Source organism: Beta vulgaris, chromosome 2 (genome assembly GCF_026745355.1).
Source record: "Beta vulgaris subsp. vulgaris cultivar EL10 chromosome 2, EL10.2, whole genome shotgun sequence".
Classification (NCBI taxonomy): domain Eukaryota; kingdom Viridiplantae; phylum Streptophyta; class Magnoliopsida; order Caryophyllales; family Amaranthaceae; genus Beta; species Beta vulgaris.
This window is the reverse complement of record NC_079203.1, coordinates 17433188-17505276: the sequence shown is the minus strand read 5'-3', so window position 1 is coordinate 17505276 and position 72089 is coordinate 17433188. Positions and strand designations below refer to the sequence as shown.

The window sequence follows — 72089 nt, the reverse complement described above, 5'->3', positions numbered from 1 at the left end:
GAATACCTCTTTCCCAGACATGATTAGTTTTGTAAGACTCTTGTGGGGTTCCCTAACAAGCCCTCAACTCTTCAACAAGAGGCACAATCTTTCGGTCTCCGAGTTGAAGACATGACGAGTTTCATCCCAAAATTGGGAAGCAGCATGCATCATGTCGTAACAAATAGAAAGTGAAAGCAAAGGCAAAAGAGCCTTAGTGAAGCGGGAAGAAGAATAACATTGTCTTGGTTTCTCTAAATTTTTGGTGACCCTCGAGAAGTATTTTTTTCTCAGGAATCCCCATTTCATTAGCTTCTTCATAGTTAAGAGTCGTTCTGTGAAAGAAGAAAATTAGAGAAAGATTGGAGTAGTGAAATGTTGCATTTGTAAAGGAAGAACCATGCCCCTTTTATAGATAGAAAAGATGATCATCCATGATTCATACCATGGATAATAAGTTTGAGCATTGTCCATCGGGTAATAAGGAGCATCCTTCACCATGGCTAATGACCAAGCATTTGTGGTATGACAAATTTTTCTGAAGCGAAATATAAAAGAAAACTATGTCAATGATGAATCAAGAACACTAGTACAACTCCTTTTCGTAATAATCATCCAAAATAACGACTTTGATCAATCTATTATATATTTGATCATCATTCTCCGAAAAAGCAAATAAGCATTATGCATAAAAAATTGTCTGGAAGATTGTCAAAAAAAAAAAAAAACAGATAAAATTTTGCCATATGATGGTTGGTCCACCATAGTACATCTATATGGTAATAACCTTTGGTCAATCCTTTTAGGTGCCATGATTTAACAACGCATCACTTAAAGGTGACATGACCTGACAATGTCATAATTTAAGGTTACATGATAACTCATGGAGTCGTAAAAAGTGAGTGACGGTGATTTGATAATTTGTTTGTCATCAAGGCCATGAAAAATTGTTAAACTGGATTTAACTTGTTAATGTTGGAGTTTCTCACATTAACAAAAGACAAATTCATACAATTGAAAAAAGACGACGATAAAGTCACATTTTCAAATATTTAGAAAATTAATTGGAATTTTCTATCTAAGACGACAATAAAGTCGCATTTTCAGTTCTAGAAAATTAATTGGGATTTTCTATCTAAGACGACGTTAAGGTCCCGTTTTCAATTTTGAAAAATTAATGGGCATTTTCTATTTAAGATGAAGATAAAGTCGCATTTTCAAATATTTAGAAAATTAATTGGGATTTTCTATCTAATACGACAAAAAAGTCGCATTTTTAGTTTTAGAAAAGTAATTAGGATTTTCTATCTAAGACGACGATAAAGGCTCATTTTTTAGGAAATTTTCTATCTAAGACGACGATAAAGTCGCATTTTCAGTTTTAGAAAATTAATTGGGATTTTCTACATAAAGCAGCGCACATTATAGCACTGATGATAAGTATCTCCTATGAAGAATATGTTATCTCAAAAGAAATTTCTGTCAAAATTTTGTGTCTTTTCAAACATTGGTCATCATTTCCTCCAAAATTTGACCAATGTGGGGGATTATGGGCATTATGTAGACACCAAATTGTGAACCCCTTTGTCGGATAAATAAAGATTTAGAAAAGAAATAAAAATAATGAAAACCATGATGCATCATGGAAGCGCTCCCCGTCAAATGCACATTACGTCTCGTAACACGAGTTTCAATCTGTCGTGTGCTTTTCCGTTTTTACGTCTTTGTCACACGATCTCGGTTTAGAAATATAATTTTTCGAAAATCGTAGTCAATGACTACCACCACCAATTTTAATAAAATAATTTATTGACGAATCATGTTCGTCTTTGATAATCTGGCGAATGTTTGTTAATTATTTCAAGTTAGTTTTTTTCGAAAATCTAAAAAAAGAGTCGCGGTTGGGCGTCGGATTTTAATCGTCTTTCCAAACTAACGGAAATAAGTTTTCTTGATGGTCAAGTCAATGTTCATTGGATAAAGAATAAGAATATATTCTTTATCCACTAATCACATCCTTTATCCATTAGTTAGAGAATAAGAATCGTGAAAATAAGTGAGAATAAGAATCAAATCCCATGTGTAAGAGGGGAGAATTCGGATTTTTTTTCCGAAAAATTCGAGTGTGCACCAGGCACACGATCATGCGCTAGACGCATGTTTGTGCCCTGCGCCAGACGCATAGCCTTGCGCCTAGTGCAAGCTCTTGCATTTGGCGCAACATTATGAACAATTTTATTTTACATGTTTTTCGATGTATTTTTTCGTATTAGGGTGCAAAGAATAAGAATATTTTCTAAAAATCTGATTTTGCCTTATTTATGGAAAATCCAAGAAGAATAAGAATATTTGTGTTTTCAAATATATGTGATGATGTCATTAGGGTGAGATCATTAGAGTGATGTTATTAGGGTGAGATCATTAGAGTGATGTCATTTGGGTGATTAAGGATGAGGAAAATCAGATTTTTTGGGTTAAAAATCTGATTTTCTATTTCTTTGAAACCCTAGTTCATCTCCCTCATTTCTATATAAAATACCTTCTCTTACTTCATTACCAAGTTGAGCTCAAATGAACTTAATTTCACAACTTCTTTTAATAATACTCTTATCTTTTCTACTCCCTTCCTCTAAGAACACATTCAAGAAAAGTTAGGAAATTCATTAGTAAGTAAAGAAGCTCATCAAAAGAAAAAAACACACAAAAAGAGTTCAAGTAAGTAATTAAGTAAACTTAGAAACTCACTTATAGAAATTAAGAAAATCACAAAAAAGGTAGAAAAATTTGCAAAAAAGGAAGTGCATCATTGAGCTAGCAAGGTAAAGTTGAAGGTTTTTTGTTATTTTTTTGGTTATTTACTCAATCATCTACTAATTTTCTCCTTGTTTCTTCTTACCATTTTTTAGTTTCTAGAGAGATTTGGATATGAGGAAGTTCTAATAGGTTCCCAACCTTAAATCACCCCACCTAGAATACTAAACTCTAATGGGGAGACTCTTAGGAAATAATGTGATTATTTTATTTTTCTTAATCAAGTTGTTGTTCAACATCAAAAAATAGTTTCATAAAAAATTCAAATAAAGTTGTGCATAAACATCTCCATAAAAAGAAAATGCGATATTTTAATTATAATCAGTTTTGATTCCGTGCTTTGTTTTAGTTTTAGTCTGTATCATATAGTATTTTTTGGCATGTAATATTTTTACTAATAAGAATTTCAAGATGTTTTAAGTAACTTTGATTTGGAATTTCTAAAAACAATTTTTGTACAAATAATTAAAAACCATACAATTTTGTTGAGTACAACTGAATGTGTCCAATACCACCTAAGCTTGTTCTATCAATAAAGTTCAAAATAAAAATCATTTACATAAAACTAAAAAAAATAAAGTTTAAAGAAAACAGAAGTGCTTTCTACAAATATAAAAATAATGTTCATATGAATTTTATAAAATTTGATATCATTTTTGCAAAAACGTTCAAGTAAATCCCTAAATTCCAGCATACTGATTTTATCTTCAGTTGAGAAAATAAATAAACTGTGGTCTTCAAATATCCAATTCATCCCGTCTTGTCTTTCAATGTGTCTAGTTCATACCAAAATGCACGTCAAAATAAGTTCAATAAGTTAGATTTCAAAGAATAAATTGAATAAAGGTATCGTTTTGACCAATTTTGGCATAAAATTCACTATAATGCGAGTTGTTACTAAATTTTTGTGAAATATTGACGCACCATAAAGAACTCACTGACATATCCATAGATATATAACATGCTTAATTTAACGCTTTGTACAGAAAGTTATGATTTTTTTAAATCAATACAAGAACAAAAGTGCAATCTAGAAATTAAAATGAAATAAAGTGATCAACTCAAGTTTTATAAAAGAAACTGTATTCTTTTCCCACAAAAATGTTAATTAAAAGTCATGAAATTTTAAGTTCCTCTTAAAATGACTCACTCTATCATGTAAATAAAAATCAATAAAAATTATCATAAAAAAACAATAAAAGGAACAAACTAAGTAGTGAACTAATGAGCTATTTAAGTGTATGGTGTTTAAGGTATCAATAAAAGGAACTGGGAGAATACGAAGTCAAGGAAGAAGTCAAGAGAGGATTTCAAAGGCTAAGTAAAGAAGTTTCTATGTTGATACTGGAGCAAGCATTGGATCAAGAAGAATAGAAGCTAGGCGTTTTATTTTCTAGTTCCAATGTAAAGGAACAAAGAAATAATGGTAAGGAACAGTGGCAGTCTATTTGAGAATGAGAGTTTGTTCCTTTGTAAGGAACAAACTAAGTGGCACTAAACGAATATGTTAAAGGAACTTAGTTAATAAAAGGAACTAGACTTAGGCGTGCAACATTATAACGGTTAAAAAGATATTTGAGTAAGTCATGCCTAAATTATAGGAAATTAGTTATATCTAATTTCAAATGATAAAATCAGTTTTAAAAAGAAATCTGTTTAAGAAAAAGATTTTATTTTTCGGAAAATTAAGAAAATAAATATCCGGTTGTTAGAAAGATTTTGTTTAAAAGATATTATTTTCTTAAAGATTAAAAATTCAGTTTTAAAGATAAAAAGAGTTTTTATAAAAACTGATTTTCGGATAAAGCTCAAGGAACTCCTATTACTTAGGAGTAATGGCTGAAAAATATCCACGTTCGTTATAGTTCATGGGATCATGGGACATGATGTGAAAACGTGTTCCTTAGGGGAAGGAACATCATGGGTTAATGGACTAAACATGTACTCTAGTTTTAATCCCACGTTCTTCATGATTAACACTATAAATATAGAAGTCTAGATAAGTTTCAAATTGTGTCTGACTAAGTAATTAAGTGAGTTTAACTAATTAAGTGTCAGTGCCTTCATTCTCTCATAATAGCCATTTGTTCTTTGCCTTCTTACTCTAATTCCACTAAGCTTATTTCGATCAATTGTATTTTGGTTTTTGGGGTAAGGGAACTTTGAGTGAAGTTCTGTAAAAGAGAGGCTTTGAGTGAAGCTTGTATGTGTGAGAAAACTTCGAGTGAAGTTGAGAGGAACTGCTGTTAAGGGAACAGTGGCTTAGGAACTTGAGTTAGGAACTCAAGGTGTGGCTCGAGTTAGAATTAGGTTGTAACAAAGTTGTTTGGCCTAATTAGTGAAAGTGTTGAGTTTAAAATCCCTAGTGGTCGAGGTTGTTTCTTCTTGTTGGGCCCAAGAAGTTTTTCCGCGTAAAAATCCCTTGTGTTCCTCTAGCTTGTTTATTCGTTTAAGTTTTAATTTCCGCAAAAAGTTACGTTTATTTTACACCTACAATTCACCCCCCCTCTTGTAGTGTTCCTAGGGAAATAACAATTGGTATCAGAGCTAGAACTCACGTAAGATAGGAAACCCAATTGAGAAAAAGATCCAAGGAACAATGAATACCACCGAGAAACTTGAAGAAGGTTATTCCACTCAAAGGCCTCCTATGTTCAATTGGAAGTACTACAACTATTGGAAGAACCGCATGGAGATATTCATCAAAGCTGAAAACTATCAGGTATGGAGAGTCATTGAAGTTGGTGATTTCGAAGTCACAACTACAAATGACAAAAATGAGGTAACTCTAAAACCCTTCTCTGATTATGACAAATCTGATTTTGAAAAAATGGAAGTAAATGCCATGGCTATTAAATTGTTGCATTGTGGACTTGGCCCCATGAGCATAATAGGATCATGGGATGCAAATCCGCAAAGCAAATATGGGATTTACTAGAAGTAACCCACGAAAGAACTAATGAAGTTAAAAGATCGAAAATTGATTTACTTATGAATCAATATGAACTGTTCTGCATGAAATCTAAGGAAAGCATTCGAGACATGTTTACTCGTTTTACTAACATTATTAATGAGTTGGCTTCTCTTGGAAAGTTTATTTCATCTGAGGAACAGGTTCGAAAGGTTATTAGGAGTCTTCCTAAGGACAGATGGATGGCTAAAGTCACTGCTCTTCAAGAAACAAAAGACTTCACTAAGTTCAACTTAGAACAGCTGGCAGGGTCACTTATGACTCATGAGCTTCACCTTGATACTGAATATGGTGAAAGCTCCAAATCAAAATCAATTGCTCTCAAAGCAGATGATGAAGCCCTCATGGTTCGAAAATTTCGAAAGATGTACAGGAACATGAAGAACGGAAACTTCAAAGGTAAAACTAAGAAATTTTCTAACAAAGCTGCTTGTCATAAATGTGGTAGTACAGATCACTTCATCATGGAATGTCCTCTTAGGGAAAATGAAAAAACTAAAGAAAGGAACAAGGAACGCTTTGCTGAAAGGAACAAAGAATCAAAAGCACCGCCTTTCTCTAAGGCAAATGTGCGCAAAGCTATGATAGCTGCTTGGGGAGATTCAGAGACGGAAGAAGAAGAGGAACAACTAACTGAAGAAACAGCAAACCTTTGCCTCATGGCAAACACTGACGAAAAAGAAGATGAAGAAAAGGTTGAGGTAAGTCAACATGGTCTTGAGTCAGACTTAGATGGTAAAACTAGGCCTGAAATATATGATCTTCTTTATGATGAAATTCTTGAATGTAGAGATGAAAGTGAAAAACGTAAACAAATGGAACAAGCATTAAACGTCTGCAAGGAACACATAGAATGGCTTAAGAAAATGAGAACAGATGTCGAAACAAGATTCTTTGACTTATTTGATAAAAACCTAAAAATCAAAGAATGTTATGAAAGTTTGAAAAATGAAAATTATCTAATTAATTTAGAGATTTCACACTTGAAGGAATTTGTCCCTGTTCTGAGTTCCTTTGATATAAGATCAACCCCTTTGAAAGGATATAGATCTGAGATTGAAAAAATGAATAAAGAGAAAATTATTTTAAAGGAACAGATCTGTAATCTTAAAAAGGAATTGGTTGTGGCAAGGAACAGAGGCAAAATCATGAATGTTCCTAAGTGGATTGAGAAACCACAGACCAAGAGGAAGGAAGGTCTTGGTTTTGAAAACTACAAGAAAAGGAACAAGACAAAGAAATATGTGGATCTACCTAGTGACAAATTTTGTATGTATTGTGGCAAGGTAGGTCATTACATAAATCAATGTCAATTAAAATCTAAAATGATTGGGAAAAACGTGACAATAAGTAAGAAAAAATGGGTTGTCAAAACAAATCCTAGTCAAGAACAGGAACCCACGAAAGATGGGGTTCCTACAACTAACACCTAGTTGATTTTTGCAGGTTGGAGTGGGGGGGAACAACACATGGTATCTCGATAGTGGTTGTTCCAAGCACATGACAGGAGACAAAACGAAGTTTCTCTCACTCACAACCTATGAAGGTGGAAGTGTAACATTTGGTGATAATAAGAAAGGTAACATAGTTGCTATGGGTAAGGTCGGTAAGTCACCATTACACTCCATTGAAAATGTATTTTTAGTTGAAGGTCTAAAACATAATCTATTAAGCATTTCTCAATTCTGTGACAAAGGAAATACTGTAAAATTTGATAAAGAAAAATGCTTGAAAAACTAAGAAGGTTATCTTGGAAGGAACAAGGAAAGGGAACACATACATTGTGGATCTAGACCTTGTTCCTCAAATCAATTTAACTTGTCTTTGTGTTATTGAAGATGATTTACTTCTCTGGCACAAGCGTCTAGGACATGCTAGCTTTTCATTACTTGAGAAACTTAGATCAAAAGATCTCGTTTTAGGATTACCATCCATAAAATTTCAAAATGATCAAGTTTGTGATGCATGTGCACGAGGTAAGCAAGTAAGATCCTCTTTCAAATCTAGAACAATTGTAAGTACCACTAAACCATTAGAATTAATTCATATGGACTTATGTGGACCCATGAGAATTCAAAGCAGAAGTGGAAAGAGGTATGTACTTGTAATTGTTGATGACTACTCTAGGTACACTTGAGTTATTTTTCTCACTAGTAAAGATGAAACTTATGATGAGTTCCTTGTCTTTGCTAAAAGAGTTCAAAACTTAAGTGGACATAAAATAATGCACATTAGATCAGATCATGGCAAGGAATTCGAAAATATATAAATTTGATGACTTAAGCAGAGATAATGGCCTAGATCATAATTTTTCTGCCCCTAGAACACCACAACAAAATGGTGTTGTAGAAAGGAAAAATAGAACTTTGGAGGAAATGTCTAGAACTATAATAAATCGTGCCATGATGAGACCTATCATTAATAAAACTCCTTATGAACTTTATTTTGGAAAGAAACCAAATATCACATATTTTAGAACATTTGGGTGCAAATGTTATGTGCATAATAATGGAAAAGATAATCTTGGAAAATTTGATGCAAGGAGTGATGAAGCAACATTTTTAGGATACTCTTTTAGTAAAGCTTATAGAGTATATAACAAAGAACTATGTGTGTTGAAGAAAGCATTCATGTAATCTTTGATGAATCTGACAAATATAATCCAAGCATACAGGTTGATGACTATGAGAAGGTTACAACCAAGTACAAGGAACGCAGATTCACAAGAGAAGAAGAAGTGAAAGAGGAAAGGAACGAGGAATTTGAAAATAATGACATCAATGATGTTCCTGTTCCTCAAGAGGAGAAGATGCTCCTGTTCCTCTAAATGAAGGAACTGAGTCCACGAGGCTAACAGAGGAAAACTAGAGCAGAGTTCCTCATCCACTCAAGGAACTCATGAGGAACAACATGTTCCTATAAGAGAGTTTCAACCAAAACCTTGGAGATTACAAAATCACATGTGGAACTCATAATCAGCGACATATCCAAAGGTACGCAAACTAGATCTCAGTTAAGGAACTTTTATGCTTCCTATCAATGATGGAACCAAAATCATGAAGAAGCCTTAACTGACTCTGATTGGATTACTGCAATGCAAGCTGAATTAAATGAGTTTAAAGAAACAAGGTATGGCATCTAGTTCCTCATCTAAACAACAAAAAGTAATTGGCTTAAAATGGGTGTTTAGAAACAAACTAGATGAATATGGAACCATTGTAAGAAACAAAGCTAGACTTGTAGTAAAAGGTTATAATCAACAAGAAGGAATTGATTATGAAGAAACCTTTGCTCCTGTAGCTAGATTAGAAGCCATTAGAATTTTAATTGCATTTGCTGCTTACATGGGATTTAAATTATATCAAATGGATGTTAAGTGTGCATTTTTAAATGGCTATCTAAACGAAGATGTATATGTTGAACAACCCCCTGGTTTGAAAATAATAATCTCCCAAATCATGTCTACAAGCTTGATAAAGCTCTTTATGGGTTAAAACAAGCACCTAGATCATGGTATGAGAGATTATCAAAGTTCCTTTTAGAAAACAATTTTAAAAGAGGAAAGGTTGATAAAACCTTGTTCCTAAAATCTAAAGGAACTGATATTTTGCTTGTTCAAATATATGTTGATGACATCATATTCGGAGCTACTAATGAAACATTGTGCAAAGAATTCTCAAGTCTCATGAGCAATGAATTTGAAATGAGTATGATGGGTGAGTTAAATTTCTTTCTTGGACTACAAATCAAACAAACTGAAAAAGGTATAATTGTTCACCAACAAAAATACATAAAGGAACTATTAAAGAAATATGGCCTCGAAAATTCAAAGATAAATCACACTCCTATGGGAACTTCAACTAGATTAGATGAAGACTCCATAGGAACAAGTGTTGATCAAACAAAATATGGAGGAATGATTGGTTCACTTTTGTATCTAACTGCTAGTCGTCCAGACATAGCTTTCAGTGTTGGTTTGTGTGCTAGATTTCAAGCAAATCCAAAGGAGTCTCACCTCACTGCTGTGAAGAGAATTCTTAGATATCTTAAAGGAACAGATGATCTTGGACTCTACTATCCAAGAAGTGATACATTCGAACTAAAAGGATATGCAGATGCAGATTATGCTGGAGATCTTGTTAATAGGAAAAGCACCTCAGGTATGGCACAATTCCTTGGTCATAGTTTAGTTTCTTGGAGTACCAAGAAACAAAACACAGTTGCTTTATCCACTGCTGAAGCAGAATATGTAGCAGCTGCTGCATGTTGCTCTCAAATGCTTTGGATAAAACAACAACTTAGTGACTATGGAATAAACTTTGAATGTGTTCCTATTTATTGTGACAATACAAGTGCTATAGTATATCTAAAGATCCAGTGCATCATTCTAGAGTAAAGCATATACATATAGACATCACTTTTTAAGAGAAAATGTTGAAAAAGGTTTGATTAAACTTGAGTTTTGTCAAACTGATTATCAGATTGCTGATATTCTAACTAAGCCTTTGCAAAGAGATAGATATGAAAAATTAAGGCTTGAGTTAGGGTTAATAAAAATTAAGTGATTGTTCCTATGTCATTCCCCCATGTTTGAATCAATTTGAGTGACTTTGTGTGCAAAAATAATTGTGTTTAATTGCCTAAGACCATTGCAAATTGGAATGTTGAAACATAAACATGAATTCAAAGAAATTAAACAACTCACAAATGTCACATAATACTCCCCTTACTGTTCCTAAGGTAAGAAACATGCATATATGAAGGACATTGATATGTAGCATTAGTTGTTCCTATAGCACAAGTTCCTTAGCATTTATTTTCTTTCAAAAATTAAAATTCATAAAAATCCGAAAAATCCGAAAAATCCCAAAAATAAGGGGAACCAGTTTAATTAAATCTTGGTTCTTATTAATTATCTTTTCGTTTTGTTTTCCTTTTTATTTTTATTTCTTTATTTCTTTCCCGCGTGTCATAATTACTATTACATGCAAAACTTCCTTCTTTAATTCATCCTAAGAAACCGTGTTCCTCTCAATCTCTTCATCTTCACCATACCGAAACCTCATCACACCCTTTGATACTCCATTAAAACCTCCAAACCTTCACAATCATGGCAAAAACTTCAAGAAACTCTCCTTTTCCACATCAAAAACAACCGACACTTCAAAAATGGAAATTTCTTCATCTCCAACAAAACCCTTGAAACCGACATAATTCAAGAAAACCCCATGAGGAACAGAATTAGAATCTCCTAGAAGGGATACGTAGAAAAATTGATTGGGGAAGACGATGAAGAAGAAACCCCGGAACAATCTCAGGGGGAAGAAGAAGAAATCACCTGTTCCTTCTAAAGGAACTGTTTCTTCGTCTTCCAAGAAAAGGGTCGAACGAAGTGAATCTAGGTATGTTTGGGTTTTTGCGTCGATTTAGAATGGGCTAATAAAATAGAATTTCTAGAATTAACCTCCATCCTAAAGGAACAAGGCATGGAATTCTTGTTTGAATTCGCCTTTAATAATGCTCTTGTTCCTCTAGCTATGGATGAGTTTGTGCAAATTTGTTAATACTAATGGAACTTGCACAACTGAGGTTAGAGGAAAGAAAATAAGGTTTAATCAAGCACACTTTAGCAAAGTATGGGAAGTTCCTTGCAAAGGAACTGATTTGTATTTAAACGGAAAGGAACTGTTTCCTTTCCGAATTTTCCTCAAGACAAAATCTTAGAATATTTTGGAGGAACAGCTGGCCAAAACAAACTTAACCATAACCTACTCTCTCCCTTCACAAAGTCTATTTAATTGTTTGGAGAGCACTCATTCCTCGAACTGAAAAGAGGAATGAAGTGGGTCTCTGGATATGTGTTACATGTTTTGCTTGGACCACCACATACAAATCAATTTCCCTTCCCTCTTCATTCAACATTAACATGTATTGAGAACAATTGTGTAATTGGTACGGTGCCTTGATAACTTCTTTACTTCATCATTTTGAAGTAAGACTTACGGGTTGGACCACAATAGGAGTCAAACAAGGGAACATCTTGAATGAGAAGACCCTAAATGGACTTGGCTTGTCTGTCCAAGAAGGTGTTCTCATTCAAGGAAGAATGGTCCAAGTTCCTCAGGAAAAAGAAAACTGCCAAACTGACTTAGAAGAAGATAATGAGTTATCTTGGATACCCTGTTCCTAACCGGAGGAACCGAAACCTAAGAGGCGCAAACACATTGCCATAAGCCTAAACCTCTGTTCCTCGAGAGTGGAAGAGCACTCGTAAAAATTGCTCAGTTCCTGTTCCTTCCAACGAGGACTCTCCATTAGTCCTTTCGGATAATGAGGAACAGGAACCCTCTCACTCTCAAGGAACCTACTCCACACATCTCCCAAACTCTCTGTTCCTTTCACAAAATACCCTCCATTTCACCTTCATCCTTCTCTGTTCCTTCCAGTTTTGAGCAGTTGAAGGATGAAATAAAAGGCCCAAATCCTTTTGCTTCCACCTCCACAACTCTTCCACCCACACCACCATTCCTTCCTCCCATTTATCACCCTTCACCTTCTGTTTCCATTCCGGAACAGATGCACTTCCACTCAACCCCTCAGTTCCTTCACAAATCCCCATCTGCCTCAGTTCCAAGGGTAAGGAACAGGAAACTCCGGATGATCTAACTGGGTTAATATGTTGCCTTCCTGAACATATGATAAAATTTACAATCATCTTCATTGGACTTTGGATGCCAAAACTGATACATGTAAGTCTTATGAAGACTTGAGTGATACGTGGTTGCGCAACAAAAGAAGATGATGGCCCTGCCTTGGAGGAGCTGAAGGAACAGGTTGGACTCATCAGGGGTGGTGATGAAAAATTGAGGATGTGGTTGAAGAAGAAGTTGTAGAGGAACACCATTCCCCTTCCCTTTCTTAGTTTTTTTTTGTTTTGTTGTTCCTGTTTCTTTCATCAAGGAAATCTTTCTTTTTCTTTTCTTTTTGTTTTGTTATGGAACAAGTGCTATATAATCAATGACTTTTGCTATATGTCTATGTTTCTAAATGTTTGCATAATTTCTTCCTTGGAATGGCTAGTATTATGTGATTGATGTTTGAGCAAGTTTACTCTTTGATTTTCTAACTTAACCACAATGGTGTTATATTGGTCTTAAGGTGTTAAATCAATTTATCAATACATGCAGAGTCTATTCTTTTTGAGGATGACAAAGGGGGAAAATGATTTAAGGAACAAACTGTACATAAACTTGAAAAAATGAAAATTGAAAAAATTAAAAATGGATAAGGTAAATGAAAAATCAAAAATAGGTTAAGGTAAATGAAAAATCAAAATTCAGTTACTCACATAATTGTGTTTTATTTTTCATTTTCTTCTTTATGTTTTTATATTATCATTCACTTATATTATTTGTTATTTTCCTTAGTTTGTACCTTTGTTGTCATCATCAAAAAGGGGGAAATTGTTGAACCCTAGTTTTGATAATGACAAAGAAACAAAGGAACAAACTAAGTAGTGAACTAATGAGTTATTTAAGTGTATGGTGTTTAAGGTATCAATCCAAGGAACTGGGAGAAATACGAAGTCAATAAGAAGTCAAGAGAGGATTTCAAAGGCTAAGTAAAGAAGTTTCTATGTTGATACTGAAGCAAGCATTGGATCAAGAAGAGTAGAAGCTAGGCGTTTTATTTTCTAGTTCCAATGTAAAGGAAAAAAGAAAAGAATGGTAAGGAACGTGGCAGTCTATTTGAGAATGAGAGTTTGTTCCTTTGTAAGGAACAAACTAAGTGGCACTAAGAATATGTTAAAGGAACTTAGTTAATAAAAGGAACTAGACTTAGGCGTGCACTTTAACGGTTAAAAAGATATTTGAGTAAGTCATGCCTAAATTATAGGAAATTAGTTATTCTAATTTCAAATGATAAAATCAGTTTTAAAAAGAAAATCTGTTTAAGAAAAAGATTTTATTTTTCAAATAAGAAAATAAATATCCGGTTGTTAGAAAGTTAAGTATATTTCTTAAAGATTAAAAATTCAGTTTTAAAGATAAAAGAAGTTTATAAAAACTGATTTTCGGATAAAGCTCAAGGAACTCCTATTACTTAGGAGTAATGGCTGAAATATCCACGTTCATTTATAGTTCATGGGATCATGGGACATGATGTGAAAACGTGTTCCTTAGGGGAAGGAACATCATGGGTTAATGGACTAAACATGTACTCTAATTTTAATCCCACGTTCTTCATGATTAACACTATAAATATAGAAGTCTAGATAAGTTCCAAATTGTGTCTGACTAAGTAATTAAGTGAGTTTAACTAATTAAGTGTCAGTGCCTTCATTCTCTCATAATAGCCATTTGTTCTTTGCCTTCTTACTCAAATCCACTAAGCTTATTTCGATCAATTGTATTTTGGTTTTTGGGGTAAGGGAACTTTGAGTGAAGTTCTGTAAGAGGAGGCTTTGAGTGAAGCTTGTATGTGTGAGAAAACTTCGAGTGAAGTTGAGAGGAACTGCTGTTAAGGGAACAGTGGCTCAGGAACTTGAGTTTAGGAACTCAAGGTGTGGCTCGAGTTAGAATTAGGTTGTAACAAGTTGTTTGGCCTAATTAGTGAAAGTGTTGAGTTTAAAATCCCTAGTGGTCGAGGTTGTTTCTTCTTGTTGGGCCCAAGAAGTTTTTCCTCGTAAAAATCCTTGTGTTCCTCTAGCTTGTTTATTCGTTTAAGTTTTAATTTCCGCAAAAAGTTACGTTTATTTCTACACCTACAATTCACCCCCCCCCTCTTGTAGTGTTCCTAGGGAAATAACAAAACTAATGCGGTCCAAAATCGAATAGGTATGGTAAGAATCTGATGAGGTTTTCAAGAATGACCACATCAGATTGTGTGTTTTTCGAAAAAAAAAAAAAAAGTTCGGCAGCTTTCGTTTACAGCAACGAAAACATGGGACCATAACGCCATTACAGCAACAAAAACATGGGGTAATTACAGCAACAAAAATCTAAAATAAAGTAAATGAAATTATACAAACGAAAAATAAGAAACTAATTAAATGAAATTAAATGAAACTTATGCAAACGAGTATAAGAAATGAAAAATGAGAATTAATTATAAGAAACCATCAATGATCCATCATCTTTCACTCATTCTGTTTTAGTTGCTGCTACTCTTATGTAATTGTTGCTCATGATTTTATCTCTCCTCTTACTCTATTGCTACACTCTGATTTCTTTCTCGTTCAAGAGTACCCAACCGTTGCTCTTTAGTGGTTTTTTGAGGAGAGAGGTATAAAAAGTAATAATATAATAATAGGAGAGAGAAAACTATGGGCTGAAATTTTAATGCCCGGCTCTTCCCCATGAGCCACAAGAGAAAGAGGAGAAAAGTGCATTTCTCTCACCTTTGAGCATTGCACGTGGAAAGTTAAGTAAAAATTTGCCAACAAAACCAAGCATCCAAGAGTCTTTATTTTATCAATCTACTGGTTGTGATTTGTGATAATTTTTTTTTTACCTTTACACACCTTTTAGCATTGTAACGTTAATATTGTAGCTTTATAATTATTATTTTATTAAAAAAAAACAACTATTTTTTTTCTTCTATAAATTAATAACCAATATTAATATACTTTCATACACTTCTTTTTCCATTCTTACTTCCATACTCTCCTTTTATTTTAATAATCTACTTGCTATTTGTTTCAAATACAATTATTTGATTTATAAAAAATATATCCGCTCTCCAAAGATAATATTATCTCATAACAAATGGATCCAAGAAGTGGAAGGAAATAAAACCCTCAAAATTCAAAAAGGCCACACAATGCCAAACTAATCCAAACTATTCTCAATTGGATCTCAATTTTGAAATGCAACCAACTCACAAAATTTTTCTGAGTATCAAAATTATGCCATGCATATCTTAGGTTCCCCTAATCAAAACAGCCAATCACATTATCCCTAACACAATTTAAATTTCTCAAATCCAAATTCATTCACCCAATTTCCTACAAATTCAACCGAGAAATTTTCATATTCTCAATCTAACTTAGTGATTCCTATGTCCCAACATTTTCAGTTGTCGGTAGGTGGAGAGCCAATTCCAGACTTCGATACTTCATTGCGATCTCGTGTTGCATCAGTAAAAGGTGATGATGATGATGAAGAAGACAAGATTGAGGACAATGATGGTGAAGATGGAGACACACAAGATGAAAAAATGTCTAGACAATTACGGTCGCACGCTGAAGAAGAAATCCTTGTAAAATCATGGCTGCAGGTGAGGTACGAACCAAAAGCAAAAAACGTTTTGGGGTAGAGTTACTGATACATTTGACCAAGTTAGACGCTATAGAAACAGATGTTGGGAAGAAAGAGTTCGGATTAGGGAGTCTGATTTATTAAATTAGGAGAGAGAAATGCCCTTATAAATCGTTGGAAGAGGATTAACGCCAGTGTTTTAAAGTTTGTTGGAGCATATGCTCATGTTGAGGCAAGGAGAACAAGCGATCAATATGATGATGATGTTATGAAGACTGAATTTGCCATATACAAGAGTGACTCAAAGAGACATGCAGAGTTTCAAGACAAGCATTGTTGGGAAATCATAAGGGGGGAAGACCAATGGAAGCCCATTGGGAGTACTGTCAAGAAAAGCAAGAAGAAGATGGCAACCCAAGAAAATATTTGGATGAAATTCGGAGAAACCATGTTTTGATTAAGGTGTAGTGTTGTTTTATTTTAACAGCTTCGATGTTTATCTATTTAATAATGTGTTTTGTCTTTGTTGCTCTTGTTTAATGCATTATTGATAAAATATCTATTTCTACAATGCCATAAGATTCAAGTGTTAATTATCCGACTTAATTAATAAAATAAAATAAAATAAAATTTTCTAAAAATAATTAATAAAAACGTACTATTTAATTACCATGAAAATTCAGTGTTCTAACATTAAATTATTCATAAGTAATAATATAGTGGAATTGGAGGAGAGAGAAAATATGGTGGGGTATATATGTTAAAAAGTAGGAGATAAAAATGTGATGACCACAAATTTGAGGGAAACTAGGAGTAAGAAATATATGGGATTGAAATGAGTATGGTATGAATGAGGTGGAAGAGTGAGAAAGTAATAAAATAATTGATGACCACGAAACATAGGTCAACCATTGAGTATGCTCTTGGACTCATTGTTTTAGCGTTGCTTCACTTCAATTGGTGCATGATATTTCCTGCTCTGTAATCTTATTTTTTATTATTACCCAATCTTTCAAAGATTGAAACTAGGCCTAAAACCCGTTTTCCCTAATCAACAACTAACTTGACAATCTCAGCCAAACGAAATTAAAAGTTATTGACTAACCTGCTGCTTTGTTAGACGCAATTACAAAATGTTACGAAATGAAAGCTTCATAAATCAAAAGTGGAAGAAAGACATAGGTTCTTTGAGAGTTTGAGATTACAGGAAAGGAGAGGAATTTTAAATTTGGAGGAAACTGCCAAATAGATTCAAAAGGTCCGAGCGTGTGTAACTCTTAGTTTTGTCATATGTTTTAAATGTACAAAATGGCCAATTCACCCTTGTTAATTAGATTAGTTGGACTTAAAGTTGTAAAAAAATTACTCGATCTTAAAAATCGACATTAACATGTAATGACATGCAGCCGACTTGTATACGAAATTTTGGTAAATTAGGTCACATATAACCTGATTCATGCACGACCTAATAATAACTAATAAGTGATCCTAACTAGTAGTTCCATGATCTGAACCTGAACTGACAATCGACTACAAAAGACCAATAACTGAAGTGATGCGACTAGACAACAATCTAAACCTGATTTTGACACTTGACATGATGTATCTGAAACTGATAATAACTCGATGCGACCTTTTATTGTCTGGACCTGTTGCGTCCTGGTACCTAATTTTACCATTGTGAACTAGTTTTTGGTTCTACTCGACATATTGCTACCCGTTTTGCAATTTTACCCGACCTATTGGTTGTTAATTAGGAACAAGTTGATTTGATTTATGTGTTTTGACTTTACTCGACTATATTACCTTAACAACTTTAAAAAATTTAACTTAAAGATGATTAATTTCATTGCAATATTGTTATTTTATATTAGCTTTAGATTATATTGATCTCATCCAATAATTTCTCGCTGCAATTCAATTAGATATTCATTGAATTTCGAGATGAATTTAAATTAAGACGATTAACTTCTTAGTATTAGTGTATAAGGAGGAACTATTCAAGCATTGATTTTTAATGAAATCTTAAATAATTATACAATTTTGAACCAACCCCAAACAAATTTCATGACTTGTTCCTATCTCGAATCGACCCAAAACCAAGTATGGCACAACTCAGTTATAACCTAATTTGATAACTACCTAACCCTGACTCGAACCTGACAATGAACTAAACTATAATTTTCTGAACCTAATAACTATTAGATCCATACATGACTTTAACCTGAAAGTACTCGATACAAATCTGCTATAAACTCGATCTGACACCACATAAACACGAAAAATAACCTATACCAAAATTGAAATGTCAAACATGATTGAACCTGGAAGAAGAAAAAAACCGGTAAAAGGTCTACTGAATTACAACCGTTACAGATCAACATCTGAGTTGTTGAATACGATGACTTGACACAACCTAATTGAACCTGACCTGAACTCTGAGATGACCTAAGAGTGAACACTACTCAAGGAAGTGAATTGAGAGTAGTGGTGTAACAACTCGGATTTCTCCTGTAGCAGCCCGAATTTCCCGACCAGCTTACAAAGGATTAAGCACAGCGAAAGAAACTCTAGTCAAGGTAACCCGGACTATTACCATCACACTCACCGAACTAAATCGGAGAGTGTGGAACTCAATCCCAACTCTATTCAAATAAATTAACTATTATAACTACGCTCTGATTCTCAGACTCTATTCCCATAAATTTCTACAGAAAATCCGGCAGAGTTTCCTTTGAAAATAGGACAACGCTAAAGCGAAAAATGATTTAAACCTGTTTGCAAATTCAATTTATAAAATATTTCCAAATCCCAAAGCTCAACAACCCCAACGCTTTCGCGGAGCAACAACCAATAGAGAATCAGGAGCACTAACTAGCGACTCTTAAATGTAGAAATAACTATAGATTATAAACAACTAACTATTACAAAGTCAAGCGTCCTCACTTCGATAGCAACTATAATACTGCTCCAACTTGTATTAGCTTCAACTTGCAAAAGGATAACTCACGGCTTCAACCTGAAACATTTAAGATACTGCCACCCACCAAGTGACAAGCCACAGAAATGACAAACAACATATACACATCAGCAAAGCTGAGTACTAACCCGTAAACAAGAGTAACACATGCTTTGGTGGTTTTTACTTGAAAACGACTCTCACACAATCAACATAAGTTCAACAATCACACCAATCATAGCATTCTTAGCAGCAATATTCTTGTTGAACATACATATTACATTTTCAAATTCCACGTTCCATATATAGTAACAAAATTCAATAAGATGACTCTCAACAATGACATGTTTCTATATTCTCATTTAATCAACATTTCAACTGAGTTACTATATTTTCACAAAATCCGATTGTTTGGCATGAACGCGAGTGGAGAGGGGTACCATGCAGTACCAGCTGTCTCCAAACTAGTGAGGGTCGTCACCCAGCCTTTTATTATTATGCTTGCAAGACTTACCCGGACATGTCCTATAACGCCAGGAATTCGCCCCTCCTGGAAGGCAACAGCTAGGGACTCTACCCGCCCTAACTCGGGGTGCCTATTCATGCCTCACTTTCATATTTATAAAATAAGATATTTAATGGTTTATACTTTAAACCTCAATACTCATAACATAACACCATATTCGACCTTATCTGGTCTTAAATCATATTTGAATCATTTCCTCATTGTCATACCAAATCATATTTTAAGAAACATAGTATTTTCGAAAAAACTCCAATGACTGAACAAAAAGAATACTTTAATAATAACCCAATAGCAATTCACAACTAACTCATAGAGATGGATCTATAATCATGGGCATTACTATAAACGATATATGATATCTAATATTCATATAACGCACACAGGAGCATTTAAATATATATTGCTGAACATAAAGGTTACATCCACTCTATAACAATTATGCGAAACCTCAAAGCATGATGACTTGATTTACCATGTCATCTTGAATTATATACGTCTACATATATAGCCATCCTCCATCAATCACCTGAAAATAACATTGATAATCAATAACCAAAATTAGACTAATCTAAACTATAAAAACGTAATCGTAACTTATTCCCAATTCACAAATGATCAACCTTTAACATTCTAATTTCCTTAATCCTTAATTAATATCTATAACTTCGATGATATTAGCTACATCGACTTGCATCCCAATTCATAATCACAATTCCAAATTATAAAACTAAACAAACTAAACATAACTCACAACCGTACCTAAATCAAGCACCTAATTGTGCTACCAACAATTATATTGAGAATATAAAGCTAGCTCGACTCGTAAATAAACCTCAATGAACTGATTTCTATCTTGCATTCAAATCCTTACTAATCGAATAACAATTCCAACATTATAATCTCCTTCATAATTCCGAATGATAGTCCATTCCAAAATTATCCTCCAATAATCAAGAGTATTAAAGTAATTAGCAACTTGTATCCAACCTAGTGATTTCCCCTGTAGATAACCATAATCGTCTAACTCTTATAAATACATATTTGAAATCGATACATATATGCTTTTCAAATCCAATTACCAACATAAAGATTGTGAGCCACAACTAGTAATAATTAATCATGTCAATAAATATCCACAACAATATTACTAAGTCTCTCAGTTAGAATAACTACGAGAGTTAACCAAAAACACAAAACTCAAGTTTCATCGATCACAGGTTAATTATAAGTAACTAAATATGATACAAGTTGAGTTCTTATTAACATAATCAGTAATAAAAACAAGTACAGATCATACTCATGGTCATACATAGCGAGTTTATCTCATTAAAACAATGTCATTATCTAAGTGGGACTTCTTTAAGGTAATTCTTAACTCACTTTGATTTATGTAGTTAAACACACACACTAATACACTTTAGTGAATCACTAGTCAAATAAGCCGACTTTATTATCTTATTCCGTTTATAGTTATCAAACTACAATACTTTATTAACCACATCTTCATTAATCGAATCCATAGTTAATGAAACTAACTCAAGTACTCTTCACATTACTAATAAGGACTAATTAATTCTCTTTCTGACTTAATATGAGAAAACTAATTAAACACATGAGCATCATACACTTCTTAATTTCTATTCGTTTAACTTATACTTCAACCATAAACTTGGATTACTACCACATTTATTGGTAATTTTCTATCAACATTAAACTAAAGATATTCTGAGATTTCGAAACTGAAGTAATCGACAAAGTTATAGCCTTCAATCACAATACCTTACTAGTAATACCAATTACAATTTAAATTATAAACTGGTTTCATAAACAACTTCACCAAATGAAACCATAAACCGAAAATCATTAGCAACATAGAAAATGAATCAGATTTCACAACATAAACCACCAAAACAATCAATCCATCCTTATGTGAATTTTCATCTAACAAAGAAAAGATTAGGCAGGTGCTATTAAATCAGATTTTTATAAAATCAACACTAACATCATGAAGCAAAACCACCACCCAACACAATCGATTGAAAATAAGAATTCACACCCAACAACAATGAAGTATCATCAACTATAATCACTATTATCAACACATAAATCATCACTCACTATTGACAAACAAAAAGAAAAGGAACAAAGAACAAAAGAGGGGGGTTTAGTACCGACAAGAGGGCTGCCCCGTGGCAGCACTACCACCACCCGAGTACAGAAGACAAAAAAGACAAGCTGAACTCCGGCGAGATAACGCAGAAGGCAGGGCGCAGTGATGCAGGAGGCGTTCGCCGGTATCAACGCTCCGGTGCGATGGCGAAGCAGAGCAGCGGACGAAGCACAACAGCAGACGAAGCACGCGAGAGAAAGAAGAACCACCGCAGCAGCACCGCAAGGGGGGGGGGGGGAAACTCCGGCAAAGCCTGGAAGGAATCGCCGGCGACACGCAGGCGAAGGTGAGCGAGAGAGAGAAAGTGGCTGGGGATTGGGGGTTTCTATTTTGTCGAGCAAAAGAGCAGAGGAAAGGGGTTTTGTTTTGAGTTTGGGGTTTTGCACCTGTTCACCGCCAAACAAATAAGAGAAGAATTTTGGTTTTGTTCCTTACTGAATCCAGCCGACAAAAGGACGAGTACAAGACCGACTTTGACTTCCCAATTGGGCCAAATACCACTCAACTTAAACTTAAAATCTGAAAATATAAAATAATAATAATAATAATAAAAATAGTCTCGTATAATTAAATAAATAAATATATTGCAAACACGACAATATAATTCACATTCCACCTCTCAATTAAAATAAGAATTTTTGAAACATAATTAACTTAATAATTATATTTAACGTTTAAATAAACGCTCTTAAAAACCAGGGCTATTACATCTCCGACCAGCATATAAAGGGTTAAGCACAGCAAAAGAGACTCTGGACGAGATTACCCAAACTATTATCATCACACTTACCGAACTACATCGGAAAGTGTGGAACTCAATTCCCAAATTCTATTCAAATTGATTAACTATTACACAACGCTCTGATTCTCAGACTCTATTCTCATAAGTTTCTACAGAAAATCCAGCAGAGTTTCCTTTGAAAATAGGACAACGCTAAAGCGATAAATAATTTAAACTTGTTACAATTTCAATTTATAAAATATTTCCAAATCTCAACAACCTCAACACTTTTGCGGAGCAACAACCAACAAAAAATCAGGAGCACTAGCTAACAACTCTTAAATGGAAAGATATATTATAAATATGAAACGACTAACTATTACAAAGTCAAGCGTCCTCACTTCGATTACAACTATAATACTGCTCCAGCTTGTATTAGCTTCAACTTGCAAAAGGTTAACTTACAGCTTCAACCTCAAACATTTAGGGAAACTGCCACGCACCAAGTGACAGGCCACATAAATGACAAAACGACATACACTCATCAGCAAAGCTGGAAACTAAACCCGTAAATAAGCTTAACACATGCTTTGGTGGCTTTTACTTGAAAATGAATCTCACGCAATCAGCATAAGTTCAACAATCATACTAATCGTAGCATGCTTAGCAGCAATATCCTTGTTGAACATACATATGACATTTCCAATTCCACGTTTCATAATACATCATCAATCACATGGTAACAAACACAATAAAGTGACTCTCAACAATGACATGTTTCTATATTCTCATTTAGTCGACCTTTCAACTTACCACGATTCCATAATAGGAATTTGAGGTCACCAACTTTAATATAAGCAATATACTTTACTTCCTTTAATTGGTTACTTACTAGAATCCAAACTTGTGCTTTCATACTCTATCAATCATTCCCTTAAACTGTCCTACACAAACCTTTATCAGGCAATAAATAACATAACAACTTTCATCATAACGATTCCTTATCGGGAATCCAATAACGAGATACGATTCCTTATCGGGAATCTAACATCAATATAACTTACCATGATATGCTTCTTTGTCAGGAAACCAATATTAATATTCATATCCAAATACTGAATAAACATTCATAACTTACCTGATATGATTCCTTATCGGGAATTCATTATCGAAACAACTTACCACGATACGATTCCTTATCGGGAATCCAATGACGAGATAACTTTTATCCAGGGGGGAAGAGAACGCGGCGGAGGAGACAAAACTTACACTCCGACAGTGGGGGTCGTCACCCAACCATTCGCTTTACTTTTGGCCAATAACGGCAACTAGTCCGGAGTACATTATTCCACTGATTTCATCAGCTATCTACATGTTTCACATTACCTAATATAACACCCGATTATCGCCCCCACAGAGCAATGGGCAGGTTTCCTTGTGGGGCCCCCAAGGTTCACAGTCCATGGGACACTGTTCGTGTCACCTCATCCGTCGACTCAGACGAGGCTGCTACTTTCCCCTTTTAGATTCTTTCCATTTTTGTTCATAACTCAATCCAATCATAAACTTATAAATTACCACAACTCATAAGCAATCATATTTGGTTAATACCAACAACAATAGCAAATGGTCTCTCAGCTAGAATTAACTAACGAGAGTTACTAAACCAATTCCATACAACACATACCTTTGCATATAAATTGTTTATACTCTTTTATACTTCATGGTTATCAATTAACATTTATCTCAACAATGATAATAACCGTTACCAAGCACCAACCACAATTACCATAAGTCTCCCTCTTAGAATTAAATAAGGAGAGTTGAAGCACCATGCCCGAGGTTCATTAATCAAAAGTTGATCGTAAGTAACTAAATATGGTCCAAGTTATACCACTAGCTAAGTTATAATTAACATAATCAACAATGAACCCATCAAGGAGCCACACTCACCCTTACAGTGATGAGTCCACCTCTTTCCTAATTATAGAATAACTTGACATAATCAAATGACTGGAGCTCCTTTTAAGTAATCACTAATTTGTATTTACTTGTTTACGAAAACTCCTACACAAACTCATTTTAATGACCATTGGAAAAGATAATTCAATTTTATTATTCCATTTATAGTTATCGAACTAAAATACTTTAGCAAACACATCTTCATTAATCTAATTCATAGTCATGTAAAACTAACTTCCATACTCTTCATATTATGAACAATGATTAGTTAATCATTTTAGAACTAGTTCTAACACCAACCAACTCCCACCCTTCATTTAAGAGTCAATCAAACTGAATCTCTTACAAGTTAACTTTCATTAACTCACTCTTAATCGTTTACAAAGAAGTGGGTATTGTCTTATTTTATAACCAACGTATGAGTAATTTACTTTTACTGAACTGCTAGCTTTATTTAGTAAGTAATATTAAAAGAAATAACCATCTTGATTCCTTATTTTCTTGCTAAACTTTAAGTAAGGAAACTAATTAAGTTTATTAACTTTTAGAGTCTACTCACTCGATTATTCTTCATAACATCATATGACAACTCTAATTAGATTATATTATTTTTTTTAGAAATTAACTACCTCATTGCAAACTTTCATTTAACTAATCATCTTGATAGAATTATACTCAACCCACTATAGTAAATTATTTTAGTTGTAACAAGAGAAGTATCATACAGCTACCTATTTAACTCACATAGGATATGAGCCTTGACAACTACTAACCCATAACTATGATTCTTACTCTACTCTAAAGATGTTCCTTTTATTAAAAAAAAAAAAAACTAAATCACCATTAATAAGAATAGTTATTCCCTTATTTAGTGTACTCTTGAAAGTAAGAAAAATATTATGATTACATATAACTAACTTACATGTAATCTACATATCACTCATTTATGTAAGTAAAATATTTTAAAAGTAGTTTACAAACTTATATCCAACTTACTTAATTAATAACATAACAATCAACTCCTCTTAAAGGAACTCATTACTTTTAAGAGTATCATTAGCAAGGCCACTTGTCTATATTAATTGAGTTCTAGTACACTAATAATATAATTACAACAAAAATACCAAGGGGGTGTTTGGGGAGAGAGTTTTAGAGAGAGTTTAGAGTTTTGACCAATAAAAACTCTAACTTGGGTGTTTGGTGAGAGAGAGGATTAAAGAGAGTTTTGTACCGAAAACTCTGATCAAAACTCTATTTTGAAAAAGCTGGGTAGAGGAGCTTTTTCATGAGAGTTTTGGAGAGAGAAAAAACAAATGACTATTTTGTCCATAATAATTACTACTAAAATTTGTTTTAAAAAAAAAACATATGTCCATAAATGTCATTTTACATGCTCTAAAAAGTACAAAACTCTAAACAATCAGCTAAGTGTTACCAAACACCTTTACACAACAATTATTTAAATCAGCAGTCAAATTCTTTGAACAAAAAGTAATCATCTAACCACAAACTCTAAACTCTAACCTCTAAACTCTAAACTCTAATCACCAAACATGGCCCAAGTATAGTTCATGCTTATGTAAGTAACGTACTTTGCCAATAACAATAGTCTCTAAGTTAACTATCTAACACACTAACCAAATACATGCCATAGACTGTATGTTATCCCATCATTGTTTTGCATTAATAACACAATCATTCCTCTCATTGTACTAACTAATTTCATCAATTTAAACTAAGAGCTCATAATAGGAATAATTAGTTTCCAAATTAACAACGTTCCAACTATGATTATTGTTCCACATAATATCTACTTCAATTTAGGATTTCTACAATAAAAAAGAACCAATCTACCAGCATTCATTCACCCAATTAATCACACAACATCAGTTTTCAAATTCCAATTCACAAGCAACGATGAATTCAACATCATAAATCGCATCCAACATCCACAATTCATAATCTATTCAATAATCTTCAATCATAATTTGAAGAAACAAAAACCATAGCAATAATAAAATAAAAGACGACAACAACCACAAATGAAGGTTAGTACCTTCGGTACTTTGAGAACCACCAGCAAATCGAGGTGGCCACGACGGCAGGCAGACAAGAACAACGGCGACAACAGCAATAACTCTGCGACGATTGCCTTTCACCGGCGAGCGACAACAGCAACTGCGGCAACACCGGCCGCGAATCACTAGAGAGCGACACGAGAAAGAGAGTTTCGAGGGAGGAGAGAGAAACTCGAACACGCAGCGCCAATGAGCGAAGAACAAGCTCCAACGAGCAGCAAAAGGGAAAAAAATTTGGCGGACTGAAGAGGAGAAGATGCGCGGAGAGAGAGAGAAGTAAGGAGTTGGGTTTGGTTTTCAGTTTTTAAGGGGGCGTTTGGTTCGTAGGTTGGTATGGGTTTGGAATCAGGAATCAAATAAGAGTGGTATGGGGTTGGAACTTGATTCCTGATACCATGTGTTTGGTTCAGTTCTGGAATCAAAATTATCCCCATACCTAGTATTTGGTTTAAAATGTCTCTGGAATCAGGAATGAAATTATTATTTTATTTTGTCTTATGTCTTGTTTTGAATAATTCAACCGTGATACTATAAAGCAATTCTAATGTTTTTCTGTTTTTTGACTTCTTTAATTATCCGAAATCATTATTGTAAAATTTTAAAATACTAGAAGATTAGAGCATATAATCCGAATAAAATTATTTCATTTTAAAAACAAACTTTCAAACTACAAATGTTCATAACTACAAGACAAATCATTAGGCAAGATTGTCCTCTTATTCACAAAATCCTAACAAAGGTCCACTAATAATATATTTGTAGAACAAAAAAAAAAACTACCTAATATGATTCTACAAAAATTAGGCATTACGGCTTAATAAGTCAAGTACCACTTCTTTCTTCCAATCATCATTAGGACTTGAAAAGAAACATCCATTTGGCTTGGATTTGATGAAAACAAACTCGCAGCTCTAATTGCTTCAACTTGAGTAATACCAGGTAAACTAGCTATCTCTGAAAGCAACCTCTTCTTTTGTTCAACCACTTCTATTTCACGTTCTTGGGTTGTACTCATGGCATTGGCTATAGTTGCTAAGTGACTACTCATATCCTTCATAAATCCCGTGAATCCATTAGCCATCTGATCTACAGAAGTTAAATCTATAAATTGAGAATATCTTCTTTTCTCATTGCTTTTTGGAGTCTTTTCTTTTTTCATTTTCTTAGTAGGAGGAGGTTGTGATGAAGTATCATTAAAAGAGGGGGATTGAGATATATCAAAGCTATCATCATCATTGTTATCATCATTAAGGTTAATAGTCTCCTTTTCAAGGTTGGTGATAGAATCTTCTGGCAACTCAGATGCAAGGCCGTTTGCTCTATCAATACCGTAGATATCATCTAACTTCTCAAGATAAGGGAAAGGAGTTTTCCATAATCCTCCAGCTTTAGGATGAGTCTAAAAAATTAATTATGTACATTAATAAAAACAAAACTATAAGCTTTTAAATATAATATTTAGTTTAATCAATTGTTTACCTTGCAGAAGTCATCATAAGCTTGTCTCTCACATTTTTATCGTTTTAGTTTGATCATCCCATTGAAAACATGATGTTTTGTTCAACATTTCAAAGACAACTGCATACTTGTCTTTGAACCACTTGGACTTTGATTCAATATGAGGAACAGCTTTCATACCACAACCTAGAAACTTAGTATTTAACATTAGCTCCAACTGATTAAGGTAACCATTCTTAAAACCTCCTACTCCTTTCCATTGTTGGTCACCACTCAATTCCAACAAACAATCAATCAAAGCTTCTTCTTCCTCTATATTTTTTCCAGAAACGCTTATTCTTTCCCCTTCCACCAATCAAACCTTGATTATTTGCATCCATCCTAAACAATATTAAAAGAAAATATACATAACTAAACAAAATGATAATTAAATAAGTATATGATGAAAAAGAATTTATTATAAAATTAATAACATAATGGAACAATATCATTTCTTGAAGTCCTATAATTCAACATTATTAAATATAAAGAACATTGAACAAAAACCAAATATTCTAAGAATTACAAAGAAAAATAAAACAACAAACACCATGTCTGTCTATCGAGGCTAATCTAGCTCTCCATGAGTTAAACAAAGTCTGTGCTAAGTTGTTCCTAAATGTAGTCCAAGTATTTGATGATTGAACTTGAGTGATATAATCAACTTCATCATCACTTTCATCACTCTCGGAACTGTCACTCTCGGAACTATCCTCCACAACCTCAAAATCTGTGGGCATGCATTTTCGAATCAAATTATGTAATAAAGCATATGCACTAACTATACGACCTTGGGTGCGGATTGGAAAAAAGGAAGGACTTCTTAGAATTCCCCATCTTCCTTTTAACAAGCCAAAACTTCTCTCAATTACATTTCTTGCTTTTGAATGTTTCATATTGAAGTACTCCTCTGCACTTACTGGTTGTCGATCCCCCCATTCTTTCAAGTGATAGCGAAGTCCTCGATAAGGTGCAAGAAATCCCTCACAATTAGTGTAGCCAGCATCTACTAAATAGTAACAACCTTGAAATACAAAAAAAAAGGGTTTTATTACTAACTTTAATTTAGTTAGTTGAGGAGATCATTATTAAATAATAATATTATTCTTATAATTTTTACCTTGAGGCATTTTTAAACCATTAGGTCTAGATATTGCATCTCGTAGAACACGACCATCATGTGCAAACCTTCCCAACCAGGCAAGACAAACACAAATTCCATATTTGGTGTGCATACACCTAAGACATTCATTGCAAGGTTACCTTTTCTTGTTCGATATCGTCCCCTCTCCTCATTTGCTACATGAACTCTAACAAATGTACCATCGAAGGCTCCTAAGCAATTCTACAATAGACAATTTTTAGAGGTTTATATACTTATATGCCCAACAATGTTATTTATTAAAAAATTAAAAAAATATTTTTTTATTATAAAATGTACCTTGAAATCTTTCCATCTGTTGTTTTCGCAATCCTCTGGTATTGGGGTAGGTTTTTTATAAATGATGATGTAACTTTAGAACGGCAAGGAGACAAAGATTGAATTGTCTACTAACACTTTCTCCACTTCTAAGGAAATAGGTTGCTAGTGACCTATTTTTTTATGATGGGCCAACGTATACAAGAACATAGCTACTATCTCTTCTAAGCTCATATTTCGAGTAGCTCGTAATCCACCAATATCCCTAAACATCTCACAAAGTACACTAAATGTGTGTCAATTCATTTGCAATTCACTCCTACAAGCAACATCACTATCACTGATCAATTCATTCAAATTATCTAATCTATGACGTTTTTCCTCAATATTTAGGTGCATTCTACGTAGATTTACATCTATACTACGTAGCATTAGATACATGATAATTGCAATGTTAATAATAACCAATAAAGTTACAAGTAGCTCCCTTTGTCTCCTGCTCCTTCTCAAGAACAATCCACATTCCTCCATTATTTCTGTACTTCATCACATAAATACATAATTATAAGTAGTTGCAAGTATTAACTTTAATGAATTAACGAGGATAAGAATAAATCTGAAATTCTACAAGACTAATAGTCATATATTATAAATCATCTACTTAAATTGCCACATAATATATATGCACTTATTATTCTGTCAAAAAAACATAACACTATTATCACCAACAAATAATATAGAGCACTTATTATTATTTTGTCAAAAAAAAAACATAGCACTATTATCACCAACAAATAATATAGAGCAATTACTATTCTTTAAAAAAAAAAAATAACACCAATATTAAGAACCTAACACACAAGAATTTCAGTATACTGTGGAGTAATCCATGCAAACTTTCTTCAGATAGAAGCTCATGATTAATCTAGCAGGAGAATCAATGAGCATACAAAAAATACAGAACAAGGTGCTAAAAGGGCTAAAGGAAAATTTATTGACAAAAACATGCACACAGCACACTATGACAAAAGAAAATTTATTGACAAAAACATGCAAACAGCACACTATGACAAAATTAACAAACGTCAGAGGAATATCTTGTTGTATCAAAATTAATGAAGAGGGAAGTATCGACATGTTTAAGGTGGGTTAAAACAAATATCTTGGTGTAATTGACACACAAGCAAATTAAGAACTAAAAGACAAAAAAAAAATTGTAGTAGGATAAAGTAGAGAAAAACATGGAGTACCTGGCTTCGGCAGGCAGCAGTATCACAAGGAAGAAGATGAGCGCTTTTTATTTTTGTGCAACAAGATGTTTTATCTTAAATAATTTGATACCTAGGGTTGGAATGAGCCAAACCCACCTCCCTCCATGGGTTTCTCAACCCCATACCTCATGGGTTTAAGGTATTAGTTTTAAAATCAAAATTTTACTAACCAAACACTAGGTATGGGTTTAGCCCATTCCAACCCCATACCTCATACCTATATTTTGTGAACCAAACGCCCCCTAACGGGGTTTGGGGTTTTGAGAGGCACGAGAAGGAACCTGGGGTTTATTTCTTTTGGGAATGGAAAGGTGAAATGAGGTTTGAAAAGTTGGTTTCCTTCACCGACAACAAGGTTCCGAGGAACCGACTTTAAGTTCGTGATTAGCCAAATATCAACAAACAAATTACACATAAAACCCAAAATATATAATATTAATAACTTCATAAAATTAAATAAATATATTACAACAAGACAAATAAAAATAATACTTCACAACTCAAATAAAATAAGAATTTTTGGAACATAATTAACTTAATAATTATAATTAGCATTTAAATAAACATTTTAAAAATAAGCCTGTTACAAGTGGTGTCAAAACAGGTTCGCAAACAAGTTATGGATATACCTATGGTGAACCAGGTCAGACCCGGACAGGTCAGGATTATGTCAGTTAATGTCCCAGGTCGTGATTGGTCAGGTTTTTGTTCAACTGGGTTGATCACATTTGAATCATAGGATGTCGGGTGCCGAACAAGTCTGAACGTTCCATTTAGAGGTCGATCCATTGCCGGGTATGATCACTTGTGGAAAATTTTTAACCTGGTTTGCGCACGTCGTATTTGGATTTTATGTTCGCTTGGGTAGAGTCAAGTGTACTCGGGTTGAATCTCTAATGACCTTAGTTCGATCATTGTGAAGCATCAGGTCCATTCACTATTGAACATTAATTCAACTTCGATTGACTCCTTGTCGGGTCATTTTGATTTTGTTATGGATTTTGTAAATGAATCATATTACTAAAAGTATTAAGATCGACATATATATACATAAGTAAGTGTGCGATAAATATATGGATGATAACAAAAAACTAATAAAAACACTATAGTGTTTACCGTGATGTTTAGTGTATTCTCTTAGCCAACTCTTATTTCGACTAGTCAATTGCGTAAAACCACTCTAATGAGTAAAGGAATAGAACGACTCTTCATATGTTCTAATATTATATATTAGAACTAACGACAATAATAACGAGTAGATGATCAATTCCAACGTTTATATAAATGATTTATTATTATAAGCATTATAATTGATATATAAGTTTGTAAATAGCTATGATGATAATGAGAATAAAAAATAATAATAAACATAAAGTGATGATGATGATAATAATAATAATAATAATAATAATAATAATAATAATAATAATAATAATAATAATAATAAAAGTAATAGTATCAATGATAACAATAGCAATAGTAATACAAATAAGAACAATACCAACAACAATAACAATATAAATACTAATAGTAATAGTAGCAACAATGCTAATAATAGCAATAACAATAACAATAACATAACACGGTATATATGTATTATGTTGTGACTATATATGATGAGGTATAAACAAACTATTTTATCAATATGTTTAATTATTTTAGTAGTACATTGGTATTAATATAATTGTATAACCATTGTAATACTATATTGATTATAAATTATTAGACGCCTCTTGATATATATGTTATGATATTATAACAAATGACAATCATATATTTACAACAACGGTTCATATGAGGCCTAACCGCCTAAGTGATTATAACGAGAGTTAATACGTTGTACAATAATAACAATAAACATAAGAATAGTTTATATATATAAATGATGGTAAACATAACACCCATAAGTCAATAAGTTAATAAGTACTTACTAGTTAGTAACGTGTTAGCAACCATATGTTAACTTAGCATTTGGTCAGTTACTCACTTAGAATTATACCAACTCAGTAACTCACTAACTTGTTCCACGATAATTGAAAGAAGTTGTTACTAGATAAATATATATAGATTATAAGCTAATTCAAGAACAATACAATATTTTAGCTAATAGTCTTCATGCGAAATACATTTCAAAACTAAAAACATGTATTTGGATTGAAACAAGTTGTATTTGACGAGATCAATAAATGTATCATTGTAAGTCGATAATCTATGTCAATGTAACAATACATATAAGTTTACTTAAGTAAATATAATTACACTATTACTTAATTGAGTATAAACTGATAGTTGTATAAGTAATGTTATAAAAAGTCTAATAAAAATTTAGAAACTCAATTCATAACTCTAATTAAATAATACTTAAACACCAATCATAATAATTTCAATAAAAATAACCAAAATTTCAAAGTTCTCTCTTCCATATCTCCTCTTTAAAACCCTAATCCTCATCCCTCTCTCATCTGCCCACCTCCTCTTCCTTCTGTCATTCTCTCTCTTAGCCTACCATCCCCTCAACCACCCACTCCTCTCTTGCCACACTCTCAACCACCCCACGACATTGGTCGTAGAAGACTGCACTACCCCCTCCCACTCCATCGCTCGTCGAAGATTCGGCCAAATTCATCCTTCATCGACCATTTTCATTTGCCGATATGAAAAGTAATCCTAATTTATCATCAACGACGTAGGTGGTGGTCGTAGCATTTTGTCCTTCATCAGCGATGGTTGGCGGTTCCTAGATTCGTCCGTTCTTTTATGGTGGTGGTGGTTCCTTGGGTCGGTTTCTCGGTCCGTCCACTCATCCTTGTGTCGCTCATTACAGAAATAACCAAATCAATTTACATAATTTAAGAGTTAAGGTGTTATTGTTTTTATTGTAATTTTTTTGTTTTTGTTTTTTTTGTAACTTTTAGATCTAGTTTATGATTTTATGTAATGAGTGAATGTAATTACCAAGTATTTTGATCTTAGATCTACCCATGTTCAATTGAAAATTTTGAATTTAAGATTTTATGTTTGCATATTTGTTGATTTATGCTTGGTTTGTGTCCATATCTTCCTTAAAATTGCTTCAGATTTTAAGTAAAATTTTAAATTATTGGCATCTCTTAGATTAAAGGGATGTAGCTGATTTTTTTTTAACTTATGACTTCCATCATTAACGACTGGCTAGCATTCGGTATTTGTGAGAATACCTATCGGAGCTCCAAAATCTTTGTCGTCATTCGGCTACAAATGTTTTGGGATATTCAGATAAGAATGAATTTCATATCTGGTTACAAGCTGTCATATGTTGCTGTTTAGTATAGGGTTACGAGAATTTGAGATTATTTGGTGGAAATTTTGGTAGAATATTAAAATGGAATAATTTGGTAGAATATTTGGTAGAAAAAATGCTAGAAAAATTGGTAGAAAAAATGGAGAAATTTTGCTAGAATATTAAAATGGGATAATAAATTTATATTATAGGGTTTAACTAGATATTTTTAATATTATTTAAAAATGGGGATATTGGGCAATTAAATGAAAATATAAACAAGTACATGATATTCAAAGTTTAACCCTTAAATTAAATGTATTTTATTTTTTTAATTACTTATTAAATGTAATAAATTTTATAAATTAATATATTTAAATGATTTTGTAGATATAAAAAAATAATTGAATTTTAGTAATATCTAGTTGAGTACGGTCGGGTTCGAGTTTGAATGCAAGTCTGTCTGATCAGGTCAACATAATCTTGTTAGGTGTCGGTCAGGTTTTGGTCAAGTGTGGGAACATTTATTTGGCCTAACAATTAGATCTATATCTGACACGACTAATTAACCACTCTACTTTTACGGAACATTTATTTGGCCGATAGACAAAAGGGGCTAGTGTTGACACAATCCAAAAAAATTAATACTCCTTTGCTGGGTAGGCCTAGAGCTGTCAGTTTGGTAAATGAACTGCTAGTTGAACTGAACAAACTGAAATTTAAACTGAATTAAACTGAATTGGGAGTAACTGTAACTGAAATCAACTGGAAAATGCTAAACTGAAACTGAAATAAACTGTAAATGAAAAACCAAAACTGAACTGCAACTGAACTGAAACAAACTTTAACTGAAAATAACTGTGAAAAACTGAAAAGTTGATCAATCAACTAAACTGAACTGAACTGAATATTTAACTGAATTAACTGAACTGATTCAAACTAAAACTGATTCAAACTGGACTTTTTTAAACTGGTTTTTAATTGTACACGAACCGAATTCACATACTAGCCAAATTCAAGATAGTACCTCCAATTCACATAGAAACACAGAAAATGAACTCACACTGTGTCAGCCTTTGATATACTTGAGCGTCAAAATAAAGCGTCGCCCATGCTTCAATTTTCAACGCTCAAAATTGGGAGATAAATTATATTTTGACGCTAGGTTTGTCGCTCTATTAGCATCGCCCCAAGGCTAGGACGTCTAAATATCATATTGTGTCCCCACTCCCCCATACTAGGAAGCATGTGCCACGAAATCTATATTTGTTGCCCATCTTGGGGCGTCACATTCATACACTACGTCGCCCATCTTGTAAGATTTTAGGCGATAGTTACTTCTATAAATTTCTTTGCCCGATATTTTTACGTTTTGGCCACACAATTAAAAATTTGAAGATATGGATCAAATTACATTCCCAAGGAAGAAAGCATATGCTTAATGTGAATATACCAACTTGTCAAACATAAAGGTAGGTGTTACTCCATTATTCATCAAAATGGGTGGAGCGGACAATTTTTTTTTACCAAACAAGCGATAACCCTTCTGAAGAGGCGAAAACCATGTTTGAAGGCTTGTGTTTGGTAAAATTACCCGAAAAATTGACTTGTGGTTAATTAAAAGTTCAAGAAATATGGATTGAAAAGTTTAAAAACTAGCTATGCTGGGAGAAAATCACTATAATATTAGTCTATTACTTATTAAACAACTTGCAAACTCGAAACACATTATTATGATCATATTGGATCTATATCTATGTGAAATTAACTTTCATCATTTTGACTCCGACGTCCAATTTCAGAAAAGCTTAATACTTGCTAAATACTACTTCACCTTTTCTTCCATTGTTGCAAGCAAAAGAATAATGGCTATACGGCTATACCATCGAAATTACTGTTAAATACACGATTACTGCGTTATCCAATTCATTTTTAGGAGAAAAAAATCAAACAAAAATAACAACAAGACATGTAAATCTGAACAAAAAAATACTAACAAAAAATTGAAAAATATAAACATGAACTCTAAGAAAACAGAGTTATCCTAATATTTAGATCTAACACTAAGCATTATATCAAGTATATAAACAACGAGATTTTCATATTTTTGGCATTTCTTCTTGAATCTTGCGATTTTGACTAGAGATCTTCAACTTTACTTGAGTTATGGCATAAAGAACCCATTTCACAACCCTTGCTCTACCTTGTAGCACGATTTTCTTTGATTTATTGGACTTTAGCACACCAGTAAGAACATATGAAGGTAGGAGATAGAGAAACTGAGAGTTTGAGAGTTTGAGAGTGAGAGATGAGAGAGAAAATAGATCTGAGATTCAATGGTGTACGTGAAGATGGAAGAGGAATGAGGAAAATGAAGAGGGAGGCTGTGAGCCTGTGTGGAACGAGTATGAGAGAAAAGAGGGAGGGTTTAGGGATAGGGATAGGGATAGGGATAGGGATAGGGATAGGGAGGGATTCAATGGTTGGATTTTGATTTTTTCAAATCAATGGTCTTAATTCATAATCCATGACATTCTTTTTTGACCAATGAGAATTGAGAATGTCCAATCACATGGATTGCTAACTTAATCAATGGCTGGATTTTATCTTTCTAAAATCAATGGCCTAAACTACTAATAAACTAATATTGTATTTTGATATTATTTTGATTCGAGTATTGTAAATTTCTAAAACAATATTATTAGTTTAGTAACTTTAAAAATTAGTAGTGTTATTATAACTTAATAGAAATTATAAATTTCAAAATTAAATTAGTATTATTGATTTTTAAGAAATTATTATTCTAAATTTATAAATTAGAAATATGTGAACATGTTACATGCGGTGATTAGGGATTAATTTAATGCGAACATGTAAGACGTAACACAATAACAGTTAACCTACTACTACTTGTATAGGTCTTACATTAATACTTAAGTTATTGGTTATAAACTTATATTAATCTACGGTTATTTCTTCTATTAAGGTAGATTTCTTATAACCTTACTTATACAATTATTTACTATTACTCAACTATAATTTGATTGTATTCAGTTAAGTGAACTTATATAAGTTATAACAACCCTTAATCAATACTAGACCTTAGCTTATAGTATACTACATATACGAATTTTCGCTTTTCATATCAGTATCTTACTGATAAGCAATAAGGTTTACTACGACATGGTAACAATAATGAACTACTTGTTTCAATTCAATTAGATGATTTGGGTTTCGAAATGAATTTAACTTAAAGACGATTACCTTAGATAGAGTATTGTTATCTTCTATTAAGTTAATAACTTAACTTACATTGATACATTTGTTGATATTATCCAATATCCATTATCTTAAACGAACTTACGCCATCTTGAATTAGCTAATCGACTTACATCGATACATAGATCTAATCCAATATTAACTTGTTTCAATTCAAATTAGATGTTTTGAGTTTCAATATGAATTTAACTTAGAGACAATTAACTTAAATGAAGCATTGTTATATTGAACCAATCTACTGAGTTATACTGTTCTACATCTATTGGAATTAGATGCTTTCGGTTCCGAAATGAATTCAACTTAAAAAGATGATTAACTTAAGTAGAGTACTATTATTATTATCTTGAACTAGTTTATCGACTTACATTGATACACTCATTCAAATAACAACATGTTTCAATTTAAGTAAACGTTTTGAGTTTCAATTACTTTATCGACTTACGTTGATACATTCATCTAATCTAATATCAATAATTGTAATTTCTTTTAGTTTGGCTAAGATATGTGAGTTTCAAATTGAATATAACTTGTTAACGATTAACTTAAATGGAGTATTGTTATCTTGATTTCACTTATCGATTCACATAAATACCTTGAGCTAATCCATAATCAACTTATTTTACATTGATTTTAGATATATTAATCCATTGAACTAATACACAAAGAGAAAGACATTAACATAAATTTGTCTTATTCCAAATCATGGAGTATATATTAGTAATAAAGTACAATCTAACCGATGTCACTTTCATTCACGTTTTTATGAAGTACAACTGTTTTTTTGAGGCAATTGTGGAAGTGCCGACAACACTTATTTGTTGCATTATTTCTTATCCGGACCCGAAAAAACACCTGGCCAAAACCGACATGAAGCACAGTTTTTCCCGAACAAATACAAGAGTGTGATTAGCTTCTACCCGAACCGATGCGATTATCGTCGAAGTTATGTGGTTTTCGTCAATAACTGAAATAAACCGAAACGAAACTGAAAACAACCGCAACAAATTTTAACTGATATGGATTCAACCGCTGGTTGGTTTAACTGTTTGGTTAAAACTGATTTAAACTGCAACTGAACTGAACTGAAAATGGAAAGGGAAAAAACTGAATTAAACTGAACTGAACTGAACTGTTAATTATTTCAATTGATACAAACTGAACTGATATCAACTGAACTGTTTGGTTATAACCATAACTGAACTGTTGAACTGAATTGACAGGTGTCGGTCAGGTTTTGATCAAGTGTGGCAACATATATTTGACCTAGCAATCAGATCTATTTCTGACACGACTAATTAACCACTCTACTTTTACGGAACATTTATTTGGCCGGTAGACAAAAGGGGCTGGTGTTGACACAATCCAAAAAAATTAATACTCCTTTGCTGGGTAGCTAGTCCTAGTGGTGGCAAATTATTCTCATCTCACTCTCAACTCTCAACCCATCACTGCTATATCCCTGCATTGCCTTACATATCTTTAGTGTTTATACCTCCTCTCTGTCTTCTCTCGCTTTTGGTCTCTCTCAAGTAAGTTGTGTACTCTTCTTCCTCCTCAGAATTATTTCGCATTTTTTTTTCATATGATTTACTCATATTTAAAACTTCTAATCAGCTTGACTTTATTTGATGCTCTGTGCTCAAATTACTTTTACCCGGATTTTGCAATTTTTAAGTCATATGAGGTTTTAAAACCAATGATTAAATTTGCATACGTATTGTTGAGAACTTAACAGGATGTTATTGCAATTATTGATGACACACAGTTTATGTTATACTAGTACTGTAATTATCCAATTGTTCTGGGAAATAATTTAGCGTGTATAATCCTAAAGAATTTTATCCACCTGTCATCAAAATGAATTTAATCTTATGAACCTAAATGGGTCCAAATTTTGTTGACCCACAACTTTCTTTTCCCACCAAAACACAACTACACAGTACACACAAGAACCACGATACATCATACAAGAATTTGGCATGTATTATTTGATGCTCTGTGCACAATTTCTGTTCATAACACGGGAGTTTTTGGGGATCCAAAGTGTAAGATAGTTTTTTTTTTTAAAAACAAGATTGTAGAATACATATGCGGGTACTTTGGCTGGTTTGTTCGAAGTGTTATTAGAGAGTTTTGGTTTGCAATTGTAACTTGTTTTTATTTGACAATATTTGTTCCTAACTTAAAATTTCCTGGGACGAGCTACCAGCAAAATGAAATGATATAGTAATACAACAAGACTGCTTTCGTGGATGTGGGTTTATATTAACAAGACTGCACTATTGTATTTAAAGGATAGAAAATTGGCAAAGCTATGTGCAGTATTTGCACAAATCAATGGCCTTTTTGGTAATTTATATTAAAATAATTTCCCAGATTACTTATTCATTTCTTTTTGAGATAAGAACACACGTTATTTGTCCGAAATTGCAAAAGTGTCACCATTATATGGACTATTTGCATATATCAAATATAAAATTTGGCATAGCTATCATAAGTGGAGAATAATATTTTCTCCCATTTTTAGGTGTATCCAACAGTGAGCTTCCTATACTGAAATGTCATTTGGTGTAGAAAGCTTCAGCTGTTAATCCACCCATGGCGCTGACCCCAAGCAAAGTATTAAGATGTCCCGCTGTTGCAGATCAAACTGCTACTTCTAACCGACAAGCAATTTTATGTTATGTACCTAATCTGCCAAGATGTAGCTTTCATAGTGGAAATCAAGGTGCCATTTTAAGAAGATCAAGCAGTAAGTGTTACAAGGAAGCCAGATCAAGTCCTCCCCCGGAGTGTTTATGGGGCATATGCAGGAGGGCCACAAGCTATGCAACTTGCCGAAGATTGTTAGTACAATGCAACTTGACAGAAGCTCCTCAAACAAAGTCAAGAGAAGACATTAGACATACTTCTGAATGTGCGGATATATCTGGGTATTATAAATATCATACTCTATGCACCGTTCTCCAGCATTTGATATTCTATCAATCTTGGAGGGAGTTTGTGTATCATCCCACTTATATGTTTTCTTCAATTTGTTTCATTGTTTTTATTTCCAATGATGAATATTGTGTCAATGTTGTGTCATTTTCTTGTATCTTACAAGCTCTTTCTAAATATTCTTTGCAATGTAACACTCTGAATCTTTATCTTCTCTCCCTGAAGCAATATCCTGTTACGTGTGGCCTTGAGTTGATTTCATAATTTTTCAGCTTTCAGAAAACGAATACCTTGTCCTTATAAATGTCAATTTTTTATTCCAGAGAAGGGATTGAAGAGAAAGAGGTTCAGAAGTTGGCTTCCACAACTCAAGGACTAGCCGAAGCCTACAAATATGCTCATAATGATGCTAAGTTTGTTAATGAAAGAGCACGTAAAGATATGGTCTTACTTTCTCGGTAATGCTGATAGTTTGATAACGTCTTGTATTTCTTTCTATTAGCTTTTTTGTTTTTACCTTATTAACTTTGCTTACCAATATAAGAGTCAACTGATTAACTGCTTGAAGTTGCTTGATTGGAATTACCTTTTAGTTTAACGTGCAATGTTAATTTAGTGCTGTCTCCACCCCTACATCTAGAATAAAGAAAAACCCAGGATCTTTTGAATTAAACAGAGTGACAATCTGATTAATTATTTTGTGACACGGACAAACAAAGACATGAAGCGAATGATATGGGGAGTAAAGCCCTTGAGCTGAAGTGCAATGTGAAAATCTGCACAAACCTTCCGCTTCAACATTTAACGATTAAATATCACACATATCCATGCTATGATGAGTCTCATTAATAAAACCTCGCTCATTACTCTGCTTTTTGTTTTCCTCGCAGTGGCCTACGCCGCCTTGATGCTCGTGCCCGCCAAGATGTAGCAATTCTAGGTTTGGGGTTTCTTAAGCTAGATGGTAAGTTCATCGTTGCTATGTATATATTTTTCACGCAATTGTACCAGTCATCATTACCTCCGGTACCTCACTTGAGGCTCTGCCCAATCAGGATAAGGAATATTTTAAAGGTGCATAGTGCCATAGCATTACCCCTTCAATATATAGATAATTTTTTCTGGTACTCGCTTGATTTGGGTGCATGGATTACAAAATGAGAGGTGCAAGAAGTTTATTAACTACTATATAAGATGACCTTTTAGTTCCCTTACCAAGTACAAATTATTAAGTCTTCTTTTAAGCTTGGAATTTATTTTTTAATGTTCTTGGAGGGTTACAAAAAGTTAATGATTGGTTGTGTTGGTGTAGTATCCTAAACAACCATCTCCAATTGTAATGTCATAATTCTCATCATTCGCTACGGAGTACTTGCTCTCTTTTACTTCTATGATGAACCGAATCTTGTACATGAATATGGTTATCTTCGTCAAGCATTACTGCTTGTATTTTGTTTTCTTATGAATGCTGAACTTTTCTTTGCCTGGTATTTTGTGGTTTATAGCTCGAGCGAGGGAAGATACTGAGAAAATTGACTATAATGTCAAGAGAAAGGCTGAACGCCTTCATCACATTGCTACAGTATGGACTTTGACTTGTTCATAATTAAATTTTTTATCTTTGCAACTTTCATCACATCACATTCCGATAGTATGCACTTTGAGTATAATGTCAAGGGAAAGGCCCTATACTTAATATTGCTAACCATATCAGATTCTTAAAGATAAAGCAGAATCAAGGCTAAAGATTGTAGCTGATCAACACTGGAGTGATGGAGCATTAGAGGTTTGTCTGACAATGTCTTATAGTTGATCTAGTTGTGTCACTACGAAATTCATGTCGCCTGCATCATTCTCTGCAATCAAACTGACTTTGCTCTTCCTGAATTGCCAAAGATGTTTTTGTGATTTTCTTTTAAAATCTTGCATGTGTAAAGTTTAGCTGTTGGGCTTTGTCTAGTTTAGTAACTGTCTGTTCCTAGATTTTGAAAAGTTTGCTGCAGTAATCTTTCATGAGATATATCTTGCAGGCAAATGTCAAGTTCCTATTGAGGCTGTAATGTTTCAGTTGTAGTTTTTAATTGATACCTTCATTTTCTTGGTGTTTGGATTCTTCCAGAACCCATCAAGTTGTTTTATTTCTTGGTTCTTTGAGCGTCATTGTTGTGATACTAGTTCTTTTGATTTCTGTTTGGGAGTTAGTTGTAAATTTTACTACATCTTGTGTGACATGTGGTATAACTTACATAATCTTGATATATGGAGCCCTCTAATAAACCAGTCAACCACAAACTCCATTTTGTTTCTTTTTTTTTTCCGGTCCTAGAGGATCATTATTTATGATGCCAATCTGAAGTTTTTTGTTTGTGTCTATAGGTTAGTCTCTAGAACCTATTGATCCTAAAATGCCTTTTAGATTTATATGACTACACAATTTATTAAAGAATTATAACTACTCGTATTAGTCGTATAGGATATGAGTGAGGAACTTTAAGGTAAATGCATATCCATTTCGGAAGGAGAAAGGGTGATATTTGCATCCACCCCAAATGATCCCATATTCGATTACTTACCAGCAACATCCAAGATGAAATGTAATCTCCTTAAAAAAAAGTTATCGTTGTTCAAAGCACTAGATTCTTAATTACGAGCTCTTTACTTATTATTAAGAGTTACTAGTTTATCTTGGGAAGTCTCTTAACAGAAATTTGAGAATATTTCTGACCCGTTCTTTTCTTCTCCTACCTCCTACCGACAAGGATGTTCCCCCTCTCCTTACTCATCCTTAGGCCTGGTTATTGGGTGGGTCGGGGTGGGTCATTAGCAGGGCGGGTCAGTTGAGGGTCGGTCATAGTCCATAGCGGGTCAAGGTCAGGGTTAGGGTCTAAAGGGTCAGGGTCGGGTGCGGGTCAGGCTTAAATTAAAGCGGGTCATTAGCGGGTCAAGCCCACTTGAACTTGTTTTGCCCAACATTAAACATAACAATAAAACGACAATAATTATAGCATTAAACGTAACCCAAAATCTGAAGACAAACCAAATTATCTCAACACTAAAAATATTCCTTCAATCCAAAAATAAAAATAAAAATAAAAATAAAAACAACAAAAACTTAAGCTTCTAGTATCTAAAACATGGAAAACATGTCTTCTGCACTTCTCTTCGCCTTGCTTCTTCACAAAAATCCAAATCTTCGACTTCTGAACCAAAATGAGGAAAAATATTACAATCTTACCATTCAAATTTTCATCATAAAAAAGAGGCAAAAAGGAAGATGCAATCAGGTAAGATTAATTGACCAGAAAATGAATTTTGTTTATTCATATCTTTTATTCATTCTAGTTTTCAGTTCAAAACTTTGTTCTGCCATAGACAGAATTACAGCAACTCAGTTTCTGAGAGCCCCAGAAACAATAGTTTCCAAAAATAGCTTTTACAAATTAGGATTTTTCAGCCCTCCTAACTCAACAAATCGTTACGTTGGAATCTGGTACAATCAACCCTCTATAAAACAAGTAGTTTGGGTAGCTAACAGGTACAATCCTCTAACTGATTCTACTGGTGTACTAAGAATATCAGTTGATGGAAATCTTCAAGTATCAAATGCCCAAAATCACACTCTTTGGTCATCAAATGTCACTTATTCTATTAATAATCGTGTAGTGGCTCAACTTCAACACATAAAGCATCAAACTTTGTAATTATTCTTGAGACCCAGAACACATGAATCAAAAATAGGCAAACCAAAAAATTAATAGAACTCCAAATAACATAATTATATTACCTAAAAAAAGGGATCCACGTCGTCTTCCTCCTCTTCTCCATCAATTTCATCGTTAAACCCATAATCAACCTCCTCCGTATCTTCAATGTTGTACTTTGCACGATGCCAATCTTGCATACATACTAGAGCTTGATCTGTTTTCGACTTCAAGGAGCCACGAGAGGCCGAAATAGTCTTTCCTCCAATACTAAAGGCGGATTCCGAAGCCACAATACTCACGGGAATAGTCAACAAATCTCGTGCCATTTTTGAAAGAACAGGATATCTCACAGAACTTTGATGCCAAAACTCTAAAATGTCCAACTCACAGTTGAGATCAAGAACATCATCATCTAAATACATGTCGAATTGTTGCCTAGTATGATTACACTTCCAATTATCCGTTGTTAAAGAAACTCGACCCGAAACTTTAGACAACATATCTTTCAATTCATCCCTTTCTACCACATAAGAAGACAATAAATCCCTTTTTACAGTTGCACGACCAAATGGAACAAAGTTACAGTTAGCTCTAGCCATCATTCTCTTAAATCCATTTTCTTCAACTATAGAAAAAGAATGAGCTCCTTCTACTATGAAATTAATAATATCTGCTCTAAGCTCAGCCATATTAAACACATAATTATCCCCATCACTATCATCCTCATTCCTAAATTCAAGAGGCCTAAGTAAACATCTTTCTAAGTGTCGCTTTAAGTGAGAAGTGCCATAATCACGTTGTGCTGACAATTCTAACTTACAATACGTGCAAGTAGCTATTCTCTCACCTTGAGCATTCTTTCCTTCGATAAGTTCCTTCCAAACTTTAGACCTTTTCTTTCTCTTTCGCTGCTGCGCACGCCATACTCAGTATACCCATCATCACGTTCTGGCCCCGTTAAATTTGTAGCATCATCCCCCATCATTCTTAAATATGATGCTGCATATAAACAATATGATAAGTTAATTAGTTTATGAATTAAACACACAAACCAAAAAAACACTATTGTACATATTATATAAGCAGAAGCAGCATAATTGAATCAAAACAAGCAAACAAAAACAAAAAGTCATTCAAACAGAAATACTATAAATTATACAACTTCATCACGAGAACATACATAAACTTTGAATCTGCAAAAAATCTTGTGAAATAACATTTATATTTCTGGGAACTTCTCCTCAACTGCAGCATACGACAAGTTTGATATTCAATAATCATACAGAAATGGCCTAAAATACAAAAACTACCCCATTCATTCTATCATAAAAAACTAGATTACCAACATCATCTTTATTATACCATAAAAAAAAACTTGAATTTATTTTCATCCCAAATCAGGATTAATCTTCATCTTCTTGAAAGAAGAATCATCACTAAAAGCCTTAGAAATCAACTAAACAGTCTTGTGTTGAAAAAGATGAATCATATGAATCCTCTTATTCTCCATTTCCATCCTAAACCTTTCAGTCTCTCTCATCAACTCCATCTTTTTCCTCTCCATTTTAACAAAACTCTCGGAAAACACCCTCATTTGAGCACCCAATTCACCCATCAAACTCACACAAACGCAATTTCGAATCAAAAAAAAAAAAGAAATAACGAAACTAGCACAATCGAATGAAACACACAAGCAAACCAGAACAGAACAGACACATACGCAATTTCATACTCAAATTCACACAGTAAAAACACAATTTACCATTGCAAATCAGAAAACATTAAGCATAAATCTCATATATACTATTGAAGCTTATGTAAAAAGAAAATAAAAGGAAAAAATTGAATCTTACAATGAGGAAAAGAGTGTGGAATTTCGCCCTAATTTTTTCCCCAAAATTTTGTCGAGAAAGAGAAAGAGAAAGAGAAAGAGAGAGGAGAGAGGAGAGAGGAGAGAGAAAAAAAATGAGAGACCCTTTACTGATTTTAGTGGACCCAATAAGACCCAATAAGAGCCAATAAGAGCCCTTTTCATTTAAAACCCAATAAGAGCCCTTTTCATTTAGGAATAAAGGGTCATAAAACCCTTTAGTAATAGCATGACCCTTATGCCATTGGACAGCCCGGTCCAATAACCAGGCCTACTCATCCTCTAGAGCAATCTATCCTATGAGCTCAACGACGAACAAACCTTGGATCCCGAAATGCACAAAAGTTTGGAACAAAACATGTAAAAGACTAATACCAACAAATAGAAAAATAGAGAATCAAACTTTTTTTGGGCTACAGGCGGGGTCGGGTAAAGAGGGGAATGTTTGATCTAAATTATGCTATATATATGCAAGATTCCACTCATTTGAATCACCTTAACCATTTCAATACATGTCATTGTTAATTTGAAATGGTTAAAGAGAAATGATGGCATTGGAGGGGGAATTGGTTGTCTAATGATTGACTTGGAGAGGTGTAGAAGACAATAAAAGTTTTGGTGACATGGTTTAAGTAAGAGAAAGGGTGGGGCCTAGGACAGTGATGGACAGTCCAAGACTAGTTGGTGCTTAAGAGGACAATCACTGAAGATGAAAAAGGTTTGATGCAATGGTGCTGAGAAGACATAAAACGAAAGATCAAGGGCAATCAAAGAGGGTGGGCTAGGGGTTCATGCTTGGTTGTTAATGCTTAGATAACGAGAGAAATTGAGGTAGGGTAGAGAGATTTGCTAGTCTTAATAAAATGCTGGAACATGATAGTGTTTAATAATAATAAGAAAAAAATTGTCCTAAATAACTTGATTAATGGAACAACACAAATCAACAAAACCGAAGAATGACATCAACTATAATGGCACATCATTGTAGATTTCGTCTATTTGTATTTGTGTTTCTCGCTTTCGACCTAACGAGGAAATTTTGGAAGAGAAAGTCGTTCTTTATCCCTTCGACACACGTACAACCCATCAAGCTCACCCACCTTAGGAAGGGGTTGACGTAAGGGAAGAAGGAGATAGGGAAGGTGGAATATCTAGTGGGGAAGGAAAGGGGAGGGGCTTGGCTCAAATATATGGTGGTATTAACTAGGGATAGGGGGAGCGCGCTTGCCGAAGTAGGCGAGATATAACTTGGTGGGTGGTATGTATTGAGTGTGCTTGGTGGGTACTAGGTGTTGTGGTAGCGAGCAATAGAAGGTATGTTTGGACTAAATTGACTTTATTTTGGTCCAAAGCAAATTCTGAAAACAACCATAGAAAGATTCGCGGGGATATGCTGGAATCTAGGACAATATCATTAAGTTCACCCCATATTGTTATTGATTTTGCGTATACCTAACTTAGTTGGTTGTGCTATAATTGTTGTCATCACGCCAATTATTTCTACTAGTAATTGAAAGATGGTTTTGTTGGTTGATTTAGTTAATGATGTTGAGTGTTGACTAGATAAAGTCTGGAAAATCAATTTGCAATTTCAATTAGTCTAGTATTGGTGATACTTTGGACTACTTAAAATTGTTTGGCAATCTTAGAGTTGTTTAAAACGATTTGAGCTTTGACTCTCATGAATCATTATATTTTCATGTGTTTTTGAATTTTCTAATACCCTCTCTTGAGCTGGAGAAAATTCCGTAAGGAATAAATAATAAACCTGTTTCATAGTTTTTTTTTTTCTTTTATACTCCCTCCGTCCCATAATATAGTGCTTGTTTATTTTTTCACGGTCTCCAATGTAACACCCCCAAAATCCATACACGTCTAATGCTACGTCGCATCGACTTTGGGAGTGTTACCGCCGCGATGGAACGCAAGGCATAATTAGAAATACGGTAACTCAAATTCATTTGTCTCAAAACCAAATTGCAGCGGAATAGAAAATGTAAATACAACTCGGGAATCATAGTTGACCCCTCTTTATTCAAGCTCAAACCATGTAACAATGTTCTATAAAATTCAGTAATAATCAAACCAAAAGTTAACTTCAAACTACAGTCTAGCCCCCTTATGCTTGATATCATGCAGCAGCACCAGCTCACCTAGTCTGCTCCCCATTGAAGTGTCAATAGTTCATCACAGGACAACAAACACATAATAACACACAGAGTCAGCTATGCTGAGTACGTAATGAACCATTGAAACTATATGAACATAAATGATGCATACATTACAACTCTATATGAACCTACGTTATCTCACATCCTTTAATCTTTCATTATTTGGCATCGAACGGGCACCGTCATCTTACTAGAATCATACGGGCTACTGAATCCTTAATAGACAACTTGGTCTATTAGATGAAATGCAAATACGGTTTTGTTCCGTCTCACACCCATCACCTTAGTATGCATACCCCCAAGATCGAACGGAACCTTCCGCCTACTTGAGTTATCAAAATATAAGGACACTACTGTCGTCACAGTAGGCCTGCGTAGGAGTGTAGGACAAGTCCCACACTCCCCCCATTGTTCTATACTTGTAGGGAGTCCAACTACAAGTATCGCCATAATCTTCTTTTATTACCAATCATTTTTTATAACTTTAAGGAGTCATTTACTCTCTTAATTACCAAACTCAATCTTATCCTTCTGTAACACTCTTGTTACTCTATAGATCAGATTAATAATGCTGATGTTACACTACGATAGAACTTCGCATTTCAATGCAACATATTTCAATGCATCATATTGATTTCACGTTATAAACGTCTAACCAAACAATCACAATCAAATGTTCCCTATCATGGTACTAGGTTCCAATAACATGAACTGCAACCTAATCATGATACTAAGCTTTGAAAGTAAACTGGTACGCGTACGTACCTTGTAGCGGAGAATTTTCGCTGTTAATAGAACGAGCCGCTTATGAAATTGGGACCTAAATCGTTAAAACAAAGCTTTAGTGTTACGTCCTTGATAACACTAACAACTACTACGTACTAAGACCATAACGATCTAACGATTCGAATTACGCAATAGTTAAAACCTTATTCCAGAACTTTCGTTATAATTCTAATCTAGTGAATTTAACGTCTTTTAGAAGTCAGAGTTAGTGAGTAACTAAGTTAGTTAGTAACATTAGTCCACTATTTTACCAATCCAAAATGTCATAAGTCCAGCCTGTCTTATGTCCAGAAGTCAAGTCATATGTCCAAAGTAAGTCATATGTCCAAGAGTAATGTCATATGTCCAAAAGTAAGTTCCATGTCCAAAGGTAAGTCATATGTCCAAAGTCAGATTTCATGAAACAGGTTACTCATGAAACGATAATAACTGTAACTAATAATAGGACACACTTTTCCTACTTTCAACTTATTCCAATTACAAACCTAACCAGAATTTTTACTTAAACAGAACAATAACTTAATAGTTAACAATCTAATAAATTACTAAACACTCTAATTACTAATTATTAATTACAAACCTTCTTAACTACGAAAACAGTAAATATAAGAATAATTAATAAACTGACATACTAAGTTAAGTACAAAATTATACCACTGACTTTCGCCGGCACAAAAATTCCGGCGACCAACTCCCAGCGACGACGCACACTTTCCGTCTCCTACGCGCGGCCACGACACTCAACCGGCACTCGTACCACCTTCGCGCACACACGACGAACACCTTCGCACCCCTCTTCGTTTCGTCGCCCAAACACCCTAACGCGACCAGATTTGTCGCGCCACCACACGGTGTCCGTTCGCCTAACTTTGCACAACACTCGCACAACCCACGAACACACCTTCGAACCCCTTCTTCGCACACACGGACCACACACACCCTTCGCACAAAACTCGAACAAAAACCTCGACACACCCGCACAAAACCTTCGACCCTTCGCACCACACCCTCGCCTGAATTCGCACAACCGCAGGCGACTAGAAGGAGGAGGCGAGAGGAAAATTCAGCGAGAGTTTGAGAGAGAATCCGAGAGAGAAAGAGAGAAATCTGAAAGAGAAGGAGAGAAAGAAAAATCGGCTGAGGAGAGAGAGTGAAAGGGAAAGGTCGGCTGGGAGAGGGAAAGAGAAGGGTTTAGGGTTCTTTTTTCTAATTTTCCCTCTCCTTTTCTTTTTATACTCCCCTTTCAACCCTAGGTTAAATAAGAAAATCCGTTTAACCTTTTAAAAACTCCGAAAGTTTCCCAAACCTACTCGTATTATTAATAACTTACTCCTATTATTTTGTAACTCAACTAAAATATCTTTTTATTAATTCCTTTATTTTTTCTTAATTACTACGAAATAACTCCTAAAAATACGGAGTATTACATCCAATACGTAACTTTGACCTTTAATATCTTCAATTCCTTATTAATAAAAAATATAAAAAGTTGATATTATGAAACTACACATTGAGACGAATCTAACAAGACCTACATGAATATGTTTTTTTATATATACAAATGAGAATATTCGGTCAAAAGTTTTAAAATTTGACCACCAAAAATGAAATAGGCACTATATTATGGGACGGAGGGAGTATATATTTTCCTATGCTAAGCTCCAAAAGGGAAACATGATCAGCCCATCAATTCCATACATCCGCTGATATGGCCTAAAACGTTCTACTCCCTCCGTCCCAAAATATAGTTCCCATTTCCATTTTGGGTGTCCCAAAATATAGTTCCCATCTCCATATATAGTTTCATTTTCCGTAATTTGTCTAGAAAAACGGTGTCCCATCATTTATTTGTTTCTTGAATTTTGTTTTTTCCTTTGTTTATTCAACTAAAATGTTACAATTAATGCTCTTTCACCAATTATTCTCTATTGTCTCTCCTAAAATCATCTTTTCCCATACAACATTTATTTAAATAACAAAAATCTTTACTATCCCTCTTAGATTCCACTTGCATAAATTACCGTGAAAAAAGGGAAATGAGAACTATATTTTGGGAAGGAGAGAGTATTTAGAATTTTGTTAGTATATGAAGCTTGCACATGGATTAAGAATACCATGTAATGAGAGAGATGAGTTGCATGTACCCATGTGATACGAAAGAGACACAGAGCATCACCTACTTAACAAGATATGTAAACATTATTTTTGTAACGCCACAGAAAGGAAAGTGTTAACATAATAAAACAACACAAGAAATATTTCCTAGCAAAATATAGCTTCTGAACCCTCAGAGATCCTCATTAACTCAAAAGTCATTAGGAACGAGTCAATTTTTTTTCATTTTTTAATAAGAAAATTAGTTATATATTACGGGAGAGAATCTGAGGTAAATGTAACTCAAATTCTTCAAGTTATCTTAAAAACAATAGTCATATGAAAAAATGTGTGAATTTGGCTTTGTAAATTTGTTTGAAAGATATATTTGTTAATGAGAATGATAACCTTTTTCACAAAATAAAATCAAGATAAACAAAAGAAATAAAGAAGGTAAAGAAAAAGAGGGGGGAAAAGACTGCAATTTGCGCAAAGAAAGTGAGAACTTGCGACCTACACACTATAATGGTTTTACCACTGAGCCCACCTTTGTGTGTGATAGAATGATGTCTTTTGTGTTTTCTCCATGCGACGTGCTATTTTATCTATTGGTTGGGCAGTGTCCCGTTCTGCGCCTGTGTAGATCCAACTGTGTTAATGAGTAACCTCTTTTCAAATTGACTGTAGACTATATGTCTCTAAGCTTAGGTGGGCTACCAAATGTATTAGTGGTTCATAAATCTTTAAATTGGATTTCATGATTATAGTATCAATATCAATGTTTGGTCTTGCATCAAGACTCACAAGTCCTCTTGTACTAAAATATGTTTCGAGATAGTTGTCATCAAACCAAGATGTTGTAGTTAATAATCGTTTGTGAGGCATGAGAAGAAATAGTTTGGGCTTGTATGCTTTATGAAGATGACATATATCATAGAGAAGTTTCTGCTGTAGTAAGAATTACAAACTTCTTTGCCAGGAAGGCATGGAACATATATGTATTTTAGGAGGACAGAGATGTTTAAGCATATAAACAGATTGGCATAATGCAATATAAGATCGAAACTTCTGTTGAGCTTTTATCTGTCTTTTCTTAGTTCAGATATTTTAGGTCTCTTGGAACATACAATATGATTCTATTTGTGGATTCGAGCTTAATATTACTGGGCATATTGTACATGTTTCAAAGGAATCTCTTTCTGTCACTTCTTAATGTATGGACAGCTGTATGCTAGTCTGCTTTTACATGTGCTTTAGGAAGACAGAGATGTTTAAGCCTATAAACAGATTGGCATAGTGCAATATAAGATTGAAATCTCTGTGGAGGTTTGTTTGTGTCTTTCTTAGTTCAGATATCTTTGGTCTCTTGGAACATACAATATGATTCTAATTGTGGATTCGAGCTTAATATTACTTGGCATATCGTACATATTTCAAAGGAATATCTTTCTGTCACTTCCAAATGGATGGATAGCTGTATGCTAGTCTGGTTTTCCTAACCATCAAACATTCTTTAGATGATGTTGGCCTTTGATTCGCAGGCTGACTTACGGCGAGCTGACCTACGTGCCAAGAGACGTGCGATGGAGGATACCCTTATGGCCCTAGAGGTGAAAAACATTTACGTTATATTACAATCAAAAGACTGTTTCATGTTCTAGTAATTATATAGTCTTAATGATATTTTTATTGTGTATTGTTCAATTTATATATCGTGCACTTGAAAGTTCTGAACTTTCTTCTTGCAGTTTGTCAAGAACATCCATGATATGATGGTTACTAAGATGTAAGTCCTTTGTTGAAGAGTACTTGTTCTTTATATCACTTTGGATGTAGTATAAATTGTCTTCTTGGCCTTTAGCCCGCTGCGCAGGAATCATGGGTCCCTATCTCAAAATATAATGCTTGAAAAGAATGGGAAGGCTCTTGATTTCTTCCCTGGTGAGGTGTCAAATGATCGCATTACTGCTCTTCAGGTGGTTTATTTTGCGTTTCTTTTTCTTTTTGTTTCTTTAATAATAGCGAGAAGGTAGAAGCTCGAAAATCTGATTTTTTTGGTTGTCACGGTTTGCAGGAAGCTTACTGGAGCATGGCATCTGCACTCTCTGAAGCTGATGGAATTGACTATACGGATCCTGAAGAGGTTTGAAATGAGCAATGACACTTTATTGTGACAGAATCCCTGTGTAAACATTTATTTCTGTAAATTTTACTTGATTTTTCACATCTGGATACAGCTTGAGCTGTTAATTACGACGCTCATAGACCTTGATGCTATGGATGGCAAATCAAGTGTGTCACTTTTGGCCGAGTGTTCTAGCTCTCCCAATGTCAATACTAGGTATTACATCTTAAAACATGCTTATGTTCTGAAAAGTCTGATGCTAACAATTTAAAAGAAATATCATGTGAGGGCACAATGTAAGGGATCTTTTAGTATCTTTTTGAGTTTCCACCTTTGGCTTTAAGTTCATACTTTCATAGGAATGTGTCGAGGTCTTAATTCTAAAAGCTGGTGACTGTAAATCAGGAGCTGCAACGTGTTTCCGAAGTACTTTTTTCATCTTTGTGGAAAACCAACTGGAGACTTACCAACAGAGTGTAGTTCAGCCATTAGACTGATGGAGTCTTTTATTAAGAATAAACCACCACAATGCGCTAACTTGGGCATGATGAGAATCGAACCCCCAACGTCGTGGTTGGGACGTTAGGGCTGTACCATTGAGATCTCACTTGATTTTTTCACATTACACACTATGTATCCTGAATTATGTTTTTTGAATGTCAGCTTTTGGCTGATCAACTTGAATATACTTATGTTTTTGGGTATCATTGTGTTGATTTTGGTTCCACGATTGAAAAACAATTGCTTGAAATGATGTAGGCAAGCATTAGCCAATGCGTTAGCAGCGGCTCCGTCAATGTGGACACTTGGAAATGCAGGCATGGGAGCATTGCAGGTTACTTGAGTTTAATTTTGAGCTTGTAATATCTAGCAAAGCTGCACCTTGATTGGAGTACTGGCAGTAACTATGAATATTGATATTGCAGAGACTGGCAGATGATAGCGACCCGGCTGTTGCTGCAGCTGCATCAAGAGCTATCTACGAGCTGAAGCAGCAATGGGAAATACAAGAGGGGGATAGCTGGAGGTTTACGCTAAATCAGAATGGTACCGAAGAGGATAATGGAGCCACGAGTTGATCTGAATGTAGTCAGTATTACTCAAAGCGTTACCCTATAACTGTAAAAAGAAAAATGTAGCATATTTGATATGATGCCAAATATAACTAATAGTATGTAAGTTGAAGCCATGGACCACAGAGTTTACTGCTAATTGCTAATTCCTAATTAAGAAAGGGTCTACTATATGCTTATATATTTAATCCATCTCTTTTCAGAAGAGAGGAAGCTGATAAATGAATTTCGTTTGTCCCTAGAGAAATGCTCAGCTCAACCTTATATTGTTGAGACCTATTTTTAGTGCTTTTTTTCAATTCTAGAAACTGCTGATGTGATTACTAAGCCAAGAAAACTTAATAACCAACTATGAATCCTAATCATGCAATAACTCCTAACAACCTAAATAAGCTAACAGAACTAGGATTCTATGTAACAATCAAGTCCTATTTGAATTTGGACTCCTCTTTCACTCTATTTTTTCCACGAGCCAGGTTACTACACTCGTCAAGGCTTGGTTACTTCCCTTAAGATTGAATCCCATTTTCTCCATAACCAAGTCAATAGACTTATGAAGAACAAGTGCCTTTGCATCCGCATCAACTGCGTAATAACGGAGTAGGAATCCAAACAACGACAACAACAAAAGAGTACACATTCGAATGCATTATTCTTATTCTTATTTTGAGGATACTTCCAGGATAAACTGGAGGTGGGGTGGGCCTTGTAGCTTAGAGGAATATAGCATTTGGCTACATTGTTTTGTGCTGTGAGTTTAAATCCTTCCTCCATTTAGCAAGCTGAAAAGATTTAAGTGGAAAGCATAAGGAAAATTTAACACCAATTATCTCAATCAAACATGATTCAAACCTTTTGGAAAAGTTCTAAATTCAGAAAAATTGACAACAAATGTCTTTACTTTGGGTAATAACTTGTAAAAGGTTTGAACTATTGATTAACCTGTATAGGTCCCAACTTTAGGGGGTCGTTAACTTTTAGGGGGCCTTAGTGACATGAAACTAATTTAATAGGTTATAACTTGTAAAACTTGGGTCATGCCAAAAGGGTTAACTGAGAAGTAGGAACTAGGAGAGATTTTTTAAAAAAATCGTCAGTGTTAAGTCACCTAGGTCCGCTAAAAGTTAAGACTCCATAAAGTTGGGATCTACATAGGTTAATCAATATTTCAAACCTTTTAAAAATTATCATCCAAAATTCAGACCTTTATTGTCAATTTTTCCTCTAAATTCTGTTTTGGTTAGTTTTGATTTGATTCAGTTTATATTAGAATTTTGATGAATTTAGTTTTTTTTCTAAAGAACCCGAGTTATAATGGATCTCTTGCATCTATATAAGTCTTTTGCTTGCAGGGTCTTTAATTGCACTTAACATAAGCTCTACTTCTTCTAAGCACCCTAAGCTTAAGATCTCTTATATTCTATCTTAAGTCGTTGGACTGTATTAGTCATTACCCCTACATGGTCAAGAGTTGTTTAAATCATTGTTGTGAAAATCTTGATCCGGATCTTATGAGCGTATGATTTTACGATCAGGATGAACCTTTTCCACCCCGATCCTACATATAATTTTAATTTAATAGGATATTTCGATCTTACCCAACTATCAAAATTCACATGGTAGGATCATAAACGCTATTCTACGATTTTGGGAATTTACGATCCGACCATAGTATTTAACAAAATAATATCAAATATTATCTTTCTCATATTAGCTTTTGCTCACAAGTACTTCAATCTTGGTGCATTGAAATACTTTCATCATTTAGGAATGAAAAATGCTCAATATTAATGTAACACCCCTAAAATCCATACTCGTCTAAACTACGTTGCATCGACTTTGGGAGTGTTACCGCCGCGGTGAAAGGCAAGACTTATTGAAATGAAAATATCAACTTAAAACATTAACTTACTCTTTAATATGAAAACTAAATTGCAGCGCAAAAAAAAATGTTAATTACAACTCGGGAATGAATCACTATTGTCTCCTTTTTATTTAAAAACCATTAACTAAGTAATTCATAAACAAACTCTAGAAGGTTCAATAAAAAAACTTGCAAAGTTTATAAAACAAAGAGTATCCCTTGTATGCTCGAACTCATGCAGTATCATCAGTATACCTAATCTGCTCCCCATTGAATATCAATGGTTTATCACAGGTCAATAAACAAACACAAATAACAAACAATCAGCTATACCGAGTACGTACTTAAACAATAAAATAATATATCAAACATAATCAAAGTAATAAGAATCATTCTTAAACATGATACTAAGAGAGTATTACATTTTATTACTTTTATAATTTAATTGGTAACAAACGGGCACCATCATCTTTCTAGAATCATACGAGCTACTTAATCCTTAATAGACAACTTGGTCTATTAGATGGAATACAAATGCGGTTTCATTCTACTTCACACCCATCTTAGTCTGCATACCCCCAAGATCGTACGGAACCTTCCGCCTACTCGAGTTATCAAAATTTATAAGGACACTATTGTCGTCATAGTAGGTCCGTGTAGGAGAGTAGAACAAGTCCCACACTCCTTCCATTGCTCACTACTTGTAGGGATTCCAACTACAAATTTATCGTCAAATATCCTTCTTAATGATATTCATTCATACAACATTAAGCATATAATCATTTAATTTTCTTCTTAGGTAATTGCTTAAATCTATAGTTTAGGCTAGTGAGTCACTATTTTATCCTAAGAATCAAACCCATTCCCTATGTCCTATTGTAGACAATGGAGAGAAGCCAAAAGTTATGTTTTGCAATGCATTCTTAGTGATAAAATGTGTACATCCACATATATCTTGTTGACCATTATTATCAAAAACATACCAACCAACTCCAGAACAAGCTTTTTTTTATTATCCGAAGATCCATCCACTTGAACGAGAGTAGAAGCCATAATCGAAGACTGATATCCCATATTAACCACATGACCACATGAAAGCCAAGGGAAATATAGACACATGTCAGGAGCATGAAGATATCTAATGGGGTAAACGCAACCTCACTTTACTAACGCAACCCCAAAAATCCTTATAATCATATTCTTTATTAAAAAAATATCTCTCTCTAAAAATATTCTCTCTTCCTCCTTTCTAACTGTTAAAGGAAAAAAACTTCCTAAAAGACCTTATTCACAAATTTTAATCTGATACTCAATGGACGATAATCTTGACTCAAGCGAATTTCAATCTGATGTATGTTGTTCATTTTTTTCCGTTGTCGGGCGATTATTATGCATCGATTTGCCTTATTTCGTGCAATTTGCATGAAACAGAAAAGACTGTTTCGTTCAATCTGTACGAAACAGTCTATTCTGTTTCATGTAGATTGCACGAAACAGTTTATTCTGTTTCATGCAGATTGCACGAAACAGTCTATTCTATTTCATGCAGATTGCACGAAACAGTAAATTCGAAACTTCAATAATTTTCGCAGTTTTCTTCCAAATTGTAACTCGCAATTTGCTGTTTGCTGTTTTGAAACCACGAAAATGGATAAAGGAGGAAGAGAAATCACTGAATTTGTTGTGTTGTTATGGAGAAATCACTCGAAAATGGAGGAATTCTTAGAAATTAAATTGGTACAACCCTAGAAAAAAGCTAGAGAAAAGGTAGAGAGAGAAAGTAGGCAGAAATTGGTAGATGGTGAATAAAGTTATGAGGGATATTTTAGGTATTTTACTAGGCTGCGTTAGTAAAGTGAGGCTGCATTTAGCAACCATGTATCTAATTTGTTGCTCCAATAACTCTATATATCTTGCATGTTGAGCGCTACAACAGCAATTGAAACACAAATTTGGACTGGGGAAGAACTATCACCCTGGAAAATATTATTATTCCGGGCAAATCAAATACCCCGCAAAGAAGCAATAAAAGTTGCAATTTGTGTGACTGATAAATAGTTGGATATAGGAGATGATCCTATCTTTCATAGATATGGACGCACCTAAATTTGAATGAATAACTAAAGAACTATTCCTCCATATAGGTTGAATTATAGGAGACAAACAAACAAATGAAGATCATCTTCATCATCATTCTCATAGAAACGATAAGGAACGGAAGAGATAATACCTATTTTAGCTAAATTTATTATGAGAGGAAGAATTAAATGAAGTTCCAATGAAAAAGCTTCCATTGTGGATGGATATGTGCCATAACGGTTATTATAACGGATGTGAGAGAGAAACATAGATTGAATGCAAAAACAATAAAAACAGACAACAGATTTACGTGGTTCACCAATTTGGCTACGTCCACGGCAAAGAGAGAATATTTTATTATGACAAGATAATAGATTACAGAGAGACTAGAGTATTTTTCGTAGACTAAAAACTAGGTATAAATAACCTATTTATACTCAGCGGCCAAAACCGCGTTTTCCGCATAAAGCGTCGACCCGCCCGGGCGGCCCGGGCAAAATCCGCCTGACCGGGCAGAACTTCGCTCTTCCAAACTGCTTGCGCGCCCGACCTGTCCGGGCGAGGTGCAGCTTGAGTCTCTTACGCATTTCTTCGAATACCTTTCAAGCGCAACACATTCAAGGCATATTGTTACAAATCTCCACCTTGACTTGAATCCTCTCATAATAACCAGAAAACCAGATGCATTGATCACAACGCCCAGAATCTCCCAACACCAAATTTGTCCCAAAAGACAACCAGAAGAGATTAGTCCCTAAGGACCCCAGAATTGCCCCAAGAGGGCAACTAACAATCACGAACATTGAGTAAGTCCAAACTATGTTGAAACTTACTCTGCGGAACCGGTTTGGTGAACATATCAGCAGGATTATCAGCAGTTCCTACCTTCTTTACCGTAATCCTAGTCTCACTCCTTAGAAAATGATATCTCACATCAAGATGCTTAGTCCTCTCATGATGGACTTGATCCTTAGCTAAGCATATTGCACTCAGACTGTCACAATACACAGTAGCCTAATCATGATGTAACCCGAGATCACTAACTAGTCCATTTAGCCATATCCCCTCTTTAGCAGCTGCTGTCAACGCCATGTACTCTGCTTCGGTAGTAGACAAAGTAACTGTAGCTTGCAAAGTTGCCTTCCAACTAACGACAGAACCACAAAGAGTAAAAACATAACCAATCATTGACCTCCTACTGTCAACATCTCCAGCATAATCTGAATCAGAATAACCAGTGACTAAACACTGAGTATCATTCCCATAGATAAGACCAACGTCAGATGTACCTCTTAGGTACCGAAAAATCCTCTTGACTGCCTGCCAGTGCTCCTTACCAGGGTCACCCATGAACTTACTAATAACACTAACTGCATGTACAATATCCGACCTAGTGCAAACCATAGCGTACATCAAACTCCCTATACTGCACTAGCATAAGTTACCCGACTGATGTACTCCTTCTCCTCAGCAGTCTTGGGTGCAAAAAGCAACAGACAAGTGATTATTGGAAGCACTTAGAGTGTCTATAGGCTTAGCTATTGTCATGCCAAACCTTGACAGAATCATCTGAATATAACCTTTTTGTGACAAGAAAAGTTTCTTCTGACCTCTTTCCCTATAGATCTCCATCCCCAAAATCTTCTTTGCAACACCCAAATCTTTCATCTCAAACTCAGCACTGAGAAGACCCTTCAACCTCTGAATATCAGACTTAGCCTTTGCAGCTATAAGCATATCATCTACATACAAAACCAGATATATGAAAGACCCATCACCCAACTTGTTATGGTACACACAACAATCATACTCACTTCTGTTGTAGCCTAACTCAATCATGTAGCTGTCAAACCTCTTATACCACTGCCTAGGAGACTGCTTTAGTCCATACAAGGACTTCTTCAATCTGCAATCGTAGTCTTCTTTTCTCGAAACTTGGAACCCATCTGGTTGTGTCATCTAAATCTCCTCTTCCAACTCCCCATGTAGGAAAGCTGTTTTTACATCTAGTTGCTCAAGTTCAAGATCCTGATGTGTAACTATTGCTAGTAGCACCCTGATGGAAGTATGTCTGACTACTGGTGAGAAAATCTCATTATAATCTACTCCTTCCCTATGTGTGAACCCTCTTGCAACAACCCGAGTTTTATACTTGACCCCCTAAGTTGGTGAAGACCCTTCCTTCTTCTTGAAAACCCATTTACATGTTACAATCTTCCTCTCCTTAGAACGTTTGACTAACTCCCAAGTCTGATTCTTATCTAAAGACTCCATCTCATCTCCCATTGCAGCGGGCCATAAAGTAGACTCACTTCCAGAAACAACTTCTTTATAGGTGGATGACTCATTATTTTCAACCTCCACCTCCTCGGCAACCTGAAGTGCATAGGCCACCATGTCTTCAAAACCATACCTCTTTACGGGCCCCACACCAACTCTTCTAGCTCTATCAAGTGCTATGCTTGGTTGATGTATTTCAGATGACTGATAGCTAGAAGACTCTTCTTCAGTAGCACCATGTTGATCTTCTCCACCTTGGTGTTGTGATTCACTCTTAGCCTGAGTGACTTGCAGCTCCACCTGTCTATTAACATCACTACTAACGGACACCACAGTAGACTTCACAGGAAAGTTAAGCATAGAATTTTCATCGAATATTACATTTCTACTAAGTATTACATGATTTTCAGAAGGTGACCAATTTGAATGTAAAAACAATAAAAACAGACAACAGATTTACGTGGTTTACCAATTTGGCTACGCCCACGGCAGAGAGAGAGAGAATATTTTATTATGAGAAGAGAACAGATTACAGAGAGAATAGAGTATTTTTCTTAGTCTAAAAACTAGGTATAAATAACCTATTTATACTCAGCGGCCAAAACCGCGTTTTTTGCATAAAGCGCCGACCCGCCCGGGCGAAATCCGCCCGACCCGGCGGAAGTTACTTCTCCAGATTTTGCTTGCGCGCCCGACCGGGCGGAACTTCGCTCTTCCAAACTGCTTGCGCGCCCGACCGGGCGAGGTCCGCCCGATCTGTCTGGGCGAGGTGCAGCTTGCGTCTCTTACGCATTTCTTCGAATACCTTTCAAGCGCAACACATTCAAGGCATTTATACGATGTTGGTTTTGGAATGAACTGATTGAGGGAACTAAGGAAGGCATACCCACTTTTTTAGTATAGGAACCTGAAATATGGTAATTCCAAGCCTAGAGATCTGGCTTGTCAGAATAAGGAAGCTATAAGCTTAAGATAGATTCCGAATCACGAAAGCAACACATGCATTTGACGAACAAGAGGAAATAAGATTGCTAACTATATATAGTATTTTGAGCCTGATGCAAAGTAATGGCGGAATTAGCTTTAGAAATGTGATGATGTCACCAAGGTTGGCCAAAAGCCCGAATACTCTTCCCATTTCTTACTTTACAGTTATAGCCTTAAAGAAGCTATGCAGGAGTCAAACCTCTTGAACCCCAAGGATTAGTTCTATAGGAAGACCTATCTTTTCCAGAAGGAAGGATCAGGACATACTGAATTACATATCCTACTAAGTAAGTTGTGAGGGTTTTCATAAAGGGACGCAATTTTTTTCTATAAGTAAATATTTATTCACAATAGAAGTAGCTCAAATTCCAAGCCCACTGTGAGTATTTATGCCTTGAATATCGTCAAAAGGAGTTTTCGCAGGCCCGCTCGATCAGGTCGGGCAGGTTTGCTCGACCGAGCAGGGTCGCTCGTCTGAGCAGGACTGTAATAGCAGAGCTCCCGATTGAATTGGTCGTGGTTACTAAACTACGACATGGCCACCAACGCCTGATCGGGCTCGAGACGAATCTGGGGTTGGAAGAAATTGACCATCCGATTGGGTGGTGAGCCTTTTGACGCATGGGTGTGATTTTCGAGTCGGTTTATAATATACCTTTTCACCTAATTCATTTAAGTCATCATTAGTGTAACATACACATCTATGATCTAGAATTCCTCAAGGTTAATAAAACTTTTCTCTATCTCTCTCTCTCTCCTGCCAATGGACGTAGCCAACACATCGTTGCTGAACTGTAAATATGTATGTTCTTTATTGTTGTTTTGCATTCAATATTTGTTCTTTATCACATCGTTATAACAAATTGGTATCAAGAGCTTTTGATTTTCGATTTGAGTGAGATACATGTGTGGGATAAATGTGAAAATCGATAAAGTTCCTGAGAGAAACAATATTAGTTTGTGGCAAATCAAGATGCGGGATTTACCAAAGCAACAAGGGTTGTAGGCACCGTTGGCAAAGAAGTCATCAAATTCAGTTACCGCTGAGATGGCCTTCTGGAGGAGAAGGCACATTCAACGATCATGTTGTGTCTTGCTGACGACATCATCACTGAAGTCCGGGAGGAGGAAACTGCATCTGGTCTGTGGTTGTAATTGGAGAGTTTGTACATGACAAAATCTCTAACTAACTAGTTTCTTTTGAAGCAACCTATGTTAAGTCTGCATATAAATGAAGGTACACTCTTAGAGATCACCTTGATCAATTAAATACAATTTTGTTAGAATTGCGTAATATTGATGTTAAGGTGGAGGATGAGGATGCTGCTTTAATTCTACTTACGCCTTTACCATTGTCATATGAGAATTTTGTGCAATACTTTATTATTGGTAAAGATTCTATGTCCCTAGAAGAGGTTATATCATCTCTTCATATTAAGGAATTGCGCCATAAGGCATCTGGTAGTACATCTACAGATAATCAAGCTTCTGGATTAATGGCCATTAGTAGTAAGGGAAATGGGAATTATAGGAAAAAGAATTTATCATAAAATTCGAATTTCTAAAGGGGGTCCTAAACCTAATGATATATATCATTACTGTAAGGTGAAGGGGAATTGGAAGAAGGAATGTCTTAAGAAGCATCAAGAAAATAAACCTGGGTCTGGTTATGCGGCTGTTGCAGTAGAAAATTCAAATTCCGAGGATGATCTGGCTTTAGTTGATAACGAACAAACACATTGCCATAATGTGTGGCTTGTTGATTCTAAAGCGTCGTATCATATGAGTCTTCATAGGGTGTGGTTCACTACTTATGAGCAGGTAGATGGGGGTAATATTTTAATGGCTAACAGTACAGTCTGTAAGACAGTTGGAATATGCTCTATCAATATTCGGACACATGATGGTACATTTTGCACATTAACTAATGTTAGACATGCTCCACATATGACCAAGAATCTGATATCACTGAGTCTGTTAGATAGTAAGGGGTTCAGTTTCAGAGGTGGGGGTGGAGTTGTGTATATATGTCTGCAATGGTCGTTCAAAGGATATGTTGAAAGGGGTCAAGTGTGGCACCTTGTATATCTTAGAAGGTTCTACTCTCTCAGGTTCAACTATTGTTGCTTTATCTGAAATCTAGAAGGATATGACCAAGTTATGGCACATGAGAATTGGGCTTATGAGTGAGAGAGGAATGCAAATCCTTTCCACGGAAGATCTTCTGGGTGGCCACATAGTCACAAACCTTGAGTTTTGTGAGTACCGTGTCTTTGGGAAACTACGTCGTAGCAAGTTTCCTAAGGGCATTCATAGAACAAAAGGTACTCTGGATTATATCCACTCCGATTGTTGGGGTCCTTCACGTGTGGAATCTTTGGGAGGTCACAGGTATTTTGTATCCTTCATTGATGATTTTTTAAGAATGACTTGGTGATTATCATGAAGTTAAAAGGTGAAGCTTATAAGAATTTCAAGAAGTTGAAGGCATTGGTGGAAAATCGAACTAGGAATAAGATCAAAAGGCTACGAAATGATAATGGTTTGGAGTTTTGTTTGCCTGAGTTCGATGAATTCTGTAAGAATGAAGGGATTGATAGGCATCATACTACCAAGGATACACAACAGTAGAATGTTGTAGCTGAATGAATGAATCAGACACTTGTGGAGAGAGCTCGCTGCATACTCTTTAATGCTTGGATGACTAGAAGGTTATGGGGGAGGAAGCAGTTAGTACAAAGTGCTATCAGATCAACCATGGACCTCACTCTGGATTCAACCTTAAAAGACCATATGAGGCGTGATCAGGTAAGCCCGCAGATTACTGTAATATGTGAGCTTTTGGTTATAGTGCTTATTACTAGCTTTATATGCACGCTATGCGTGCGAAATCGTTTATGAAGTTTAATTATTGCATACTTACCTCTAGCTCTTTTTACATAAGTTTCAATAATGCATCTCTTCCTTTAATTATATTAAACAATGGACTACATGGATTAAAAGTGGAGAACATAGATGAGCACATTACCAAAATAGAAAAAATAACCGTGCATACATAAGAAAAAGAATAAATAAAAAGAGGAAGTTGTGTACATTGAAAAGGATACGGATGGGGTATAGTTTCAGTAATGTAATCCCTTAGTATTCGAAAAAGTAGCCCCTAGTTTTTTAAAGTAACACCTAAACATTAGAAGATTAAAAGACCTAGATTAAACAAAAGTAACCCCTATTACAAAAAGTAATCCGAAGTAATCCAAGTTTCTAAAAATATCACCTAAAAATTAGAAGATTAAAAAACCTAGATTAAACAAAAGTAATCCGTATTACAAAAAGTAACCCATCTGAAAACGAATGAAAAAATAACCCCTCTTACGAAAAGTAACCCCTCTGAAAACAGATTTGTGTTTGGACTATTTTTTAGGAGACGCATGTTTTATCATAAGGCCTAACTTGGGCCTTTTTATTAGCTGGCCACACTATTTATTCAAGATGTGGCCTGCCTTATACAAAAGTTTGTGAATCATATTATGTGAAGATGTTTAAAAAAAATTATCATTATTTTTCACCTAAATATATATCTAATACATGCTTTATAATTCTTATTTAATGTACTTTATTTATTAAAATTTCAAAGAGGCAAATGAAATTATATGTAGATGATTGATAAAAATAATCATCATTCTCTTAGTGTCCATATCTATAGTACATCTTTATTATCCTTATTTCTTCTAAAACATCAGTTGCCGCATTGTTCCTTATTATCTTTTTCCTCCTAACTATCTCTGCTCCCACATCACCTAAGAAGTATCCATATCCCTTCCTCCTCTATAATCAAGTAAAAGATTTAGAACTAAAGTGAAAATTGAAGAACTTAAATGCATTATCTAGCAATTCTTGGAAGACAACGATTGGAGGGACAACAAATTGCAGTTTTTAAGGAGTTAAAACATTGCCAATTTCGATATCTTAGAGGTGAGTATAAAATTTAAATTTGTTTTTGCATGTGAAAGATTTTGGGTAAGCGCAATTACAAAAGCAATACCTTCATAATATAGAAATTAAAAGATTGAATTTTTATTTTGAGAGATTATACTCCTGTATTGCAAAATTTGGTGAGCGTTTTTCTCGAACTATTTGTGTATGGAAAGTTTTTTTTTTTGCGAATAATTATTTCATGAAAAGTTCGAATTATTATTCCTCAAGCATTGCGTGCACCCAGATTAAAAAAAATTGTGACGAAAAGAAGATTACAAAATATTTTTTTGCAACACAGTTACCCACTCTCATTTTCACGTCAAACTCAAAAAAAAAAAATTCACAATCTTACTGTAATCATGATTTTAGATATACTCAAATCTTTTTTATTTTAGATATACTCAGTTCTTTTTGGTTCGTTACTAATTTCCCCAAAAAAAAAAACCATTTGCAATTGAATATTAGTAAAATAGTAACTAAACAATTTGCAATTGCACCTACCTTTTTAACTTGTTTCTTGATTCACTTTGCAAGTGCCTTTTTTTTTTTTGCTAATATTTGCTTGTTAAAACTTGGTCGATTGCACTGATTGTAAATGATATTTTTTCTCTCCTTCTGTTGTTAATAAAATTAGCTAAAAAAACGTTATCAAAATCATTATTGTCAATTACGCTGGACTGTTTGTTGCGAACAATAAATGTATGGTAACAATATTAATCAAATGAACAATAAAACATAATAAGAAGTAAGAATTACCTTTTGTCACTTCCTTTTTCCCTCGTTACTTCGCTTGGTTTTGTTGAATTTAAAATATTAATCTTGGTGTTTGGAAGGGGGAATTGAAGTTGACAGTGTAGTGTGTTTTCAGTTTGCCGATTATGGAGAAGAGAAAATAAAGAACCGTCAAGAATTGTGGAGCACACTTTTTGGAAGTTACCTTGGAGGTGGAAACTAATATTAGAGATATAGTTATTCATGTAGTTTCTCCACTAAATTAGGAATTTTTAAATTTTTTTTTGAAAAATTTAGCTTTGATAATATTTGGGAAGTTACTGATGTAAGTCGCCAGATTATTTATTGATGTGATTTTTTTTTATTTTAATTAATTAGGTAGTTACTAATTTGTTGATTTGTTTTTTTTTGTGTGTGCAATGATTTTGGGTTGAATATTAGTTGTGGTTTATTTTATTAAATTGTAATTTGCTGCATTTAGTGAGGGCAAAATAGGGATCTTATATTTTGGTGTCCCCCCTCTCTTCCCATATAGAATAGAGATCATGTAAATGAGGTTAAATTGGAGCCGAGTGCCAAAAAGGGAGTGTTTGTAGGGTATGGAGATGGGGTAAAAGGTTATAGAATTTGGTCTCCGTCAGAGAACATGGTTATACTTAGTAGAAATGTAGTATTTGATAAAAAAATCTATGGTTAATGCTAATGTGAATACTAGTGTTGCACTAGATATTATAAGTGTTGAAGTGCAGGTGGAGCAGCAAGTCACTCATGATGAGAGTGATGAAACACATAATGAGAATCAATACAATAATTTTGAACCATCAAATTCTTCAATACCAAATGAAGAGGCCCCTAGCCTTGCTCGGGAGCTCCTATGAGGATAAATTTTGGGAAACCCCCAAACAGGTATGGTTTTGAAGATATGGTGGTTTATGCACTGCATCTTGCTGAGGAGGTGGATGTCTATGAGCCATCTACCTACAAGGAGGCATTTACATATACAAATTCTAACCATTGGCTTGCTGCAATGGGAGATGAGATAGAGTCACTTCATGAGAACGAAACTTGAGAAATTCTGCCTAAACCTCCAGGGAGGAAAATTGTTACTTGTAATTGGGTTTTCAAGAAAAAGGAGGGGATGACATCTGCAGAGGGGGTCAAGTATAAGGCTCGACTAGTTGCAAGAGGGTTCACACAAAGGGATGGAGTAGACTATTATAAGATTTTTTTCACCTGTAGTAAGACATACTTCTATCAAGGTTCTACTAGCAATAGTTGCACATCAGGATTTTGAGTTTGAGCAGCTAGATGTTAAAACAACTTTTCTACATGGAGAGTTGGAAGAGGAGATATACATGGTTCAGCTAGATGACTTCCAGGTTTTGGGAAAAGAAAACTCTGTTTGCAAGTTGAAGAAGTCCTTATATGTGTTAAAGCAGTCTCCGAGGCAATGGTACAAGAGGTTTGATAGCTACATGATGGAGCGAGGCTACAATAGGAGTTCATACGATTGTTGTGTGTATCACAACAAGCTGATATATGTATATTTCATTTACTTAGTTCTGTAAGTGGATGATTTGTTGATATTAGCAAGGAACAAGTCGGATGTTCAGAAGTTGAAGGAGCTTCTCAGTGCTAAATTTGAGATAAAGGATTTAAATTTGGGTGCGGCTCGGAAAATTTTGAGTCTAGATATTTATAGGGAAAGGGCTCAAAAGAAGCTTTTCTTGTCACAAAAAGGCTACATTGAGAAGATATTGTCGAAATTTGGCATGTCAACTACAAAAACCTATAGATACTCCAAGTGCGACCAATAATCATTTGTCGATTGCTTTTGCGCCTAAGTCTGCTGAGGAGAGGAGTACTTGACTCGGGTTCCCATGCTCGTGCAACAGGGAGCTTGATGTATGCCATGGTTTGCACTAGGCCGAATCTTCCACATGCAGTCAGTTTTGTTCGTAGGTTCATGGGTGATCCTGGTAAGGAGCATTGGCAGGCAATCAAGAGGATCTTTCGGTATCTTAGAGATACGTCAGATATTGGTCTTATTTATGGAGGTGATGTGACATGTTTAGTTAGAGGTTTCTCTGATTCTGAATATGCTGGGGATATGGACGGTAGGAGCTCTATGACTGGTTATGTGTTCACTTTTGGTGGTTCTGTTGTGAGTTGGAAAGATACTTCGCAGCCTACTGTGACTTTGTATACTACTGAAGCAGAATATATGGCCTTGACAGAATCAGCTAAGGAGGAAATCTGGTTAAAGGGGCTAGTCAGTGATTTAGGTCTACATCATGATCAGGCGATAGTGTATTGTTATAGCTTGAGTGCTATATGCTTGGCCAAGGATCAAGTTCATCATGAGAGGACAAACATATTGATGTTAGGTATGATTTTCTAACAAGTGAGACAAGAATTAAGGTGAAGAAGGTAGGTACAATTGATAACCCTGCTGATATGTTCACCAAACCGGTTCCGTAGAGTAAGTTTCAACATTGTTTGGAGTTGCTCAATGTTCGAGGTTGTTAATTGCGCTTTGGGGCAAGCTTGGGGTCCTAAGGGGCTAATATGGTGTCCTTAATGGATAAATCTGGTCTGATCGTCTTTTGGGGTAAATTTGGTTGCAGGGAGGATTGGGGCATTGTGATTTGTGATTAATGCATCTGGTTATCTAGTTCGTTGTGAGAGGATTCAAGTCAAGGGCAGATTTATGACTTGAATCTCGTTAAAAGGAGTTTTCGCAGGCCCACCCGATCCAGGTCGGGCGGGGTCGTTCGTCTCACCAGGAATGTAATAGCAGGGAAGCCGATTGGAATGGCAGGCTCGCCCGATCGGGCATGGTTACTGAACTACAACAGGGCCACCATCGCCCAATCGGGCCAGAGACGAATCTGGGATTGGAAGAGATTTACTACCCAATCGGGCGAATTTCGCACAATCCGATCCAATGGTGGGCCTTTTGCCGCAGGGGTGCGATTTTCGAGTTTGTTTATAATATACTTTTAATCTAATTCATTTAAGTGATAATTAGTGTCATAGACACATCTGTAATATGGAATTGCTCAAGATCAATAAAAATTTTCTCTCTTTACTGTCCGTGGGCGTAGCCAACACATCTTTGGTGAACCACGTAAATCTGTGTGTTCTTTATTATTGTTTTGCATTCAAAATTTGTTCTGTCTCACATCCGTTATAACACCCACCCATACCTTTTGAAAGATGAATAATGGAACTTTGGCCCAATGAATGCCTTTAGTATCATTACCTGCCAACCAAAACCTTGTGATCATAGAATCCATGGCTAAAGAAACAGATGCTGAGAGCTCATAACAAAAATTTATATGTGAGATCATTGCTACTAAAATAGAGTTGACGAAAACTAGTTTTGTAGCTTGAGAAAGCTTGAGGGAGTTCCACTGAGTAATCTTAGAAGATATTTTATCCAATAAAAAGGAGAAATGATGTTTTTTGAGCTTTGTAATTCAATAGGAGCTCCTAAATGAGGACTTAAGTGAATAACTACCGAGTAGTTGAAACAAGCCACCATGTCTTGACAAAATTGATTAATTAGTAATGTTTGGAGAAAATATGATAAAAGACTTTGCACAATAAATCACTTTTCTAGACACAACTGAATCTATTGATAGGATTGCTTATATTGAGAGTTGCAGCAGGAGAAGCATGAAATATGCTTGTAGTTAAAATTATAATTTTACTTAAAAGTTTTATTAAAAAAAAATTTGGATTTTTTCAGTCATAAATTAGCAAAGAAGTAGGTTAATAAACAATGATATTTTTCGGCCTACATTTCTTGCCCATATTTTAAATACTAATGGTAAATTTTCGTAAAGTTTAAGGATTTGATAATTGAAATTGAAATTTAACTATATGTAAAAGATATAGTTTGGTGGTGTGATCATAACATTTGAAATAAAATGTTAAAGAGATTCGAGACCTCTTTATAGCGTTTATAGCCGTTATAAACTGCTTAAATCTTGTACATGGGGTTCAAAGAGGCAAAGTAATCTGTTTTGGGAACCAAGGAGCCAAACTAATTTATATCACTTTCTTCCACGGCCCCCTTACCATCAAAGATCAAATAAGCGTTCTTGCATATTTTCTGGTGAAAGTTACTGGGTCTTTGAAAGTTAAAAGTGCACTTCTTTAAACCTAAGGGAGTGGGACCATATTATTAATACTATAGCTGTACAGTGGAGCATAAATTAAGGAAATTCTCTAACATATGGCATCTCATGCCATGCCATCATTAGCATTAAGAGCTCTGTGCCTCCGTCCCCAATGTGCCTCACTTTAAATACCTTTTCCTCTTTCCCATTCTCCCTTTTCAAGCAGTCCCATGAGGCTGGGCCATCGTAGACAGCTTTGTTCCATCATTTCTATTGGCACATTGAAAAGTTGAATCTTACTACTAAGTTTCATTAATTATCTTTCTACCCTCTTTGGTTCTTTTTATTTTATTTAGCTAAGAATCCCATGAATCTTCTTCTACCAAAATATTAAAGAGTTAATAGTTATGTATAAACTTCTACAATGTTTGTAAATAATTGTCCTTGTATCTAATATGATAATAGTAAATAATTAGATTTTTTGTTAGGAAAGGGATGATAAAAATGATTCAACTATCATCAAATTACTTTTTATAAAATCATGGATATTTTTAACAATAAGAACTTACGATAGTATACAATTAGTGTTATCTAATTTGTGGTACGAGAATCGGTACGTGTATGGTGTACTCAATTTCCTAATTAGCCCAAATGTATACCACTTACTTGCATGGATAGCGATTTAGCCAGTTAGGCAACGTTGTGTACAACTTTTTGTGAACCCATTAGGTACATGATATAGATTTCAGTCTAAACATCATTATATGATCAATTAAGCTTGAACTCGAATTTCAGTCTCTACAAGACTGCAACCACCTCATCTGTATCAACTTTGACAAAAAAGAGAGTAATATACCATCTATGGCTCCCAACAAGATAGCTTCCATGCTAGGCAGAAACAGTGGCAAAAAAATCTTTGTTGTTCTTGCATATGCATTTCTTGAATGGTTTCTTATTCTTCTCCTCCTCATCAACTCTATTTTCTCTTATATGATCAGAAAATTTGCTGGTTACTTTCATCTTAAACAACCCTGCATTTTATGCTCTAGAATTGATCACTTACTAGAGCCTCTGACAACTACTGATTCTTACAAATCTCTGGTTTGTGAAAATCATGCCACTGAAATATCAAAGCTGGGTTACTGCTCAAACCATCATAAATTCTCTGTATTACAGCAGATGTGTGAGGAATGTTTCGACTTTAAGCCTACGAATAATGTCCCCTTCGATAAGTCGAAATGTACTGAGAAGACGTCGAGATGTTCTTGCTGTGAGAAAATCTCAAGCAAAAAACATCCTCCTCTACATTTCCCATTAAGAGAAATACAAGAGGAGGCCGATGGGGAGGAAACAGAGTTTATAGCTAATGATATTAGCAATCAGAGTGGTTCAGAATGTGACCCTCAGATCCTTTCCGATGTTGGGAGTTTATATCTCAGAGAAGCAGCAGAAAATGACAGTAATGAAGATGATCATGAAGTGCAGGATCATGCAGGTAGCTTCATAATTTTAATAGTTTAATTTGATGCATATTACTGATTTTCACCAAAGTTAATATTGTTAATTGATCTAGTTGAGCTCACAGTTCAGATAGCTGATCTTAGACATCTTTGTTTTTCTCTTCAACTAGGAATTTAGACTGAAAAAATAAAGCTGGTCTGATAGATAGTAACAAGTTATGGTCATACAAATGGATTTTATAAGTGATTTTGTGAATGAAGTCGCAAGCCGATGTCCACGGTAATACTTATCCATTACCCAAGTATCTCCTTTTCTTCATAAATCTCCATTAACATACATCATCACTTCAGATGTGTTTTTTGAGTGGTAATAATATTTATGACAAAAAACACATGTTCCACTATGAAGTTTCATTTAAGGAATTAATGTTACCCTTATCTATCGCCGTCTATCAAATGTGCTGTTAAAACTACAACGTAGGTGTGGTATGAGACCCCATATATACCATTCGAGTGTTGCTTATCATCTAATACCACTAATTACACTCTGCTACCTGGTTCTGTGAAATATCATTTGTCAACATGCTAAAGTTGTTGAAATTTCAAATTTTCTGAAGATACCGCATGATACTTATTACAGTTACATATGTTTGGGCCTTG

At 34.6% G+C, this 72089-nt stretch overlaps 2 protein-coding genes and 1 long non-coding RNA gene across 7 annotated transcripts in view; 2 read left to right on the top strand and 1 right to left on the bottom strand.

Moving 5' to 3' along the window:
- The first annotated feature begins 38533 nt into the window (after window positions 1–38533).
- On the top strand, window positions 38534–54113 carry LOC104887237 (hypothetical protein). 4 transcript variants are annotated; one of them, XM_010671830.4, is made up of 13 exons: window positions 38534–38691; window positions 39690–40095; window positions 40426–40560; window positions 40993–41066; window positions 41608–41684; window positions 41817–41888; window positions 52269–52337; window positions 52476–52513; window positions 52589–52703; window positions 52802–52870; window positions 52965–53068; window positions 53612–53687; window positions 53779–54113. In XM_010671830.4, the coding sequence occupies exons 2-13, from the start codon at window positions 39761–39763 to the stop codon at window positions 53929–53931; spliced, it is 1317 nt and encodes a 438-aa protein (XP_010670132.1). In that variant the 5' UTR covers window positions 38534–38691; window positions 39690–39760; the 3' UTR covers window positions 53932–54113. The 4 variants fall into 4 exon arrangements, with proteins under 4 accessions (XP_010670132.1, XP_048494543.1, XP_048494541.1 ...); XM_048638586.2 differs by lacking the exon at window positions 52965–53068 and having other exon boundaries at window positions 53779–54041; XM_048638584.2 differs by lacking the exons at window positions 53612–53687; window positions 53779–54113 and adding an exon at window positions 53258–53556.
- Window positions 43082–46351, bottom strand: LOC104887236 (uncharacterized). Its single transcript, XR_789323.4, has 3 exons — window positions 45660–46351; window positions 43887–44805; window positions 43082–43302 (listed from the first exon to the last, which is right to left on the bottom strand). It is a non-coding gene; the product is annotated as an uncharacterized LOC104887236 (long non-coding RNA).
- A 16243-nt stretch (window positions 54114–70356) lies between the features above and the next one.
- Window positions 70357–72089, top strand: part of LOC104887238 (hypothetical protein) — a 3127-nt gene continuing 1394 nt past the window's right edge. Inside the window, exon 1 of one of the 2 annotated variants that reach the window (XM_010671832.4) lies at window positions 70357–71464. In XM_010671832.4, the coding sequence (XP_010670134.1) occupies window positions 70831–71464 (634 nt within the window). In that variant the 5' untranslated portion in view covers window positions 70357–70830. The remainder of the gene's footprint in view (window positions 71465–72089) is intronic. The other variant, XM_010671831.4, reaches the window with a different exon arrangement.

Excerpts from the sequence above, each read along its gene's own strand:
- LOC104887237 (XM_010671830.4), top strand. The coding sequence starts at position 39,761 with ATGGCGCTGACCCCAAGCAAAGTATTAAGATGTCCCGCTGTTGCAGAT. Across the intron at positions 40,561-40,992 it reads GATATGGTCTTACTTTCTCG|TGGCCTACGCCGCCTTGATG; the intron begins GTAATGCTGATA and ends TTTTCCTCGCAG. Across the intron at positions 53,069-53,611 it reads TCTCCCAATGTCAATACTAG|GCAAGCATTAGCCAATGCGT; the intron begins GTATTACATCTT and ends GAAATGATGTAG.